This window comes from Cryptomeria japonica, chromosome 10, assembly GCF_030272615.1.
Source record: "Cryptomeria japonica chromosome 10, Sugi_1.0, whole genome shotgun sequence".
In the NCBI taxonomy this organism is placed as follows: Eukaryota; Viridiplantae; Streptophyta; class Pinopsida; order Cupressales; family Cupressaceae; genus Cryptomeria; species Cryptomeria japonica.
In genome coordinates, this window is record NC_081414.1 from 769,916,808 (window position 1) to 769,988,896 (window position 72,089).

General features: G+C 34.6%; 1 protein-coding gene and 2 pseudogenes across 1 annotated transcript; 2 read left to right on the forward strand and 1 right to left on the reverse strand.

Moving 5' to 3' along the window:
- Nucleotides 1-29,663: 29,663 nt before the first annotated feature.
- LOC131027009 (L-ascorbate oxidase-like) lies at nucleotides 29,664-31,146 on the reverse strand (annotated as a pseudogene).
- A 630-nt stretch (nucleotides 31,147-31,776) lies between these two features.
- Nucleotides 31,777-40,802, forward strand: LOC131027008 (L-ascorbate oxidase-like). The gene is made up of 4 exons (XM_057957009.1): nucleotides 31,777-31,811; nucleotides 31,926-32,036; nucleotides 37,494-37,545; nucleotides 40,197-40,802. Exons 1-4 carry the CDS (start codon nucleotides 31,777-31,779, stop codon nucleotides 40,800-40,802), a joined length of 804 nt encoding a protein of 267 aa, XP_057812992.1.
- Nucleotides 40,803-56,889: 16,087 nt separating this feature from the next.
- On the forward strand, nucleotides 56,890-59,005 carry LOC131027007 (L-ascorbate oxidase-like; annotated as a pseudogene).
- The last annotated feature ends 13,084 nt before the right edge of the window (nucleotides 59,006-72,089 follow it).

The following is a 72,089-nucleotide window of genomic DNA, read 5'->3' on the forward strand; positions in this document are numbered from 1 at the left end:
CACACAGAAGTATGGAATTGATTATGAAGAGACATTTGCACCAGTAACAAGACAAGAGACCATAGGAATGTTGATTTCATTAGCGGATCAGAAGAGCATACATCTTATGGATGTGAAAATTGCCTTCTTGAATGGGTACTTAGAAGAGGAAGTATATGTGGAGCAGCCACAAGGTTTTGAAGTGGAAGGAAAAGAGCATCAAGTGTACAGGTTGAAGAAGGCTTTGTATGGCCTCAAGCAAGCACCAAGAGCATGGTATGCTAGGATTGATGGATACTTTCCGGAGAATGGATTCCAAAGAAGTAAGAGTGATCCTACCATTTACTACAAACAAGAAGGTACTGATATTCTCATCATAAGTTTGTATGTTGACGATCTTTTATATATGGGTAGTAGTTCTAAGATGAAAGATGAATTCAAAGCTGCTATGATGAAAGAATTTGAGATGAAAGATCTTGGTCTGATGAAATATTTTCTAGGAATGGAGCTTTATCAAAGCAAGGATGAGATTTTCATTTGTCAAACAAAGTATAGACAAGATATGCTGAAGAAATTTAATATGACTAATTGTAACCCTGCCTCCACTCCAAGTGCTCATAGAGTTTTGTTATGTTGAGATGATGGTGCTGATTTAGTTGATGACACAACTTACAAAAGTATTATGGGGAGCTTGATGTTTCTAATCCACACGAGGCTTGATATTGCCTATTCGATTTCACTTGTTTCAAGGTATACGAAAAATCCATCTTAAATACATATGAAGGAAGCCAAGAAGATTTTGAGGTATGTGAAAGGGAATTTAAGTTCTGGTATTCATTACTACTCTTTTGAAAAGTTCAATCTTGTAGGCTTTAGTGATTCAGATTGGGGAGGTAGTATGGATGACCGTAAATCTACATCTAGAAATTGTTTTTCTTTTGGTTCTGGTTTGATTACCTAGAGCTTGAAAAATAAAAGTATTGTTGCCCTCTCATCTATAGAAGAGGAGTACGTTGCAATTACCTCAGTGGGTACACAAGCTCTTTGGCTCAGAAAAGTTTTGGAAGAAATTGGAGAAAAACAAATTCAGCCTACAATAATTTATTGTGACAATGTGAGTGCCATCAAGTTAGCTAAGAATCCAGTTCGTCACAATAGAAAAAGCATTTTGATTTGAAATATCACTTTGTACAAGATTTGGTGCAGAAGAAGGATGTTGAATTGAAGCACATCAACACCCAGGATCAACTGGTAGATATATTCACCAAAGTAGTTGTGAAAGCTCAGTTTATAGCACTACGAGATAAGATTGTGAGCCCTCTCAACATCAAGGGGGAGTATATTGATAATTGATGCTACTCTAGCATGTAGCTCCATGCAGCTCTAGTTTGGACATGAATCTATCAATTCATCACCATGCATAAGCAATTTTTAGTTTAAATCAATTTTTGTTTATTCATGCAAATAAAGCATGTACTCGAACATGCATTAATCCTTAGGACTATTTTTAGTTTTTTTTTTTGCATGAATTTGTTTTTAGTAAATAAAACATGTTGTGCATGCACTTATTGTATTGTTAATTTAGGGAGTAGATTATTTTTTTAGTTTGAGAGCCTTAGTAGCTTTCCATGCAATGCTAGGATTATATTTAGAACTGGAGTAATTATTAATTCTTCTAGGCTACAAATTCTTTATATATACAGCCTCTATGTAATTTTTTAATTAAGCTTCAATAAAAGAAATTGGTGTGTGCAATTCCAAAAAACAAGGCACTTTGTTTTTTGTTCTAAATTGTGATTTCTTTTTGTAATTTATTCTTTTTGTTGTTATTGTTTTCTAATCAGTTGGTTTAGAGAGGATAGGTCAGGTTCAAAATTCTATATTTCAGCTCTTCGTCCTTTTAGGGTCTCCTCTCTGGCCTTTGGTGAGAGTTTGTGCCTTTTTCCTAGGCCTAATATTGGTCTCATTGTGCATGTTTCTTTCTTTTCAGTGTCTTCATTGTTGGGGAGTAGGGTTCTCAGTGCTAGAGTTGTTGGTGGTAGGAAGGAGATTATTGTCACATGTGGGAGACATGGAGGAATGTTTTCCTTTACGACCCTTCCATTGAAGATGCCCATGGCTTGTCTTGCACTATCTGGGAGGTGCTCTTCTATTACCTTCCTAATTGAGGTGGGGAGTTTCATTTTGGGCACTCTCTCGACCTTGGGTGGTCCCTTTATGCAGGACATGGATTGTTACCTTTCTGATAATGGGCATATTGAGACAGTCTTGAAACTTATGTTTGTAGGGTTAATCGAGGTTAGTTATTCTACTCCTAGAGGACCTATGGAAGTGGTCCTTATGTGTACAGTGTTATTTGTTTCCAAGCTTAGGGATTTAAAAAAAAATTCCTAACCATGCATAGATTTCTTTAAAAATATTGCATGAGATGGCATGCATGCATTGTAATATATATGGAAATTCAATTTAAAAATTTTTAACCCCTTTAGTAAAATTTTGACAAGGTACTAAATTTTTTATTGCAAACTAGGCATAGGTGACAATAACTTAAATATGACAAATAGGTGATAATGGTGTAAGTGCTATAAGTTTTAGAAAATAAAGATCTAGTGCAAAATGTTGATTTCAATGTCAATTTTGGCCAAAAAGTGTAACCTAGTATTATGGAATCACCCATATTGTTAATTATTACTGCACATCAATCACAGGAAAAGGAAATAGATAATGTTGGACCTATGATTAGATAATAAAATGACACCAAAGAGAACTTGGGAAAAACTACATAAACCTAAGTTGATTGTCACTCCATTCAATATTAGCTTAGTTGATGGTTCATCTATAGAAACCATAGAGACTTGAAATAATGTACAAGTAAATTTTATAAGAGTTAAATTGGTGGTTAATTTTGAGGTAGTAGTTATGAAGGAACTGTTTGATACATTTAGGGTTCTCTTATGAATATAAAGGTTTGCAGATGATAATATAATAGTTGATTCAATAATAGAAGAATTATATTTTACTAATATAATAGTTGATTCAATAATTGTGCAAAGAATTCAAGAGTAATATATTTTATTTCTAAACTACATCAAATCTAGACATATATAAGGAGTTGATTATTGAAGGAGAAATTGATCTAGAGTCTATGATAATGGATCTATATAGATAGTGAGAAAGTGGTAAATATTTGGATACAAGAATAACTAAAATTAATGTTCTAAAAGGTGTATAGGATTTAAAGAAAGGTATTTATTGTGCATAGGTATCCTAAGAGTATAGCACAATTTATAATCAATAATGGAAATTTACTATGAAATCTAAGAGGATAAATAGAAGAGAGTCTTGATCTTATTCTAAAATTGAAAAGACATAAATAAAATTTTAAAAGGCATTTCATATATTAAGCTACCTTATATTTTAGGATTTGAGTACTTAAATGGGTACTTAGAAAATATGAAGAGAAAATTTGACAAAGGGGACTTCTAGGTTGTCATAATATAAGACAAATTAATCTAAATAATTGCATGTATTTAAAAAAAATATAAAATAAAAAAATTTCTTGGTGGTATGCCTTAAAAATTCAAATCAATAAAAAAAAATACAAGAAGGAGAGAATTTGATAATACAAAACTTCTAGGGAGAAAGTGTTGGCATTTTAATAAGGATATTGAGAAGTTTGTTAATGATTATGGATATAACTGATCAAGGATGTTTACTGTCTTAATATTATTATTTTGTCATTGATGTCAGGAAATTGATTTTCTAATTCAGTATGATGTTGGCATATCTTAAGAAGTATGATTTGATGAGTATAAAGATGTTGGTAAAATACACAGAAAGAATGTGATGAATAAGGGGAGGAATAAGTTATTCAATGGGCAACTATTACCGAGTTTGACAATGACGAGATCATGATGTTTAGATTGTTTTGATATCCTACATATGTTGATGATTGTAAGGTTAATACTATACTATGTTACCGAGCAAAGAGCCTAGTCGGTAAACCCTAAAGAACCTAGTCGATAAACCCTAAGGTTATCACTATCGGTTAATGAAGGTAGAATGTCTACCGAGTGAAGTTTAGTATTTACCGAGTTGCAACTGAGTAGTAATAGAATGCATTGAATGAATAAAAGCATTATTTAATGAAGGAAGTTGATGAGCTGGAACTGATTAAATGATTGGTATGCCATGCATGAAGTTTGTTAAAGAATCTATGGTAAAGGAAAATTGGCAGGAAGATCTACAGCTCAAACTGAACTGCAATACCGTAGCACAAGTTCCAAGAAATGTATGCAAGTTCCAAGGTGGGGTAAAACATTTTCAGATCGAAAGATACATTGAGCCTGGTCAAGTTTGAAGATCTAATGGCTATGATTGATCATGGGATATGTGATCAAGGAGATTAAGCGCTTGGCAAGCTATTTATAAATAAGGAACTGTTGATCAACAATGTATGCGGGCAAGTGTATGCACAGGGATGCTACATAGTGATTACCGAGCACAAAAGATTGAAGACCTATTTGAATAACAGAGTATAGAGCCCAACTGATGGACAAGATAAGTCCTATTGTATTGAGCAAATAAGAATCTGGTTTAGCATTTTTGATGTGAAGTTGTAGATAGATTTTTATTACTGTTATTTTATGAAGTGATAGAAAATCTCTTAACCGAGTGGACTTAATAGTCTTATTTATAAAACCCTCTAGCAAGGTGACATTCTGATCGAGTGTTTGAAATCCTTTAACAAGGTCACTTCAAACAAGGTGAAGATCTTAACAGATTTGGGGGAAATCTCTTAACCGGGTCACATCTAGCAATGTGTTTGTAATCTTTAACAGGATTTGCTTTTAACCGAGCATACTCTAGAAGAGTATGTTTCTTAGTGGGTCCGAAATCCCATAGTGGTTTTTCCCTATTTGGGTTTCCACGTTAAATCTGGTGTTATGAGTGTTATGATGTTTATATGCTTTTGAGTTTGCATGTTTAGCAATTTTGGTTATATTGCTAAAGTATATGTTACCGAGGTTGAATCTATTGTTTTAATGGAAGATTAGGTTTGTATGATTCACCCCCCCTCTCATCTTATTAGCTTGGCATCTGTACTTAACATTAAGTATCAAAACTATTAATTGGTATCAGAGTATTAGACTCTGGAAGAAAAAGTTTAAAGGTACTTGTGGCAAAGATCCAAAGATGTATAGGAGGGATGCACCGAAATTGAACAAGTCAAGTTTCTCTACATGGCAGAAAAGGATGAAGCTACACCTATCAGGAGTTGGAGAATATGATGTATATTATCTGGAGAATGATTTCATTACACCAAGCACCCATCCATTAACAATGGAAGGGATAAAAGCAAAGCAAGAACATATCCAAGCAATGATTGAAATAACATCTGCATTGACCGATTCAGAGTTTAATGATCTAGAAGGCTGGAATGATGCAAAGGCAATGTAGGACAAACTCATATCTATGTATGGTGGAGATGAACATGTTCAAACAACAAAAGTGGATAGTCTAAGAGGACAACTTGAATCTATGAGGATGAATAAAGGTGAGAACATAACCCAGTATAGTACAAGACTAAAGAAGATTGTCAATCAAATTAAAGGAGCAGGTGGAACTATTGAAGAAAAGGATATAACAAGTAAGTTGTTAAGAACCCTTCTACCAGCTTATGCAATCCAAGTCTCTGCAATCAATGAATTAAGGTCTGTACCCAATATGCTAGTTTCTTTAGATGCTACTATTGGTAAGCTACATGCATTTGAGTTAAGTAACTTTGATAACAGTGGGTCATTGGCAAATAAATTTGAATCTACATTTAGTTATTTTCATATTGGTGAATTTGATGATTACAATGATAGAATGAGTAAGTATACTAAAGGGGATCACAGTGGAGCAAGTGAAAGATTTTGCAAAAACATGGAAGAAGTACACAAATTGTATGAGGAAATCAGAAAGCAAGAAGAGTTTGAAGCACTATTAGCCAGAAGGTTACTGAGAGGCAAAGGTAAGTATAAAGGAAAACTACCTTTGAAATGTTTCAATTGTTATAAGATAGGACATATGGCTTCTAACTGTCCTGACAAAGCTTCTACTCAAAAGAGAGATTACCGAGATGACAGATAGAAAGATAATAATTACAGAGGACATCGAGACTTCAGAAGAAGAGATAGAAAGTCATGCTTAATAGTCGATGAGGAATCCAATGATGATAAATCAGATGAAACTGATACAGAGCAAGTAGTTTATGTGGCTATCAAAGATGGATCAAATGAAGAAAGGTATGAACAAAAAGCCCTAATATATCACATAAATACTAATGATTCTTAGATCATAGATAGTGGATGCTCACATCACATGACAGGTGATAAACACAAGTTTGTTATGTTAGAAGACTATGATGGAGGTTATGTAAGATTTGGTAATGATGCACCATGTCTGGTAAAAGGCAAAGGATCCATAAAACTTCATGACAATGCTAAATGTAATGATGTTTATTGGGTTGAAGGTTTGAAATACAATTTGTTGAGTGTAGCACAACTAAACAATACAGGTTACCGAATAGAATTTCAGAAAGGAATTGCCAAAGTTCATGACAAGCATGTAAAGTTAGCTACTACCAGGACACAAACAAAAGGTAATACATTTCATCTTGACTCAACTCGAAATAAGTGTCTGTATGCAAAGATAGATGATACCTAGTTATGGCATAAAAGGTTTTTTCATGTAAATTTTGATAATCTGATCAAAATAAGCAAGAAGCACCGAGTAAGAGGTCTATCGAGTCTTGCAAAACTTGAGAATGCTATGCGCCAAGGATGCTAGATGGGTAAAATGACAAGATCAAGATTTACAAGTAAGTCCTACACTTCTAAGGGAATTTTAGATCTTGTGCACACTGATCTTTGTGGTCCTATGAAAGTTCAAAGTTATTATGGTGATAAATATTTCATATTATTTGTGGATGATTACTCAAGGATGATGTCAGCTATGTTTTTAAAAGAAAAATCAGAAGCTTTTGAAATATTTAAATGGTACAAGGCAAGAGTTGAAAATGAAATAGGAAGACAACTGAAATGTCTTATATCAGATAGAGGAGGAGAGGTCACATCTGATGAGTTTAACTTATTCTGCAATGATCATGGTATAAAAAGACAAGTCTCTGCACCAAGAAATCCACAGCAAAATGGGATAGTTGAGAGAAGAAACAGATCTATTGTGGATTGTGCCAGAACCCTGATGATTAAAAATAAAATGCCACAAACATTTTGGAGAGAAGCAATAAGCACAGCAGTTTACACCTTGAACTGAGTAAAACTAAAAAAAGGAACTTTGAAGACACCATAAGAAATCTGGTATGACAAGAAACCTAATGTAAATTACTTCAAAATCTTTGGAAGTAGATGCTATGTACACAAAGATGATAGAAATGGAAAGTTTGATTAGAAAAGTGAAGAAGGAACATTTCTAGGTTATTCTTCTAGAAGTAAAGCATTTGAATGTCTGATCAAATCATCTAACAAAATAGTAGAAAGTGCAAGTGTGAAAATTGATGAATTTGCAGAAATAAATGATGAAGGAAACTCCAAAGAACCAGAAGATTATGATGAATTTGTCTATGTTCAACCGACAAGTCTTACTGAGAGAACTGTTGAAGAAAATGAAGAGAATGTTCAGTTACCAAGTCATGAAGAAGATCATACAGAGCCTACCAAGCCTTTATTAGCCAAGTATGTCAGAAGACATCATGCATCAAGTCAGATTATAGGAGATAAGGATGATCCAGTGATGACAAGGAACAAACTGAGATAGAACACATGTCTGATATCTATATTTGAACTGAGAATAGTGAAAGAGGCATTTAACAGTGAAGATTGGATAAATTCTATGATAGAAGAGATTGATCAAATCAAGAAGAATGACACATGGACACTGGTCCCAAGACCGAAGGACAAAAATGTAATCAGTACAAAGTGGATTTTTCGAAACAAGCTGAATGAAAAAGGTGAGGTCATTCGAAATAAAGCAAGACTAGTTTGCAAAGGTTATGCCCAAGAAGAAGGAATTGATTATGGTGAGACTTTTGCACCTGTGGCTAGACTTGAAGGAGTAAGAACATTGTTGGCATATGTTGCTTACAAGAATTTCAAGGTATATCAAATGGATGTCAAATCTGCATTTCTGAATGGTATATTAGAAGAAGTTTTTATTGACCAACCTGAAAGATTTGTTAAAGACAAGAATAAAGATCAGGTATGTAAATTGAACAAAGCTTTATATGGCCTGAAACAAGCACCTAGAGCATGGTATGAAATATTGCACTCTTATTTAATCAAGATTGGTTTTATAAGAACAAGTGAAAACAACAATATGTACATGAAGAATGATGAAAATGGAATACTGATCTCAGCCATATTTGTTGATGATATTTTATTTTGTGGAAATGACTCTCTATGCAAGAACTTTGGAAATGAAATGAGCAAAGAATTTGAGATGTCATTAATCAGTGAGATAAAGTATTTTATAGGTTTACAAATAATGCAAATGAAAAATGAGATTTTCATTACTCAATCCAAGTACATAAAGGAAATCTTGAAGAAATTTGGAATGGAGGATTCAAAACCAATAAGTACTTCTATGACTACCAACTGTAAACTATCAAAGAATGATGAATCTGCATCTGTTGATGAGACACTTTACTGATCAATGACTGGAAAGCTACAATATGTTGTTCACAACAGGCTAGACATAGCACATGCAGTAGGTATAGTTGCAAGATTGTCTGAAGATACTAAGGAAACACACATGACAACAATCAAGAGAATTTTTAGATACTTGAAAGGCACTGAGGATTATGGCTTAGTATATCAGAAAGGAAATGACTTTGATTTAAAAGTTTATATTGATGCTGATTGGGCAGGCAACATTGATGACAGAAAAAGCACAAGTGGAGGAGCTTTCTTCTTAAGAGAAAGACTAGTGAGTTGGCTTAGCAAGAAACAAGGACGTGTTTCACAGTCAATAGCAAAAGCTGAATACGTTGCTGCAGCATTGAATTGTACCAACATAGCATGGTTCAAACAACTATTGGAAGGTATAAATGAGAAAGTTATCGAGCTAGTAACTATATTTTGTGACAATACTAGTGCCATTAACATTTCAAAGAATCCTGTTATGCACTCTAAGACAAAGCACATCTCTATTAAATATCATTATCTTAGAGAAGAATCTCAAGAGAAGAAAGTGGTGTTGGAGTATGTTAGCACAAAGGAACAAATAGCAGATATCTTCACCAAGCCACTGCCAAGGGACACTTTTGAGTATCTTAGAGGTAAGTTAGGGGTCCTACCCCTATCTTCCATTCACTGACCGAGTTCGGTGAACGCATCAATTCGATGAATCTATAGAATATCTTTTAGGAGTTGATGTTGATTTACACACTTTAGGATGTTTTCTAAAGGTGTACAGGAAACAAATACAGGGAATAAGAATTCAAGACAAAATGCTCTAATTGAGACTAAGTTGACACATGACAGCAAGAAATCACTTTATACAAGAAGAAATTATGTTTTGGTTCTTTACTTTTTGGCATTGTTGTCAAAGGGGGAGAAGACTGAAGAAAAAGAGGAGAAGACTAATGTATGGGGGAGAAGACTGATGACAGGGAGAAGATTTCAGCATTTCAAAATCTCACAACAATCCAAATCAATTAGGTCAAATCAATTGATTTTGCCATCAATGCCAAAGGGGGAGATTGTTGGCATTTCAATAAGGATATTGAGAAGGTTGTTGATGATTATGGATATAACTGATCAAGGATGTTTACTGTCTTAATATTATTATTTTGTCATTGATATTAAGAAATTGATTTTCTAATTTAGTATGATGTTGGCATATCTTAAGAAGTATGATTTGATGAGTATAAAGATGTCGGTAAAAGACACAGAAAGAATATGATGAATAAGGGTAGGAATAAGTTATTCAATGGGCAACTATTATCGAGTTAGACAATGATGAGATCATGATGTTTAGATTGTTTTGATATCCTACATATGTTGAATGATTGTAAGGTTAATACTATACTATGTTACCGAGCAAAGAACCTAGTCGGTAAACCCTAAGGTTATCGCTATCGGTTAATGAAGGCAGAATGTCTACCGAGTGAAGTTTAGTATTTACCGAGTTGCAACCGAGTAGTAGCAGAATGCACTAAATTAATAAAAGCATTATTTAATGAAGGAAGCTGATGAGCTAGAATTGATTAAATGATTGGTATGTTGTGCATGAAGTTTGTTAAAGAATATATGGTAAAGGAAAATCGACAAGAAGATCTACAGCTCAGATTGAACCACAATACCCTAGCACAAGTTCCAAGAAATGTATGCAAGTTCCAAGGCAGGGTAAAACATTTTCAGATCAAAGGATACATTGAAACTGGTCAAGTTTGAAGATCTGATGGTTATGATTGATCATGGGATATGTGATCAAGGAGATTAAGCAGTTGGCAAGTTGTTTATAAATAAGGAACTGTTGATAAATAATGTATGTGGGAAAGTGTATGCACAGGGATACTACATAGTGATTACAGAGCACAGAAGCATGAAGACCTATTTGAATAATAGAGTATAAAGACCAATAGATGGACAAGATAAGTCCTATTGTATTAAGCAAATAAGAATCTGCTTTAGCATTTTTGATGTGAAGTTGCAGATAGATTTTTATTAGTGTTATTTTGTGAAGTGACAGAAAATCTCTTAGTTGAGTGGACTTAACAGTCTTATTTGTAAAACACTCTAGCAAGGTGACATTCTAATTGAGTGTTTGAAATCCTTTAACAAGGTCACTTCTAACAAGGTGAAGATCTTAACAGATCTAAGGGAAATCCCTTAACTGGGTCACATCTAGCAATGTGTTTGTAATCTTTAACAGGATTTTCTTTTAATAGAGCATACTCTAGAAGAGTATATTTCTTAGTGGGTCCGAAATCCCATAGTGGTTTTTCCCTATTTGGGTTTCCACGTTAAATCTGGTGTTATGAGTGTTATGATGTTTATATGCTTTTGAGTTTGCATGTTTAGCAGTTTTGGTTATATTGCTGAATTATATGTTACCGAGGTTAAATCTGTTGTTTTAATGGAAGATTAAGTTTGTATGATTCACCTCCCTCTCATCTTATTAACTTGGCATCTGTACTTAACATTAAGTATCAAAACTATCAGAAAGCATAATGTTGTGTCGCACTTTTGGCTAAGTGTGAGTGAAAAAGATATCATACTCGGTTGAGTAGGGCTCAACTGAGTCTACGTGGTGCCACATGGTGCCTACATGGAGGATGGGTGGCAAGGTATCCTCGACTGAGTAGGACTCAGTCGAGTCCTACTCGGGCGAGTTGTACTCGGCCCTACATATACCCGCCCACTACACTTAGCCACCCATTTCCATAGTCTGAAATAGCTGGAGCGAGAGGGGGGCTAAGAAGTCTTTCAGCCAAGCAACATAGGGCCAAAAGGCTTTTTAAATTTTTTTTTTAAAAATTGTTTTAATAATTTATTTGTATATATTTTTAATTTTTTAATTGTTTTAATAATATATATATATATTATTTTAATTTTTTTAAATTAAGGTTGGAGGGATTTCAAAAGCATATTTCAACAATAGTAAATACATTCAATGTTTTTAAATGGCTCAATCAATGTATCCTCGAATGGAAAATACAACCAAAAAAATATATAATTATAAACAATATAAGAGAATATGATTTGCAAACAGTCTCTCTAATTACATTCAGGAATCCATGTACACCTTCCAAGAGTTTAGGAGATCTTTTAGTTTCATGGAGTACCAAAGAATATCATATTTAATAAAGGTAAGTTTGATAAGATCATATTTGAGACACCTAGATAATGTCAAGGTTTTGGAAAAACATACACATAATTGGGAAGTAAAGTAGACTATAGATCAACCCATCACCTTAAGATTGATCAACAAAAAAAGAGTGAACCAAATTCTTGAGGACTTGTGAACAAAAATATGGGAACTTACTTACCATTAATTGAGTTTGCATACGATAACACTAACCATAAACACACTTCTCATTTCTTCATTGGAGGTTTGTAAGCTCAAGTATTGTATGCTTAACAAATAGGCTCAGACATGGTAGTTGTGGATCCAAATGAACTAGAAGAGATGAAAGACCAAACTTAGATTGATTAGAAATTAGGAAATGTAGTGGATTTTTAGAAAATTTATAAATGACAAAAATATATACATCAAAATAGTCATGTATCGGAGAGAGTGTTTCTAATAAATTAGCCACTGACAAACTTGATTAATTTTTGTCTTCCAAACTTGCATATCACTTTTTGGAGCCTTTTGAGATCCTAGAACCCTTTGGTGCAATAACTACTATATATTGAACTTCATCATTTCAACTTTTAATTATAACTTTAGTTATTTAAGTCTTGGCTCCATATATCTCGTACTTCTCTCAAGTTGTACCCCCAAATCACGATTCTAAATGTTGGTTCCCTCCCATTTATCGTTATTTTGATTAGAATTCTTAGAACATTTTAATAGCTTCATTGACACTTCCTAAATGTTTTTGGTCCTTTGATCTTTGGTTCAATCCTTTTGTGTGAGTTTGATTTTGTTTGTCATATTACCATGGTTTTGGGAGTAGGCTAGTGGGTTGATTGGATAACTATAAGGTAATGGGCTAGAAAATGGGAATTTTTTTTAACAAATATCCTAAAGGGGAGAATTTTCTATAGTTGGGGTAAAGATTTGAAGCACTTATAGATAAGAATATTAACATGGTGTAAAAATGTGAAACGTAAAATTTTATATCTAGTTTTAAAATTTGCTTTATTGTTCTAATACTTAAATGATAATCTAAGGTATTTAGGTAAAAGAAATAAAAAATGTGATATTTTTTAAAATTACATCAAAGGGAAACACGTGTATGTGGTCGCCACATGAAAAGTAGTAATTTATAAAAGTATTCTTCAAAATTATTGTGTAGATATGATGTAGGAGAATCTCAATGTAGCTTATCACATTTCACCACATAACATCACTTTGGATTCTGATAGTGAATAAAAGTTTAACAATAACTCATATGAATTAAATCCAAAGATCAAGATTTTTGTATCAAACTGTGAAAAGTTAAACTAGATTAACTAGATTACATTTTACACTAATGAATTTTTTTGTAAAAGCAAAATGAAAACCCTAGATAAAGTAAAAGGAACCTAATTAATGATTTATTAATAACTTAATGTATACATGAAGATTCACACACACACACACACACAAATATATATATATATATATATATATATATATATATATATATATATATATATATATATATATATATATATATATATATATATATATATATATATATATATATATATATATATATTTCACATCACATCTAGATATGGCTTCTAGTGGTTCACAACATTTTTCTTTTGAGCAGAGTGTGCATCTTGATCCTCAGAAGACCACATGTAGGTTTGAGACTCCTAAGAGTACTCCTGAGAATTAATAGACTGCTTGTACTCAAACTATTTTGAGAATGCAGTCCTCTCTAGCATAGTTACAACGGACTTTAAATAACACTCATGTGTTGGCCAATAGGGATAAATTAGAATGAATTAGAGATGATCTGATGCATATAATTGTGCTTGCTCAATCATATAACCCATATGATGACCCTCACATTGAGTATTTTTATAGGACTTTATCTCACACTGTCTATGGCACGATTAAATGGAAACCAATAGATAGAGATATTTCTACAGTGAATGTGAAATCCATGTTCCCATTTTACATGGAAATGGTTGTGGTTAGAGGATATCGGGTCACTATATGTGAGGATCCTATTGTCTCACCATTCATATATCCTAGATGGTTGGCAACACATCATAGGTGGTTGTAGAAGGATGAGCTGTCATAGTATTTCTGCAAACAATTGTATGCAAAATTTCATCTAGGATATGATGTTGATTACATAGACTTTCCATGAGATGTTGGGTAGGGTAGGGGTAGATTTGTAGACAAATTTAGACACCATGATACATAGCCCCCTAGTAAAAGGGAAATGGTGGGTCAAAACCTTTTGGTTTTTCTGAAAGGTTTGGATTTGGTCATAGGTGGCGTTTGTGATATGGTAGCCAAGGAGGCATGTGTTGGCATGTATTCTAGCATTGCCAACATTGCTACTTAGGTTCATGAGATGACTTCTGATTGTGTGAGGAGATATATGTTGTGTTCTCATATTGCCCCTATTGTTGATGAGACAGATGGACATATATGACCCATATATTCATTATGAGCTATCGTTGCCTGCAGTGATCACACATTTACTCGAGGATCATCTGCGCAAGATGAGATCCTATTTAGTGAGTGATCTTGTGGATGCTTATCAGGCTCTCTTTACATTACATGGGATCAGTCATGAGTAGCTCCCTGAGTTCATTGGACAAGTAATTCAGAGATCCTCGACTAGTACCAGTCATGGTGGAGGAGATTTAGAGCCTGGAAGTTCTAGGCAAGAGGATATTTTGATACCTCCTACAACTCCCAAGACTATAGTGCATCCTACACCATAGACCCTAGGAGTTCGGTGATGAGGTTTTTCATCTCTTCTTATGGATGACTTTATTGATCCAGATGCTTTGTCATTACACTCTTTGAAGATATCTGTCATCGAACGTGCATTCGAGGAGAGGAATAAGGTAAGAAACCAAATTTTGATTTTAACTTAGTTGTATATATAAAGTTTCTATGTATTCACTACCACTGACATATCCTTTTTATTTTAAATATCTATTACAAGAGATTATGATGGACGCAAGATATGGAGATTTGTAGGCACCTGGTGATCCTATTCATCAGGATACATAGGTAAATTTAAATTTAAATTGACGTGTCCTATTTTTTTCCAATTCATCAAGATCCACTATATATATATATATATAATTTTTTTAATATGGAAATTGTGTACGCAATGTAGGCCCCTAGAGTAGGTGACATATCAAATCGGGTATTGGGATAGGGTGTGACATAGCTCATTATATTGTTATATACATGCTTGCTTATTTTATTATGTATATCTGACATTTCTATTATACATGCTGTGAACATTATATTTCTATTATGCACTCGATATTTATTATACATGTTGTGGACATTTAGATATTATACATGAACTGTGGACATTGCATTTGTAGCCTTATTTTAGACATTATACCTAGACATTTCATACATGTTACATGTTTATCTAGACATTTCATGTGTTACATGTTTATATTTACATTTCATGTGTTGTACATGTTTATTTTGTGTTAAAATGAGCTCTCACTCTCCTAATTCATCAAAACCTTTCCTTAATATTTATTATTTATTATTTAGTGAATAACTTAGTCAAAAAATGATGTCTTAAGGGGATCATAATACAAGCTAAATTAGTATTCAATTTCTTCTAACTCATTATTATTAAATTTGTCTACTTAGTTGTGTTACATGTTTATAGAAATTTCATAATTCTGAGTTACATGTTTATTTTATGTGTTACAATATTCAAATTTAATGTGTTACATTTCAGTTAGATTGATATGCAAATGATATATACTAGGTTTTATGGTTGGTATTGGTATTGGTATTTATATAGGTTTATGGATCATTTTAGTAGGTTGTGAAAATATTATTAACAATATTACATGTTGTGTTTGTAGTAACACTTACTTTAATGGTGATGACCACAAGTAGTATGGGATTCTTTCTTTTATTCACAACTAGTACTTAACTAAGAGCTAAGTTTGATATTAATCTAGAGTTTAACATTATTTAAGACTACATCCTAGGACTATACCTAAATTTTCTTATGAGGATGTCTTAAGGGGATGCCAATGAAAAATAAAAATGTATTTTCTAAATCAAGTAATATAAATATTCACTAATAAATATGAATAATGTAATTATGATTAGTGCCTTGTTCTTAATCAAGAAATATAAATAATTAATAATAATTAATAATAATTTCTCAATCAAGCAATATAAATAATTACTAATAGTCTAATTTTTTTTTTTTTTTTGATCGGTACTAATAGTCTAATTTAAGTAATATAAATAATCACTAATAATCTAATGTAACAAAGAAAGCAATTTACATGTGTGTGAACTCATAAAAAATCAAATAACAATGTATATATAATTTAGCATACTTAGTTCATAAGGGGATCTAAAATTAGGACCTATTAGGATGTCTGAAGGGGATGTTCAAAGAGGATGTCTTAAGGGGATGGCCAAAGAGGACGTCTTAAGGGGATGTATAACATAAAAGAATACATTTAAAAGCTTTTCAACCAAGCATGCATATGTAACAATTTATATAATTTAGCATACTTCACATAAGGGGATCTAAAGTTAGGACCTATTAGGATGTCTTAAGGGGATGTCCAAAGACGATGTCTTAAGGTGATGTCCAAAATGCATGTCTGAAGGGGATGTATAACTTGTAAAAGAACATGTATGTATGTAATTGAAGAATACATAAAATCATAAATATAAAAGCATTTCAACAGTGAGGATGCATAACAATATATGAAAACTATTGTTCACCATGTCAAAAAAAAAAAAACTAGATATGATCCAATATTAAAAAATCATCTCTAAGTTTTAATATGGTCCAAAAATATATATATCTAGCCCTAGTTCAAATTAAACATGAGCTCAAACTCTAGTTAAAATATAAAAGTATGAGCTACAAAAACAAGTTAGATAGCATAAGTTAGCTCCTGATACATATAGTCTGGATCCTCTCTATCTTTTATTATCTCCAAAAAAATTTCATGTTCTTCAAAAGGTAACCTCCACTTTTGGTTTCCACGTCCTTTTTTTGGCAATGTCTCAAATTGCAACTTTGTCGCTATAAGCAGGTGAGTGTAATGTAGAACTATTTTCCAGGCATGTATTCAATAAATTCAACACCATTTTGTCTATCTTAGTTTGCTGATAATAGGTGCCCTCTATAACAACTGAATCACTTGGATATGACTGTCCATCACCATCTACAATTACTTCTGGTAATTTGAATTTTTCTTTTGTGCATCTTAGTAGATAATAATCTACACCTTCCACATTGTGAGGATCCACAACCACAACAAAAATATAACCTACATGTATGTACATCCAAATGACACCATACAAATTTAAAACAAAAGTAAGATGTAGATAAAATTTGAACATGTCACAACATGGTCTAAATTAAAACTAAATAAAAGAACATGTATGCACACACACACACACCTGTAACAACTAAATCAGAAACACATTCATAATCAGCTGAACATATAGGATCATGAATGTCTATGACATTTTCATCACCTTCATAAGAAGGCATTCTGATTAACTCTTTCATATCCCATTGTGAGACATATCCATTTGCAATATTATTACATTGACTCATTCGATTGTCCTCAACACAGTTAGCACAAAAGCATGTTTTTCCTCTTACTTGAATCAATGGAGGCTTGTGGTGTCTTGTAGTCATCACTTGATGTAAACTACTAATACCAACAATTTTTTTATAATTGTAAGGATTAGATCGATCAATACCTATTACAAATATGAAATGAAATTTGCACATTTTAAGATCAACAACTTTAGGATAAAAGTGAAATGTAGAGTTGATGAAAATTTTTAAGAATTCTTGAGACCAAAAATATTTTACCTTTCACTTCCCAAAAATAACGTTTGTTGCATGGCGTGTCCTGACTAGCAAAATTACTTTGACACCATTCAACAATTTTGTTTGCATTCTCTATGCTATTACCTACATAAAAGAACTTAGAGATGTTGTTATGTGCACTTATTTTTAAATGAAATTATATTAAGAAATATATACAAACAAATTGAAAACAAAATTAACAGTACTTGCAAGTTCCTGTTGGCAAAGTGCATGCTTCACACACGCTCCTGCTCCATCGTGATCTCCTTTTCCATGTCCACTTTCAAAAAGGTTCCACATAAACTTAACATTGTGTCTAGCATGTTGCATGGATAGCCAATTAAAGGCTTTTACATATTTAAATTTTCCTGCTCCATAAAGTTGTATGTCATGTACATGTACAATTGAACATTTAAAATAAAATTTATGAAATTGAAATCAAATAAAAATTTACATATAAATGAAAATGAATTGAAACTTATGTACTCGCCTGCATAACCATCTGACCAAATCTAGTGTTTTGAAACATTTTGTTACTACTTATTATAGTTGCCATTAGTTTTATATCCAAAGTCATTCTATACACTCTAGTTGGTTACTACTACCGAAATATTTAGTCGGTATGCACAGAGCAGTCGGTTATAGAAGAAAGTAGTCATAGAGCCCAGTATACACCGAGTTGTCTACTGAGTAACATTCCATGTCTACTGAGTAACATTCCATGTCTACTGAGCAGAAACAATGATACACTGAGTTGATATACACTGAGTGAAACGTGTTACCAGATTCATTGAACCTAGACACACATGGGAAAATGTGTTACAAGATCAAGGAACAAAGAACCGTTATTACATTGGAAATTGCTATTCAAGATTTTGTATGATTTCGAGGTCATCTATCCAATGAAATATTTTGCATGGTTATTCATTCGATAAATCATTTTTGTAAGATCGAAGCAATGAACCTGATCACCGACATAAGAGATCTATTTATACAGCATGGATTGAGATCAGATAGAGATATAGAGGTGTATGAAGCAAGCACCGAGTGTTATGATTGTTACAGAGACACATAGGTCACCGAGAAGGATTTCAGAGAATAGTCAAAGAATAGAGTAAATAGAAGGGTTTACCGAGTTACTTTATGGGTTACCGAGGTACGCTATAAGCAAGGTAATCTCATTTTGAGCACATAGAATCTGCTATAACATTCCCAATGTAAAGTTGTAGATATTTGTAAAGATTTTATTGTAATATTTTGAAGTTGTAAGAGAAACCTTTAACAAGGTAAAAGACTCTAACAATAAAGCCTTTAACCAGGTGCAACATTTAGAATAAGTGTTGTAAAATCCTTTAGAAAGGTAGATCTAATGATCTTGATACTCCTAATAGGGTAAGCTATCAAAAATAGCTGAACATGTAGCTCTAACCAAGCAACCTTTATTATTCTAGTAGTGAAGTTGTGGGTGCCATCCCCACCATAGTTTTTCTCTCTAACCAAGAGTTTTTGCGTAAATAAAATATATGTGTTATGGAGTGAATCATGTATGATTGTTATTTATTTATTTTAGCTTTATGTTATGTTACAACAGTTTGTGGTTTATGCATAATAGTGAAGATATTATTGATAAAAGGATTTGAAGTACTGATTCACCCCTCCCCTCTCAGTACATTATCTTTCCATATTGGGCCTAACAATTGGTATCAGAGCTTGAATCTTGGAAAAGGGTTTAACAACCTAAAGAGAAAGATCTTATCAATGGAAGGCTATAAACAATCTTAGAAAATTGTGTATCTGCAAGAAGAGGTGGATCATGCTAATCAAGTGATTGCAGACATACAAAGACAAATGCAAAAATCATTGAAAGTTAGGAGATTATCTGATGATTTGCAAGACCCTCAAGAGTTAGTGGAACAAATTGAAACATCATCTGAGAATAGTATATCTAAAGAGACTGAAGAGATGATTGAAGAACTGAAGGAGAAAAACAAAGCACCAACTGATCAGCTAAAAGAAATGAAAAGAGGACATGAACATTTCAGCACAAAGATGACTGAGAATCTTGATGCATTGAGGACAGCTAAAGATAAAGTAAGAGATCTAGAAAGAGAAAAACAATAGCTTGAAGCATTAGTATCTGAAAAGAATGATGAAATCATAAGGTTGACTGGGATTCAACAAAATCTGTCAGATCAATTGGGCTATGCACATCATGAAGCAAATCTAAAAGATGATGAGAATCAAGCATTGAAACTTGAAGTATCAAGGTTGACCAATGAACTTGAAACAGGAAAGAAATCCAAGGAAACACTAAAAAAGAGTTATGAAGCATCAAAGATGTTGGATGAGCAACTGAATACAAGAAGACCCAACAAAGAAGTAGGACTCAGTTACAAAGGAAAAGACTCTACCGAGAAAGGAGAATCATCAAAGCAAGCTAGAAATAAGAAGAATATCAAAGGAAAGAAGCCTATTTGCAACTACTATGGAAAGCAAGGTCACACTGCTAACATGTGCCAAATTAGAAAAGGTAAGCAACTGAATGTCACTAGGTCTAATTGTTATTGTCACAATTGCAACAAATATGGTCACACATCTAACCAATGTAGGACAAAGTCTACTAGCAATTATAAGAAGGCAAAATTCAAAGGGTTTTGTAAAAACTACAATAGATATGGACATAGTACCGAGGAGTGTTGGTTTAAGCAGAAAAACTATATGTGGTCTACACACTGAGCAAATACTAGAGGCTACCGAACTCACACAGATCCTTACTGATAGTATTCTGCAGTACCATGGGATTACAATACAAGGATATGGTGTGAATGTTGTGGAAGATATGGACATATAAGTGCCAACTACTTTATAAGGTTTAGAATGAACAACTGAAGATCATGGAGAAATCCTGGTATGGCATGTTTTCATTGTCACAAAGTTGGACACTTGGCTAGAGATTGCAGAGATCAACCTAGAGGAGACACTGAGGAAATAAAAGGCAAATTACAGATGATTTGGAAAAAGAAGGAAATTGTGTCAAATGAAGAAAGCACCTTATCTATTGAGCTAGGTGCACCTATTCTAAATTAATCGGTAAAGGTATGAAGGGACTGTATTCTCTCAAAGGTCAAATCTTAACAGTTCCTATTTCATCTTGTACATTAATTCAAAATCTGCATAATTAAAGATGTATTAGAAAATTTGAAATTTTATCAAAGTCTTTTGGAAGCCTGTCAAGTCGGTAAATGCAGGAAGTCTGGCTACTCGGTAAAAGCATAAAAGAAGTAGTGGTACCAAGTGCATTTAATGTTTTTTGACCTAACTGCATGAAGCCCGATGAGGTACAATGAATACTTAAAGCTATTGCATGGTCATTTTTCACTCACCAAGTTTTCAAGAAAGCATAGCAAAGCGAATCAAAGGTGATCAAACCTCTTCTGAAGCAAAATCAAAGGTATTTACATCAATCACAACGCATTATAAAGATAGTTTACCGATCATATCAAGTTGTTATTATTTGCTAAGTAGAAAGCGTCTGCCATTTGGAAGTCTTCAAACCCTAAGGATCTTTTGTTAGTATTTATCTGAAATCTACAATGGCACCTAAGATCCAGAAGCCCATTGTTGTTGAGAACATTGAAAAGCCCTCACTGAAATACTCTTTAACTCCCAAAATTGCATCTGAGCCAGATGACAAAATTGCATTTTCACTCATTTCGGATAGAGTTTTATTAGTCGAGGATGTGGGATTATTCACTAAGTGTTGAGTTGAGGAACTAGATCATGTTGAGATCAAAGACACATATGATGAATTGTGTACCAATGGTAAAATGGATAGCAAATATGAACACATCAAAATCAAGGGATTAACTGAAGCCCTAACCTATCCCCGTGTCTTCAAACCCCAATGGGTCAAGTTTGTTCTGAGCAGAGTTCATGATGACTTCATGTGGCTAGAAGAGCAACCGTTTAAGATCACCAAGGAAATCATTCATTTGATCACCGGCTACCCTATTTACGCTCATGCCTAAGCTCAGAAAATGATATCACAGAAGGAATTGATCAGTTTAACTGGAGTAAAATCTGATTGCAGGGGACTGAAATTGAACAATGTCACTGATGCAGAGCTAAAGTTTTCCATTAGAGTAATAGGTTATTGTTTCTTCTAATCAGCAAGGGAAAATAGTGTACCCTATGCAGTAGTTGACTTAGCATATAAAATTGTGAAGAAAGGCATAAAAATTGATTTATGTGAGGTATTGTTGAAAAACCTATTTGAGAATCTCAATACCATAAGGAAGCCAAAGAAGAACAATTCGGCTAATACACTAAAATTTGGATGACTTCTGGTATGCATGTTTTTCTATTTTTAGAAATTCTTTCCATCAGTCGGTAAAGTTGTTTGGGAGCTACACTGACCAATCACCCATCAAATCAATGCCTTCATCAAGAAGCTAGGTGATAATTTTAATGATATTATGGATGATTATTTCAGCAAGTTTCAGGCGAAGATGCATAACAGATATAGAATTCCACCCAAGTTAGTGGAGAGATACAAGGATGACATATGTTTTGAAGTGGACACTGATTACTACTATGTTAATGTTGTGGAACCGAGAACTCAATCTTTGCCACCTATGGGTTACGAGATTGATTTTGATATCACACAACATCAGATAGATGCTTTTCTTACATTACCAAGGCATGCTATTGAGCTGAGGTATGGAACATATGAAGAAGTGAAGGAAAAAGTAAAAATGAGCATTGTAGTGCCCAAGGCTACAAGGAAGTCAACAAAAATGATCAATGTATTAACAAAGAAATTTGGAGAAGGTTCTTCCTCCACACCTATCAAGGGCACTCTAACCATCACCGAAGAGGAATCTAAAGCCCAAGAGGTAGCTATAACACTGAGCACCGAATTGCCTAAAGGGAATGTTTTGAAAAGAAAGAAATAGGATACATCAAAAGTATCACCGACCCCTCTAGAAAAGTGACCTAACACAAGAGCATCTACAACATCAACGAGTAAGAAACGAAAGAATGTTGCCACACCCAAGGTAACAAAAACTTACAATAAATCTACTTGGAGACTCATTTTGACTAAAGAGTCTAGTGACACTGAATCTAAAGACAAAAACAAATTTCAGATTGTCAAGAGTACAAAGGTAAATGTACATAGTGTTGAAAATTTTTGTGCTAATCTGAAGCAATGTGGTGGATTTGGATCATTCAGATATGTAAAATATGAATCCAGATCTGATGATGAAAAGAGACAAATAGAAGAAGCTGTCATCTGCACACTATTTAAATTTCGATTGGTCCCATTGGAAATATCTAAATCTCTTCCAAATGAATTATATTTGCATATTGACAATAGGTGGAAGTATGCAATGGACTTAGAGAAATAGATGAGAGAAAGAAGTCTGGTACATCTATTCCCAGACATGTCGGTAGATGAGATCACCGAACATCTGAAAAACTGCCACACAAAATTCCTAGTCAAGCAAAGAGCCTTGAAATTGATGAATGGCCTTTACTTGTATGTAGAGAATGAGACCAAAAAAAAATGGTAGGAAATCTTTCAAAACAAGAATACTGGTGAGCAAGCTGAAGTTGAAATAGTTGATGTCACCAAGAAAGATCCTGATATCACCGAGCAAGATCATGCTGACACTATACAAGTTGATGAGGATATCATGGACACCAGAATAGGAAATGATAGAAGGGAATGCTTATGACCAACTCGTATCTAGTGAATCAGTTTTGGAACAAGTTCAGCCCTATCCTCTGGTCAATCAGCCTATTTCAACCGAGGCCCCTTAGGATACGGAACAAGGCACAAAAGGTCACAAGTCAATAGTAGGAGAAGGTACTTCTCAAGAACAGACCTCTTAGGCTCCCTCTAGCACTGAAAATGTTACAACAGAGACACCAAGCTCAGAGACACCAAAGGACACTACAGAGGCTAAAGAAACCGACCAAAGTGTTGCCTCTACCGAGCAACCTACCGAGGGTCAACAAGTCTCCCAAGCCATTGTTTTAGTTCAACCGATGAAAGGTAAAGAAAAGAAAATGAAAAAGCATAGTTTCAAATTAGATTTGTCAAAACCAATAGTGTTGCCCAATGTTGATATCCAAGTTAAAAGGGCAAGCACTCATTGAATTCAGTGAACTATGCAAAGCCAAAGTCGAACAGGAGAAGCAAATGGCTATTCAAAAGAAAAATAAAGTACTTCAGAAGGTGAAAGTACTCTTAACCGATATGCTACCTAAAGAAATAGTGACAAAAGATGCCACCATCCACATTCAACTGGATGAACTCCTAACCAAGATAGAGACATCTGGAGTAGATGCATCTAAATATTTGAGTAAGTTAAAGGATAAGGAGCTCACTGCTAAAATGGTTGAAGAGGTACAAAAAGCTATTGCTATTGGCAAAGTTAAACTTGTCAAATTTATTGTTGAGTTGACCCCTTAACTCAAGCACATTCTTTATTTATTTCAGAAACTCCTTACATTTATTCATTAAAGATATCAAAAATAAAACTGAAGTGGTTGAGAAAGAGATCACCGATCTCTCAAATAAGTTGACCACTAAGCCAAATTCCATTCAGAATTTTTATACAAAGTTACAAAAGCTCATGACTCAACAATTTGAACTTAGGAATGAAGAGCACAAGATAAGGATGGACATAATGACACTTCAAACATTATTCATTCCTCATCTTTCATCCGTCCAAGAACAGATCAACAAAGCTACCTCCCTATCCACTCAACAAGAGGGAAGCACCTTAGATGGACTAATTTCACTGTTAGCTGACATTACAGATTAGAATTCACTCATGGACAGTGTTAAGGATTCCCTTTCTGCTGCTCTCACCGATGCCAGAACGAAGTACAAATCCATTTTTGACCAGTTGCCACCACCAAATGGTAACTAAGTTTTGATGTTTGTCAAAAAGGGGGAGTGAGTATCGTATCAAAGTACACAGGGGAATGTAGTATACAGGGGGAGTATATCAAGCAGTGATCACCAAACAGAACCAAGTACAGAATATCGATCACCGAGCATGCAAACTCAGATTTTTGTACATTATATTGATAAGGGGAGTATATCTGAATATACTATTTCATTGACAAAAGTATATGCTGTCAGTTTTGTCAAAATTTTGTAAGTATATAGATTTTTGAGTTATGACTTTGAAAGTAGTTTTGTCAAACATCTCAACTAATGTCAAAAGGGTAGATTGTTACTATTTATTATAGTTGCCATTAGTTTTATATCCAAAGTCATTCTATGTACTCTTGTTGGTTACTACTACTAAAACATTCAGTCGGTATGCACAGAGCAGACAATTATAGAAGAAAGTAGTCACAGAGCCCAGTATATACCGAGTTGTCTACCAAGTAACATTCCATGTCTACCGAGCAGAAACAATGATATACCGAGTGAAACATGTTCCCAGATTCATTGAACCTAGACACACATGGGAAAACATGTTACAAGATCAAGGAACAAAGAACCATTATTACATTGCAAATTGTACTTAAAGATTTTGTATGATTTCGAAGTCATCTATCCAATGAAATATTTTGCATGGTTATTCATTCGATAAATCATGTTTGTAAGATCGAAGCAATGAACCTGATCACTGACATAAGAGATCTATTTATACAGCATGGATTGAGATCAGATAGAGATATAGAGGTGTATGAAGTGAGACATGTTTGATACATAAGCAAGCACTGAGTGTTATGACTGTCATAGAGACACAAAGGTCACCGAGAAGGATTTCAGAGAACAGACAAAGAACAGAGTAAATAGAAGGGTTTACCGAGTTACTTTATGGGTTACCGAGGTATGCTATAAGCAAGGTAATCTCATTTTGAGCACATAGAATCTGCTATAACATTCTGGATGTAAAGTTGCAGATATTTGTAAAGATTTTATTGTAATATTTTGAAGTTGTAAGAGAAACCTTTAACAAGGTAAAAGACTCTAACAAAGTCGATAAATTGTAAAGCCTTTAACCAAGTGCAACATTTATAATAAGCGTTGTAAAATCCTTTAGCAAGGTAGATCTAATAATCTTGATACTCCTAACAGGGTAAGCTATCAGAAATAGCTGAACATGTATCTCTAATCGAGCAACCTTTATTATTGCAGTAGTGAAGTTGTGGGTGCCATCCCCACCACAGTTTTTCTCTCTAACCAAGAGTTTCTACATAACCAAAATATATGTGTTATGGAGTGAATCATGTATGATTGTTATTTATTTATTTTAGCTTTATGTTATGTTACATCAGTTTGTGGTTTATACATAACAGTGAAGATATTGTTGATAAAAGGATTTGAAGTATTGATTCACCCCTCCCCTCTCAGTACATTAGCTTTCCATATTGGGCCTAACACATTTATCCCACGATTTGCGAGGTCTTCAAAAAACATTACAAAATAATGAGATACATAGCTCCTATCATGAACCTTATCATCATTGATGTAGAAATGAACCTCCTTGATGATAATGCATTCATTTGGATTAGTACAGTTTTCTACCCCATCCACATCAAATTGTGCATGTCTATAGGTCACTTGCACAAATATTGCAACTTGATTAGAATGATAATATTGAGCTTGAATTTGCGATTGAGGGGCAAATTTATAGTTCTCAGAGAAACCTACAATTGAAAGAGTACAACCAGGTGGAAAATAATTTTTGGAATCATGAAATTGTTTAGCTTGCCATCATGTAACATGGCAATGTTGGATATGTGGATAAATCATAGTACCAAATCTGTTCATGAATTTAAGGTAGGGTAATTCACTTTCCTTCAATGCAATTTTTTTGGATTCATCTCCCGACTTAGTTTGATATGTCTCAGATTGAAGTCTCTTCCACAAAGCTGGCATTGAAACATCAATATTCTCTATTTGTAATGCAAATTATTGCAAATCTCCACAATCAATGCATGTACTTTTTATTCACTGCACATTGAAGTCATCTAAATCTTCAGATTTATCACATAAAATTTTACAAATTGTGTTGTACTACCAGGGATGACCATATCTGGATTAAGTACTACCATAGCTTTTTTATATGACTAAGTAAAGATGAAACTCAACATGATTTGGACAACAACAACTTTCATGTACTTATTTATGCATACAAAGCAAGGGGGCAACCTCTCAAACATTGTCTCACATATTTTCACATTTGAAAATTCTTCCTTGAATGCTTCAAATAGTTCACTTTGTGTTTTATCTACAAAATGTTTTGGATGTGAAATATTCATACCAGTCTCTTCATCTTTCATCTATATAGTGTCCCTTCTATTGGAAGAAACATAGGACTGGCTAGTCTAATATTCAATGACCAGTCTTCTTACATCTTTAGAAATTTGATCTTTTTGAGGAAGTCTACAAATATTTACCCAATTCATTTCAATGTTTTCATCTAACATATTTCTCCTCCTAATATATCTTTGAACAATTTTTCGAGATATATGCAGTAAGTCAGAAATTGTTGTAACTTGTCTTTTATGTGACAACCTCTTACTAGAAATCACAGTCATCAATGCTCTACATGCAGCACTTGGAGTAGCTCCTCGAATTGTGGTATCAATAATGTTCAATGCATCTTGCAAATTTTCAACTATTGTTTCTTTTACATGGCCTCCTAAGTTTTTTCTATTATCAACGCCCAACAACTCCAAAATAGGAGTCATTTCTCTTTTCCTAAATAACTTTACAAATATTCATGCTCTCCCAACCATAGTTTTTTTTTCAAAATATTCCTCCCCCATGTTTTTGCAATTCAATTTAATTGTGCTCCCAGGTACCATGTGTTCAGATGAAATTTGACTGAAAAGAGAATACTCATTTATCTCCATCAAATTTCTCATGACATAAGAAAAATTCGTACCTTGCCTAGTACCAATTTCTTCTAGTACTTTAGTTGCATCATCTTCAACATCAACATGATCTTCTTCAACATCAACAGGTTTCTCTTGATTACATTTTGTATGACCTTTCTTTGAATCATTCCTTATACGATCATATTTTTTTCTCTTTCTTTTATTCCCCATTACACAAAGTATTGAAATTTTCTTTCCTAAAATCGCAAGTCAATATTCCTTAAGAAAAAAATAAACTCCTTTGTAAAAAATCACCTTCTAGATAAAAAAACACCTCCTTCGAAAAAATCACCTCCTTCCTTGAAAAAAACCAACTTCCTTGAAAAAAAATTGAAGATTTTATGAATAGTTTTTTGTTTTTTGATTTAAAAAAATTAAAAAATCACCTCATTAATATCTGAGGGAAAGGGTGGGGAAGCGAGTGGCCACTTCCCCATGCGACTGCTTGCGGAGGGTCCCACCGCTTGGGGGACTCAGTCGAGTCCTACTTTGACTCGACCAAGACTGCCTATGTGGCATCCCACATGACAGCCTACTCAACAAAAACCCCCCAATTTGCTGAACTTTCAAGTTCTACTAAGCATTTGACCATCAACTTTTTTATTTAAAAAAAATTAAAAATACCCTTTTCAAGAGGTCGGAGTGAGGAACATTAACATATAATTTTTTATAGAATTTAAATTAGAATTAGTGTATTAAAACTACAAAAAACTACAGGTAGGTATATTAACATTCAAGAAGACTCTGATTTGGAAAAACAAAAAAAATAGTAAATCATATCAGAAAAATTTAAAAATTATATATAACGCTAGAGGAGAGAGTCCTCTTCAAGAATATATAGTTTTTTTGGGGATTTCTATAGTTTTGATAGGGAAAATTTGGTGGGAGATGAAAACTATCGATTTCAAGAAACTTGGACTTTGAATTGTTATATAACGGTGAAAATATACATCGAAATCAGATTTTTTTTTCTGCACTGGCTATAGATGTCATCTAAAACATATTTCAAAATCAGAGGAAAACAAGATTATTTACATATAGTTTTGTGGTGCGAGGTGAAACCCCTAATTTGCAGTATTTTTCAATAATTGAAAAAATGGCTTTAATAATTAAAAAAATATATCAATTCTTGTTCCAAATATTTAAAAAAAATAATAGGCATTAACTTCATGCACTTTTACACATTTCAACAGTTTACATCATCTTCAAATACCAAATAGAAATATCACTTTTGTGCCATTCAAGTTGAATTATTTTTCTATTGCTAGCCTTTTGCTTTATAAAAGTGAGACACAAGTTTGTACTTTTATCCTCTAAGGGTCCATTATAGTTGAAAATCATTTAGATTATGTATTATAGGCTATATTTAAATAAGAGAATCATAACACAAATTTATGGGTGGCTGCAAGAAGTTGAGTCCCACTTTTGAAAAAAAAAACTATTAACTAAATTAATCTAGCTGCATGCTAGAGCACCATCAGTTATCAATAGGGACGACATCTTAGCTTGACATTCTATCCATCTGGTCTCGCATTGTTGTAATCTCTAGCCAGTCTGAAGGAAATGAAGGTTGGGAATACCTTGTGTGCAAGCAGAAGGTAGCCTAACTTGTAGAGTGTACAGAAACTCCTCCATGTGCCTCCTTCATACCCCTTGAAGGGGCTATAGAGCATGACCCCACGGTACCCAGAGTCTTAATGCAGTATATAAGTTTCACTGCGAAAGAAATCCTCTTCAAATCTGAACGTGACCATGTGGGGTTTGTAGGCAGTGAACTCTATGAATAACAGTTGCCTTGCAGTCTCCTTCTCGCCCCTCTTATCTGTGCCGGCTACTCCTTATTTTAGACACTCTCTTTTAAACGTGGAAGGCATGTAGAGAGTGTAGGGACGTGGCAATAGAAGATGATACCCAATTTTTAAAATGACATATGCCTTGAAAAAGTTAACATAGCCATTAGTATTTCTACTTCCTATTCACCTTGAAGAAGATGTGGTGCATTGCACTCCCGGTTGCTCTCATGGAATAGCATGCCACCATTCCCATCTGTATAACTTCTCCCTTGTTGTCACCCGTCGTCACGTCGCTCTCCAACATGGCTCTTCTCGCCTTTTATTCTTGTGTTTAGAGACTTGGGAAATATTTCTGTGCGTAATATGGTAGTTAAGGATGGCCAGTCCAGTGGGCGTCTTGGGCGGCCTGCCTCTGACGTTCAAACCCGCCCGGTAGTTTTGAGAAGGGTCCTGATTCGCCGTTATCAGAACGGAATAGGACTCACCAGAGTAAACGTCCAGGTTGTCTACTTCCACAGTCTCTACGTAATGTCCGTCTGCCTCCACAACCGTCATCTTTTGTCCCTGTATAAAACCAAATATGAGAAACATGGGAAAGGCTTAAACGGCCCCATTTACGAAAACCATGGATCCTTGACTAGAATCAATTGCTTATCTTTGGGGAAGACTACTTACTTTTTAAAGCGGCTTGATTTAGTGAATAAATATTTTAGGTCAAACTGACCAACCTGGATCAAGAAGTTGAGGGACGAAAGAGATGCCACACTTGCAATACAGAGGCGGTATGTGTTCCCAGATCGCACCAGCAGGACTAAAGGCGAGCACTGTGGGGTTTGTAGCATTGCATGTATTTTCAGTTGCTGCTGAACAGTTGTATTGTCCTCGTCCCTCTATCAGCAGCGACTGGTAAAGAGGAACACACAAATAAAAATTGTCAAGATTAAAATGATTATTAAGCTTCAATAACACCTGTTTGATTGCATGGAATGATAACTATAATCTATAGATCGTATGTCAAGATTGAAATGGTTTGTAAGCTTCAATGTCGCCTATGCATGATATACCTCAGGTTCCCCAACCCAGCGAAAGGGATTGGAAGAGAGGCCAACCGCCTGTTCGTAAGTGCTCTTGTGCCCCCAGTCGTTTAAAACGATCCTAAGCTCGCCATCACAGGTGAAGGGCTCTTTGCCCGCCGCATCTACTATCAGAGATCCATAAAACCCAGCGGACCGCTGTAGGCCATAATGACCGTGATAGAAGTACGTCCCCGGCTGGATTTCACAAATTCATCATCAATATTACAGTCAGCTGAAGCACACATTCCATATTGAAAGAGATTGCGCACTGCGATATGGAAGGCGTCCCGTCGTCCCAGAGAGTGCCGATCTGTAATCAAAACAACAAGAGAGTTATTTCTGCCCTAAAACGAAAGTGACATTCAAACGGATCACAAACCTGGCGAATGCCATGCCAGTGAATAACAACGTTTTCAGTTGACATCAAGTTTTCTAACTGGACAACAACGGTGTCCCCTTCTCTGGCTCTGATGGTTGGCCCCGGGTATTGTCCATTTATAGAAATGATGTTCGCCTGCACGCAATCAGGCGCCTAATTTACTTTCCATTTGTGAAAATGCACCTTTGCTTCAGCAGCAAAAGATAGGAGAGCCAACAATGAAAACAACACATGGAAAATGGAAACTCTTCCAGCCATTGCAAGCAGTCTAGATTAGTAGTAAGACCAATATCTAAGACCACATAGATCGATCTGCGCGCTTTCTTTCTCCACAGAAATCCATTTTATAGTTGTTTTGGCGGTGGGAATCTTTGAAGCTACAACGGTAAAGAAAATGAAATTCCATTTTTTTAATTCCTTCAAAAACTTGACTCTTTCTAAGACGACCATTAGGTGTAACATTGAATCTAGAAACTAATGCTTTTGCAACAAAGAGTTGCCAATTCACGTATAGGTCAGACCTCTCTATTTCTTACCCTGATAAGTGAAAAGACAATTGAATATTATAGCCCACATCCGTTTTCATCTCCATTCCACACAATGTATATATATTTAAGACTTAGAATTAAATAGCTTTAAGTTCCACTTTCCACTCTACCCATAGAATGTTCAAGTGCACATGCCATCATTGATCTGTTGTACCTTATGATCTAAATATTTTTCAAATGCAAGCTTGTTATTAATAACTAATAATATGACTAAAATATTTGATTAAATACAATTAATAATAATAGGAAAATACATATGCCCCAAAACTTTAGAAAATATATACACTAGTTGGAAATCAGGTGCAAAATGTACAAAATGCCAAATTCAATATCTTTAAAAATGTCTATGCATTTATTAATTCCAGATGAACAGTTGTAAAATCCTTAAAATTCTTTTGGCATTTAATGCCATTGAATGAGTATTGTCCAAGTTGGCTTAATTTTAAGCTTTTTTACATTCTGGATTCTTCGTTGCACTCTCTCTTTCAGCCCTCTTGCATTTCGTTCAGTGGAACACAGAGAAGGCAACATTTTGTTCAATGTATCATCGTCTATTATCCTCCTGGAATACGGAGAACGTAAAATTAGTGAGAAAGTGTGGTGAGTGCAATTTCATCTTCATAATACAATTATTCAGGTAACAAATTTCTACAGACATTAAACTTCTTGTTTGAATAAATGACAAATGTGTAGAGAAAACTCACCATATACGCATCTGATGTGATTGCTTTCCAACATACATAGGAAAGCATTTTTTTCAGCGGCATGGACATTGGAATTTTGATAGGTAGCCTGTCTACGAGGTTTGGAACGCTACTCCTTCCCTATGGTAATGATTCCACATTAACACTCAACCAAACCCAATAATTTTGCATCAAATTTAAAATTAATTTGGTTTCCTTTTTCTGAAGCTATTTATATTTGTTTACCTGTCTGCTTGATCCACAATTATGATTTTGTGCCTTCTTGCAAGAAGCGTTGGTTTAGAACAACTAGCTTGGTTTTTGGTAAAAACTAATTTACAGACTTAAAGAACATAGTCCTGAAACCCTAGAAACTATAATATTTAGGATTTGGGTACGTTACTGGTAAATGTTACAAGGATACATTCCCTAAAAAAATCACTTTCTTTTATAACACAACTCATTTCCTTGGATCGATCAAAAAAATTTCAAAGCCCTAAATCATACCCACGTGAAGTAGAATATCTGCAACTGCTATCAGAATTGACTCCTTGTCATTGTTTCTTTTCATTTCTCTAAGAACACTACATTTTTTCCAACCCTAAATTCTAACACAACCAAATTTCATGAATGAATTGCATAGAATTTAGTCAAGTTTATATCTTGAATAACCCAGCTTAGTCAATTTCTTAAGCAGGGTCATGCAATGGCTCTTATCAATTGTCCAGGGTATCAAATCTCTCATATTGTGATTCGAATGTCAGACCTTTTGTCCATTGTTAGCATAATCAGCTAAATGGAGACATTAAACTTTTGGTAAAGGCATATACTTCTCCCTGTCAAGACAAGATAAGTTGTGTAGAATTAACTACTGAGTTTCAAAGCTTGAGGTAAATTTAGGCAAACTAATCCAGTTGTGCGAAGGAACAGTATTACACTTGTCATGTTGCATGTATTCGCTTGTGTATTACTCAAATACGTATTCGCTTGTGCATATCTCAAATGTTTCTCTCCTCTTTTGCATGTGTTAATTACCTTGACAAAATTTATTCAGTAGATGTATAGCTCATTCTTGAAGATTTTAAAATGCTGCTGATTTGTTTCATCCCCAATTGTTTTGCCATTCCCAATACTGAAATATTTGTGAATAGATATGATCTGATATGCATACTTCTTTTTCCTTTAAATACTTTTGTTCGAGTGGTTAAAAATATATCATTGGCTTCATGATTGAAGTAAAATCTTTCACTTTATCAAAATATTTATTATAATTTTTTACACAAATTCAGTTAATTGCCAAAATATGTAGTAAGATTGTCATAATCTATATTTTATCAAATTTGTGCCATTTGAAATTATTTTAGAAATTTAGGTGAGATGTCAATAGTTGTAAATAATTATAATAAACATATTTTAATTTGTAATGTTTTGTATTTTAGTTATAAATTATTTTAATTCAGAAGAGTTTAATTACCCATATTCAAATTACTATATAAAATATATATTAATTTAATCAATTTAATTATTTCCAATAAAATCAGTTTCAAATTTTATCCAAGTTGTTAGAATTCTAACTGGTATTCACTAAGTGGATTTTAAATTACAATAATAATAACAAGAAAAAATTTCATAATTTTGAATTACTTAAACTACAGGTTGAAAATTGTACTTAGATTTATTTTTTATTATTCTTTCTATAAAATATGGAGGATTCCAATCATACTTAAGGGTTAGAATTTTATTTTATATTTACACGTATCTGATTTTTCGCAAAATAAGATTGATGGTTTTACAATTTATTTTTGAAGTATATATTGTAAGGAATTGTTAAAATGAAAGTTAAATAACAGACATCTGAATTTTTTGTTGAAACATTCACGTTATAGTATATTAAGTCAATATTTTATGTTTATTTTATAGTACACATATCTGATTTTCACAAAATAAGATTAATGTTTTTTACAATTTATTTTAAACTAGATATTATAAGGAATTGTTAAAATGAAAGTTAAATAAGAGATATCTGATTTTTTTGTTGAAACATTCACGTTATAATATATTAAGTCGATATTTTATGTTTTGAAAATTATTTTCTTACATATTCTCAACTCATAGATATTTTTATGGAATGAAATAAATAATAAGTACAACATTTAATCTTTATAGGATTTCATTGACAAATATATCTATTTGAATTGACCATATTCCAGGTATGTACATCCTCCATGATTCTTCCAATTTGTTTTAAATAAAGTTTATGAGTTAAAAAGAAAAAAAAATGTTTACTAGTATCTAGAAACATTTATTATTTAATTATTATATAATTATAATTATATGCACTATTTCTGTTTATCAAGATTTCTCTCGAAGTCATTTGCTTGTGTTTAAGTCCTAATGTTCCTTCATAACCTTTTATTTTCCTTGTTTTGAGTGTTTTAGGATACCTTTAGGGTGAAGTTTAATTACTACTAATACCATTATGTTTAATTTCTTATACCTCAGATAGCTCCATAAGCCCTCGACCCTTTTTCTCTGATAAGACCGGTAGATTTCAGCATTACTATTTCACATATACCATTTGATGCTTGAGCGTAGTCCTTGTCATCGCTCATTGTGGATATTTGGGCATGTGAGAATCCATCCAAAGTACCTTTTTCATTCTGTCGGACCGAGGCTGTCTGAGAATTGAACCCGTGCCTTTCATGCTGGTAAAAAGATAATAGAATAAAAGATGAAATTAGTAGTATGAAATAAAGATTCATTGACTTTAAAATAGATAAGATCAAATATTATTGAAATCTCATTACTAATCAAGATATACACAGAGACATTGAAGGAGAATAAAATAACATGTTAAATACATAGGTGCAAACAAAGTTTTTAATGAATTCAGAATAGCTAAGATTTCAATAGAGAAACCAATGCTAGCAGTTTTTCCAGTTTCTCTTTTTTTAAACAAAACCATATGAAGAAAACACATTCTTACAAATATTTATTTGCATAAATTTTGAAAGAGTTGAAGGAATTGGTCCATCCATAGTAGTTGCTTGAAGCATCCTTACTCAGTCTTCTATTTTAATCATGAAATAGATTTTTTTTGGAAAAGTTAAAAATCTGAAGAGTAAATTTGTAGATTTCTTTAGTTGTTAAACTATCATACAAGGAAACATCATATCTAGAGAATGTAAATACCATAGTTGTAAGACTTGGACTGAGCTCAGATTCATTTGATTATTTTTCTATTCTGAACCAAACATAGAATAAAATTATGATAGTTTAACTTTTAAGAATAGTGCTAATATTAGCACATAGAGAAACTGTCATGCCTTTTTATTTATGTTTTTTTCAAAAAAATATTTGTCTTGTTGTTAGTTATTTACATATTGTTTACATCTGGTCAATAAACCTTAATTGACTTGATGCATGTTTTTAAAAATAAATTATTTAAATAAAACATGATTAATAAAACAAAATCCTCTTATGAACAAAGTTGTATTTCCAATTCTGGGTGTTTGCAGCAGTTGTAAAAGTTGCAGTAAGAGTTCTAAAGATATAATTCAACATTTATTTCCATCCACAGATATTTAATAAAACCCAAATAATTTTACAGACATAATAATGAATTTCAGACACTGTGTGTGTCTTTGAATGAACAGGATGTGTTATGTTCTTTACAAATGGAGAGTACATAGACTGTTGTATGGAAAAAGTTCTTGAAAAAAATTTAGAGCTATTTTGACTTTTATCCATTCATACATTCCGAAGTTTGTAGCCTTACTGGTCCAGGACAAAGGCTCCAGTTTGATTGGCATTGTTTTCTTTACAAAATGATAACCTTTCTTTTGGAAATCTAAGCAACGATTATACTTATAAAACATTACAGTACAACATAAGTGTGCAACATGAACTAAGGGATGATACATGATTGATACTAAAAAGAAATCAATGTATTTAGTAATTGTTGTCTTCAATAGACCTGACTTGAAATTTTGGCCTTACCTTCTAATTCAAGAAAAGTTAAGAACGTGTTTTACTAGTGCTCAGTTCTTGTACAATTAATCACCCATCATATGGAACTTTGATTCATTTAGTTTTGTAGTTGCTTACTTCTTTATCAGCTGATGGCATGCCTAAAAATACTTTTAAAACTTATATCAAGTTTTTACTGCATCAAAATTTACTAATAAACCAACATTTCACAATTAAAATATCTTGTGTGATAAAATTGGTGGAAATGTGACATGTAAATTTATTTTGCAAATAAGCTTTGAAGTAGTTATGAAATCATGAAAATATAAATAAAAAAGCTACACCAATAATATACTCTAGTGCAAAAATACTTTGATTACTGAAAAATGTGAATCCTAATCCCATTTGTCATAATAGTTGCTTCTTCCATCTATTATATAACCACATTTTTCTACAAGGTAAGAAAATAGAAAGTTCCCTGGTAGTTCTTTTAGGCAATTTGTTAAATAGTTACCATACCCTGTCGATGCTCCCACGTTTCTTCCTGTTTCTGAAAAACATTTATAGTGTTGTTTGTTCTAGATTTGTTGGAATCATATGCAGGGTGTAGCAGAGGTGACCGTAGACTGTTACTAGGGCTTACCATTGAGCCACAGGGCTCTATGGGCAGCTATTTTGCAACTAAAATGTATTATGATAAAACAATATATCGTGACTAATACTTATAGGGAATTTTTCGTTTTAAGGTAATTATAATATGAATGACTTGAGAATATTGAATTAAGGAAAAGTTGTTACAGATTCAAGTTAACAGGTAGTTTAGATGGGATACTATAGTTTATATTAGAAAGTAGTAAGAAATACTGGTATATTGGTACTAATAATGGATCAAGTCCTTAATAGTGATAATCACAGTTCATAAGAAAATATAAAGTAGACATGTAAGATCAAGAATTGCTAAGAACACATTTATAATAGCATAAAATTTAATTACTTTTTATAGTCTATAATATAATATTAGCTTGAATGTAATAATTACAATTTTCTATATAATATTAGTTTCAATGTTTCGGTTTGGTTATTGACAAGCTTAGGATCAAAGCTCGAGTAAGGTGTGAACTGTTAAAATATTGACTTTACTGGATAATGAAATACAACCGACTAATTAAATAATTACTACAGTCCAAATAGAAACCTTGATAATCAAATTGCTGACAGAAACATTAATAAAATCAGACTTCTAGTCTTCTCATTTGTTTTATTTTCATTAGCTTGAGGAAAAAACATGAAACACCTTTCAGAACACAAATTTTATTTTTGATATGATTTTGTATTAAATGATTTATTAAGCAAAAGAAAATATTGTCAAATGAATTGACAATGTAACTGTGCTTTTGTCTTGCAGGTTATCTTTTGCACAGAGCAATTTTCTAGTTTCCCTACATTTACTGCTTAAGGTGAGTAATGAATTCTTAAACTGGCTCCTTGCTTAGTTCTTTATTCATTAACTTTAGTCAAAATAGAATCAAATTTAATTATATTCTTTTATATTTTTATTTAATTTTAATTTTTTATCTTTTTATGGACAATAAGACATTTTGAGTTTTTAGTTTCTGGATTTCACAATGTGATTTCCTTATTATATCAACTTTATGTTTTGGGTCTATCTTCTAGACCCCTCTTCTCACTTTAGGAGTTCTATGATATCACAAATATCTTCTACCCTTAAGAGTGGTATTCATTCTTGAATACAGAACCAAAAAATTAGTATTATAAAGACATGGAAAACTAAAATCAAGGAAAACAAAAACAAAAAGACAAAATTTGCATATATAGAAACAAAGAATAAATATAATAGCTGAAACCAATTTAATTAATTGTGTCAACAAATAAGCTGGTGAGCTTTCTCTAGAACTATTTATTACATGTAATAATTGTAGGAAGCTTTCTCTCACTTCCACTTGACTTGATTGCCCGTATCATGGAAACTAGGCAAAAGCTATCCAGAATTATTCCCTCTTGGTGTAAAGCCCTTGGCTCATGATAACCATCTTTAACCATTATTGGTCAAGGTGAAACAAAAATCTCATCAAAAGCTCCACTTGGCTATCAAAAATTCCAAGTTTTTTCATAGTTTCACTTCTTGTTTCAGTTATCTTCTATATGAGTCTGCAGGGTAGACTGTTTTATTATTATTATTATTATTGTTTAAGTGAAATGCTACCAAAGTGGGTAGCTCCTTGAGTTAAAAATGAAAACAGTAATATAGGATTTAGAGCTGGTGAAAAAGGAAAGTCCTTCACTCAGTCCAAAGATCCTTTCCAGCTACTCAGTAATAAACTCTTTCATTGTTGTTGTCACAATTCCCTTTATGAAAGGGGTCCAGGTTTCACCCATCTTGACCTTCATTCCAATTGCATCTAAGTTGAATATTGCTACCAGTTCTCTAATATTGCTGATCATAATCCCACGAGAAGAGTCTCTTATGACGTTCCTCTCCTTCCTCCTACAAACACGTACACACAACACCAAAGAGGCTTGCCATAATGTTATTAAACTTCAAATAAAACCCATGTATGTTGTATTTGATCGCTCTGTGTAGATGTTGGTTCTGGATCCCTTTCTGATATATACATTTATGGAAGTTTCTAGGTTTTATCTGCTACGAATTAGCCATTTTGAGTTCAATAGTTTATGTATTATGAGTTCTTCAGACATTCTTTGACATATGAATCAATTACAATCTACAGCAACAGAACAGTTTGTAGGAAAGCATAATTATTAAATTTTTTTTTCCAAAAATTCTTGTTGTTAATAGCAGCACCCATGCATCAATGAGCCTACAAAATTTTTAACTTGAAAACTTCATGAGAAATCCAATCTTTGCGTTTCTTTTTTATTATTTCTAAATAGTTTTGTTTAGCTAGGCTTTTGCTACATAAATGCTATAAACTTTCACTTGTAGAATGATTTCTTCCTTGTTGGTATTAACATGCAATTTTCTCAGGAAATAATAAATTTTAGTGGACAATTTTCTAAACACTTGAATCATAATCTACATTGCCAACTTCTATTTCTATTTTCATGTAACACTACAATTTTTAATCTTTCTACATTTTCTCATTTCAGATGCTCTCCAAGTTTTTTAACTAATATCTTAATTTTGTTAATTTTGCAGGTTATAAAATGACAAATTGAAAACAATGAAAAGCTGCTTGCTTCAACTGCTCAAGAACTAAAACTCCTATTCACATACCTACCTAGAATATTCAAAGAGACGCCTATCTTATTTTGTTTTGTAAATCACTACTTAATTGACTTTTACTATAGACACTCAATACCATCGTTAGTTTTTGTAAATGTAAATCTCATCCACTCTTTAGCTCTCTCTAGAACAAGCATCGTATTGCTTACCTTACATTTCAAAATACCACTTTATACAAATTTCAAACACTTTCTTTTACATTACAAAAAACACAAGCACTTACTCTTTGCTCCAATCCCTTTATATGTCATTTTCTACTGCAATGCTTGATTCCTCTCATTACTTACACAAGGCAGGGACTCCTGCTCTAGCAGAGCTCTTGTTTTAAATAGAAGATTAAAAGTTCAATTTGAAGTGTTTTAGCTTATAAATAATATTATAATTCTAAAATTAATAATTTTCATTTATTTTTTGAGTTTAATTTGAGAAAATGAATTAATATATTTATATATTGATAAATAATATATACTTGTACAAAATTAAATTATACTTCATATTGTTATTCATCAATTTATTTATATTTCCACATCTTTTCATCCATATCTTTTTCATTATTACTCACATATTCATACATTCTTTAAATTGACCTTATACATGCACATATTCTTAGATATTCTCTCTAAAGTCAATATTGTAGATAGGAGAGTGATCATCCCCATGCATTTGACCATTGAAATTGTAAAATTCAAATCTAAATTTGATTGAGTGTAACACATTCCTTTCCTAACTATTGCCAACTATGCATAGAGTTGTATGATTATTGCTACGTACTTGTACTTAAAGAGAATCAATTATAGTCATTTTGGCATTGAATAACACTGAATATCATTCGCATTTGGCAAGAAAATTGTTGCTTTCAGAGAACGCGAAGAGCTTCCTCCACTTCACTCCAACAGGCAGCTGATCCTTCTCAACACGCAGAACAAGATCAACGGATACACAAAAATCAAGCGCGCCTACACCACCCCACCTCCAGAAGTGTACAGTCCCCGTGACTACAACATCACAATTCCTCCCCCAAATACCAACGCCGTCGAAGGGAACGGCGTGTACGTCTTCGAATTGAACTCAGTTGTAGATGTGATTCTTCAGAATGTGAATACTCTGAATGTCAACAATTCAGAGATCCATCCATGGCATATGCATCGCCATGATTTCTGGATTCTTGGACATGCAGAGGGCGTGTTCGACCCAGTGAAGGACCCTCAAAACTACAATATGGTCAATCCTCCGCTGCGCAACGCAGTAGCTGTGTATCCATACGAATGGACGGCCATTTGTTTTAAGGCCGACAATCCAGGAGTATGGGCTTTCCACTGCCATGTGGAGGCCCACTTCTTCATGGGTATGGGAGTGATTTTTGAAGAGGGAATAGAGAAAGTCGGGAAGTTGCCCGCTGCAGCGATGGGATGTGGGCTCATCAAGAATAAAATTCACATGCACAACTGATCTCTCTGTTGGAGGAGGAGCGACTTTTTGAGGTAATTCTTTTATTAATTTTATAATTCCATCCATGCACCGTGGCACTCTCCTAGAAAGAATAATATTTCAAATATAGGCCTACACTATAAGTGTGGGAAGGCAACATGGAATAAAACAAGTGTCACCCTTTGGAATGTTTTACCAATAAAATTAATTTTATTTTGCAATGATAGAATATTTTAAATTTTCACTGTTATCACATATTATGTTAATTAATAGACAAATATCAAGCTTCGGTCAATTATTTTATTTATTAAAAATAGATGCATTTTTACATTTATTTATATTTATATTATTTATTTAAATTAATTTTATTATTGTTGTTCAAATTTACCTATTTTCATCTAATTTTTATCTTGTTTCTTAGTTTTCAATTTTCATATGGCAAATTGTGTGTTGTGATGCTCACACAATTCCAAAAGTTCCAATACTTAGTGATTTTTCTAGTTTGTTGGGATTTTACTTTGATTCAAGAACTTCTATCAAAGTCCAACAAACTCTTTTCCACTAACTTAAGTGCCCATGTTCCTAGCCTCTAAGTCCCAACGACCTTTTATCTTAGCACAAAAGGTCATCATGGTTCCCAAGGACTTGTTTAGCACTAAGTAAAGAGTTTTAATTTCCTTGTCAGACCCCAACATATAAACTTGAACTAAATTATGTTTTCTATTTGATGCCTTATTCAAGTTAGTCAAGTTTTAATGTTCAAAGTTAAACATCAGACATGTCGGTGCTCGACCATTCAGTTGGTACCAAGTATATAAAGGAAAGACAAAGTCTAAAGTTTGAAAAGTTGAGATTTAGAGCTATGTTCAGAACCCAATGATCATTTTAGAATAGTTCATTATATGCTTCAGATTCAAAAGTGAGTTCCAAAACTAAATGTGGTTAAACTAAAGGTAGCCCGCCAAATTGTGACAAGAACTATTATATAGCTTGACGCTTGTCCTCAAGATAAAAGGGAACTGAAAAGAAAGGGCTTACGCGAGGTGGAAATAAAATCCACTTCTAGAACTAAAGGCAAAACCTAAGAAACTATTCAAATTTATATGAAGCTGACATAATGACATGAACTAAAAAAGGCGTGGGCCATTAATTATGTAGGATGGTGGTAGGTGAGAATTGAGTGCACCAAAATAAATTTTAAATCCATCTTTATATTACTCAAGACCTTTCATTTAAAAACTCATTATACCAAGAGAAGGAATACTAGAGGAGACATGAGTGCAGAAAGAAAATAATCTTGCCACTAATGTTGTAGGGGAAGGTAAGTTTTCCAAAACTACTAAACACCTGGTTTTTCTTAAGTAATAATTTTTATACTTGAGATTCAAAAAATAATCAATGATAAAGCCGGGATTTTCAATTGAATTCTTGCTAAAAATTTCACTAAAATAGGGAACCAATGAAATTTAATTATCAAGAGAGTGGAATATGCTCACTGGGATTTTACATTGTCCTAATACAAATTTAATGCAAAGAAGGTTATTACAAGAATGTAATTGCAAAGGAATACTTTTTTATGGCTAGAAAGGGGTAGTCTAAATTTCAAAAAACCATCCACAAATCCTTTCTGAAAGGAGCGATTGTAGACATTATTGTCTTATTACATACACTAACAAGGGATGTAAATGTATTCAACATGGATGAATGGATGTTCTCTTAATCTTAGACACACTTAATATCAAGGGCACACATAATTCCAATTTCAATATCGGCTATTTATGGAAGTGGAAATCACAAAAATAGGGGTTGACTAATGAAAAACCCTATATAGCCACACACACACCATTTTTCTATCTTGTATGTTCAACTATAGGTCCACATCTAATTTTGATAGAGAAATATGCCTTGCGATGCTGCCATAGACACAATTCTACAATTCAAGTCAAAGTTGTAGGGAGCTAGTCACCCAGGGTGCCCCAGTCCTAGGATCAAGGTGCTCTGGGCTCCCCAGTCCCCTCAAAATCAACTCAAATTTCATTGGTAATTAGAACATGTCTTCAAAAACATAGACCCTGATACTTAGTCAGTTTCTCCAACTTTAGAATCAGTCGGTCAATTTGGCCCAGTCCCTATAGAAATAGCTTAGATTTGAATCATAGGTGCACTAGCATATTCTTGTTTTGTTCCCATATTTGATTTGTAGTTTTCATACTGTTGTTATAGTTAGTTTTAGATTCAATTTTAAAACCCTAGTCTTCTGCATCATTTAAATTATCATCTCCAAGCAGCAAAGGAATAAAAAACCTAAGCGCATAGGTATTGAATTGACTCTCTTGGATAAGGGGTTAGTCAATCATATTTATCTCTTACAAGTTTCATATTCTAATGTAATTGGAAAAGGAGATTTCTCAACTTAGTTGACCCATCCTATTTTCTAACATTAGATAAATCATGAGTGAGATCTTAATTACACTATATAAAAATCAATCCAAGTCTATATGAGCAATCATTCAAGAATTCATCAAGCATTTGAGGAGAAGGTTAAGTCAACTTCAAGCATCCACAATCAATCTTCTATAAAGACATTCTACATGATATCCTAAACCCTTACATTAGGATTCAAAGAAACTTCAAGAAGGTATCAAGTTCAAGCATTTTTAGTTTAGATTTATCCTTTCCCTAAAAAATTGAGAATTCTACTTCAATTCAATTCCATTTAAATTAGCAATTCAATTTCATGGTTAGTTCCTAAACTAGGATTTGAACAAAGGAAAAACCCCATCAATAAAATCTATTTTCTTCTTTTTTGTCTGCATGGAATTGTCTCAGGAGATACAAGTGAGGAGTCTAGTAGAGTAGATGACAAAAAACAAACTTAGATTTTGAAGGCAAGAAAAATGGAGGACCGGGATGATTGACTTCCCTCAATCCTGAGAATTTCTTATGACCTTCTAATGCATCATCTTGATCTAAAAAACATCAAGTTTGTCTTCCCTTGATATTTAGAGTACTAGGGCAACCTGGTCCCTCTGGTCCTGACAATTCTAGACCTAAACTTTATGTCATAGGTTCTAATCTATTTCCTATCCCCAAATCTAGGTTTATAGCTTTGCATGATATCTACAATATTTTGTTACTTCTATTTTATAGCAATTTCTCATTGTTTGTCCTAGATCTAGTATTGCATGTCAACCCTAATTCAAATTTAGTTTTCAACTCTAACAAGGGAGGGAGGAATTAAGTTGATTTATATTCAATCCTTCCATGACTTTATTAATAAAATTCAATTCCCTTCCCATTATGTATTGTGGCCAAGAAAAGTTAGTGGCTTTATCCATTAAGATGTGGAAGCCCTAAATTTTGAACATCTTACAAGTATTATTAAGATCCAGGAGGTGATTCTTATCTCCTAGATTCTTATTTTGCCTCCTAGACTATGGCATTGTGGATTCTTTTCATAAATTGAATTTTTTATTGATTCAGTGTTTGAGTCTTGCGATCTTTATGTTATCTTCTTGGTTATCTAAAGTTATAGGTTACTGATGTACTATCGAGTTTGTATGTTTCATTGGATTCATATATATAAGCTATTGAATGATTGGGTATGCATAAATTATTTATCTTAGTGGTATGACTTGAATATATATTGTCTATATTCATGAGATTTGTTCAATGTTGGTGCAGATTTAGTTATTTGACCTTTTTTGTGATCATTTATGAATTGTTATGTGTGCAATGAGATGAGGGATGTCTAGTGTATAGTTCCTAGATAATTAGTTATCAGACTTATAGCATGATGTTTTATCACTATGACATGATAGTTTGGTTATATATTTCAATGGGAGTTATTGTCAATGATGGTTTTGTGGTAATAGATTTGTTCCTAATATTTTGATAGTGGTCACATCCTCTTGGTTTGGAAATTGTGGTTTGAATTTACCCTTTGGGAGGTCATGGTTGTGAGTTCTTTGATTTTATCGGGGTCATGGATGATCTTCAATTAGAAGATGATTATCATGATGCTTCAATAGATTGGTTACAAATTTTATTAGGAGATTATAGTGGTGATGTGGACTCATAATTTGATGATAGATGTTTCTCCTCATGTTATTAGAGATTTTAACATGCTGATGTACCATAGAGGACTTTTAGTCTTTGTTTTATGTTCAAAGAAAGATGTCAATTCCTCCATGTTAACATATTGGTTTTCTATGGATGCTCATTTAAAGAGTATTTTTATCTTTATCTTCTTGTGTATTATGAGACATTTATGATGATATTTATTGAATTTGAGTTTAGTAGATGTTATTGGGGTTATTCTATTGGTTTGTAGATGCAAATAGTGTGATCCTCTATAAATTGTAAGACTTACATACATTTTAGTGACATGATATATATGTTGTGTTTTTTCTATCATGATTGAAAGATTGGGTGTAGTTTAGGCTTTTGATTTAGGGTGTTGTGAAGGAGATAATATTTAACAATATTTAACTTTATAGGTGTATGTAAAAGTACATGCTGCATGCTTATGATTTGTAGGCTCTCTCTTTGTTCTTTTAAGTCTTTTTGGATGTTTGGATTCACATGAAATTGGGTTTGAGGTTAGTGTAGAGCTATTGTGAACACTTTTTTATGGTCATGTGTTGTTTATTGTTCATTGTTAGAAACATGTAGGTTTCTTTATCTATTTTTCTTTGTTGATTGTGGAGAACTTGGGAGAGCTTTAGAGATTACTAGTGAGATATGTATTGAGGCATATATTTCTTAAGGATTGGCACATCTTAATGAATTTTTGTGGTAATACATAATATTTATGATACACTCTATGTGATGGTATTGGTATACTTAGGCGCTTTGATCATTTTTAGTTTTGGTACTAGCTATGCAGTGGGAGTTCATAGATGTGTGCTTTTCATTAACAAGGTTGCACAAGGACCTTTGTAATTTTGATTTATCAATTGTGCATATGTTGATGGAATGAGTTTACTATGTTTTTTATACCTTAGAATTATATATGATTATATGGATTATAATTTTTTATCAATTCTATTTGAAATCATGTTTGTTTTTCTCCTTATGATAATAATTTAGAGTCTATGTTATAACTTCGATTTTATTATTGTGTTCTTGAGATTGGAACATTTTCACCTTGGTTTGTTCCTCTTCTTTCATGGGTGGCATGTTAGAGGATGGTAGGATTTATTATTTATTATGGTAGACATATTTAGTTTCCTTGTAAGGATCTTGATGGAGCATGAGAGCATTGTGAAGATTAATGTGGTTTCATGTATGGTTATGGTGATGTACCTCATTGGTTGATTCTATGTAATGTATAAAAAAATTGGGAAAATGTTAGGATGAGGTTTTATGCAATGTAGTGTCTCTCCCTGATTAGTCTTTCCTTTTTGTGCATCGATAGATTACAATGGCATAGCTTAAACCATTTTGTGATGCTTTGAATAGATGTTTACGGATTTATCTATGTTTTAGATGCTTCTATATGGATATTAGACATATTACATTGTGCTAACATCATGATCTCATATGGATGATGACATTTTGTAGACTATTGTGATGATGGATTACTCCTTGATGATGGACATGTGTGTTCATTCCTATGTGTGTATCATGTTTTCTCTATGTTAATTTGATGGTATCTTATGATGTACTAACCCTACTTCATGATTACGATTTTATGTGATGTCTTGACGTTATATTGAGTGACTGTCTACGTGAGTAGAGATGATTTCATATCACTCATTGCGAGTATGATATGTCATCACAATTCTCTATCACTTATTTGTTTATTATGATGTATATGCATTATATATGTTGTGTTTAGTGTTGATGTAGGTTTGCAGGTACCAGGCATCGACTTCATCTGGCTTCACAGGTATGAGCATGTCTTATCCCAATGGTAAGTTAATCAGAAATGACATGGGAACCCACCCTATACTCTAGGTTGATTACCCTTGTTAGTTTAGAGTCTTGGCATGAGTTGTTGTTTTGTGTGTAGTGATTTTTTGGATTATTCTATGGTGGTTTGCCTTGTGTACTATCATAATTATTAATTAATTAATTGATTAAATTGATTTATATACTTTAATAATGATAGATTAAACTAATAGATTAACATAGTTTATAATAACAAATTAAATAAATAATTGATATAAATATTTAAATATTATTGTGTGATTATTATTATTAATCCTTTGGTTTATATTTAAATTAATGGCTTAATATTAGCCTGGGATATCAAGGATTATTTATTGATATCGAGAATTAATTATTATTTAATTAATTATTTGTGGATATTTATTTATATCCTTTGATAATTTAATTATTATGCCTTTATAATTATTTGAGCCCATGATTTTACTAGTTGTTTATATTATTATTTTATTTTTATCCTTTTTGGGTTAATTAATAGATTTTCTTTACCTACACTATTATTCGATTGGTTAAATTATTGGGTAAGTTGATTAAATAATATTTTATTATTCTTACCTTGGTTTTTGTGAAAGTTTGCTAAGAAATATATTTTAATTGTTTATTTTAATTGGCCAACATTTTTGCATAGTTTTGTTTGATTTTCTATTTATTTGGCCAGCGATGATTTTTGTCCGGTTACCATCCTGATTTTCTTCTACAAGTTTTGGGGTTTGAAGTTTGAAAATTTCTTGGCTTGGATTGTGGATTGCGCTTCTTTTAATTCCTTCCATTACTTCTATTTTTTAGGTTGGAGGAATTATCCTTCTATGCAATTTATTTTTCAGAAAGATTGATTACTCCGTGTATGTTCAAAAAGATTATTCTCGGGTAGATTTGGGGAAATAAATTTATTATATAGTTTTGTTTGGAATTATTTCATATGTATTTTATATCCTAAGGTTAAAATTTATAGTTTGGGAAAATAATTGGGTTTCGACTGTATGCAACCATGAAGATATTTCTATCGGTGTATGTTGGATTTCCTTTTTGTATGTGATTGTGTTGGATCTGAGTGTTTTATTTGTGTTGGATTCTTTTATTATCGTTTGGAGGAGTCGGGAAGTTTTTGGTTGTCCCTGTGATTTATCCCATGTCTCTGTCAGAGATTAGTTTTCCTGCGACCGTGATTGTCATTTTGAGGAATTCTTTCCTTATGACTTATAATTTGAAGTTTGGTTTATTTCATTTATTTCCTCTTGTCTGGGAATTTCTAATGAGGTCTATTCAGGTCTTCTCGATACTTATCTGATTTTGTTTTTCATCCATAAGTTTTCCTAGCCGTTTATGTCCTCAGAATAAATGCACGAAAAATGTATATGCACAACAAAATTATGTATATGCGCTATATGATTATGTATATGCACTGCAGGATTATTTATATACACTATAGGATTATGTATATGTGTTGCAGATTTTCTGTAAATGCATTGCAGGATGTGGTAAGTGCGCTATTATGCATAGTAGATGCGTTGTGCAATCTATTTGGTTAGTTTTTGATGTTTTCTGATATTTTGATTTTGTTTTTAAGAATACCGAGAGGTTATTTCTAATACCTAAGATGTTCTAGGTCTATTTACTTGATTGATTATTCATTATTTTGATTATTTGGCTTATATTTGAGTTTACCTTATAGTCAGGCTCCTTCATTGTATTCTTATATGATTATTTCTATTTTGCATGGTATGTTATTGGTTGATTTGTTATCACGGTTTGCTAGGTCTTGTGTGGTTGTGAGCCCTTGGTTATGTTGAATTAATTTATGTTATGGATTTCTTTGTTGCTACCCTAAGGTCTAGGCACATAGGGGGAGTGGGCTTCCAAGTGAGTGACTGGGATTGTAAGGGGTTACCCAAGGTCTAGTTCATCAATTATCTCATTTGGAGTTTTACTTTTTAATCAAGTGATAACTTAATATTATAATTTGGGTTTGGGTAGAATAGTTCATATTAATAAGATAAGGAATGGTTGTAGGCCCCTTTGCCTTGCCAAGCAGTAGTGAACCAAGATAGAATTGGGAAGGCCTTGGTAAACCAGGTAAGCTAATCTCTATTACCCTATTAAGGTTGAGATGGCTCCACATGTGCATCTACGATGGTTGGGATGTGGGTCCAAGTTCCCATTTGTCGCATGTGATGACACTCTTTTCCCTACATGTAGGTCCTAGTGCTTTGAGCCTTGTTGTGATATGTTGCCTCTAGAGGTTTTGCATTTGATATTTTATGATTTGCATTTCTGCAGCTATTTGTGTTTATTTTTCCTTTGGTTGTTAGGTGTCAGCCTAGATCTAGAGTGGCATGGGGGGTGGTTCCTTTGGTTCCACATGATCGGGTGGTTTGATGCCTTCTTCCATTGGGATATTCTTTGTTGGATGCTCTTCCCTTGATGTGGATATCTTATCTACTCAACTATGGATGTATTCTTGTAGCAGATTGATGTATATAAATATATGGCAAATGTATGTATTGATTCATGATATAACTATACTATAAATATGAACTATGTTCCTTTTTGTAAAGGATATTGTATTCATGTAAATGGTAGATTGTATATTAGGAGAAATAAATGATGTAACATGTGATATTAGTTTATTAATGGAGATAGATTTATGGATATGCATATAGTCTCATGTGATGTTGGAAATATGATAGATTATCTTGTGATTAGTTTATGATGATATAAATGTATAAGTAATTGGAAGTAGGAAAATTTTGTATTGGTGTTTTAAAATGAACTTAAAGGGGTTGGTTAATGTATGCTTTGTGGATGGATTTATTTATGCTATAGAGTAGTGAATGATCATGTATGCGTGGAAAGAATAAATCATGCTAGGAATTGGTATGCATTAGATCATGGTGGTAATTACGACATTATGCATTTGATGTTATGTTATTTCTTATGGTTAGCTTAGGTAATGGCATTGAGATACCCTAGGGAATGCTTAGATGTGTTGTGATTATTTCCGCTTGCGTAGTGTTCTTATGTGAATATGTTCATGACGGTTAAATGTTATTTTGATAATGGATGTTTATTGCTTATGAGTAGATAGTTATGAGTGGTATTAATTGATTTTTTTTTAAAAAAATTATCTCTATTTGCATGTTAGTTATTGTATTTCTCAAGGGTATTTGGTGGGCATTACATATGGTATTAGATCCCATGTTGGTACACTGGGTACTTTGGTTTCATATGAGCCCATTGTGCATATTATCACTTTAGTGTGGGATTAGCCACATGATTATCCCTAGTGGTTGTTTTCTTTCTTTCGGTTGCCCTAGATTTCATCTTATTGTATGTTGTATCATTCTTAGACAAGTTGGCTACTAGATATAGAGGTTTTTTTCATATGGGTACTCAATGGAACCCTCATCTTGAGATTTGTGGAGGGTCATATCATGAGTAGCAACAACAGGATTGGTGGAGTGGTGCTGTATTTCCGCAGCTAGTTAAATGTGCTTCAGGATTTCTTGGTTGATTAGGTAAGAGATAGGAAGGGAATCAACAAGAGGGATCTCATCATGCTACTCATCAGGATAGAGAGGTAGAGAAGGAGCGAGTGATGGAATGCTCACATTTGACTCAAAGGAGAGAGGACACAGTACTTGATCAGGATACAGTTGTAGCAGATCATTTGAGGGATCTTCTTAGGTCTTGTCCACCTACTTTTGATGGTTCTAGAAGTGGTTTGGAGGTAGAGACTTGGTTTCTTGATATGGGTAGGTGTTTTTCCATGCATCCGTATGGTAGTAACACCAAGGATATGTGCATGATTATGCATCTTCGAGGCTTTGCTTTGACTTGGTGGCTTACAAAGGAGCAGAAGCTACACTTGGATATTGCGACAGTATCATGGGAGTTATTCCTAGAGCATTTTGGTTCTCGTTTCTTGTTAGATTTTTGGAGACACCGTAGGTTTGATGAGTTCCACAACTTGAGACAACAGGACATGACAATTGAGCAGTATGAGAAGAAATTATTTGAGCTTAGACATCATTCTAGGTTAGTGGATGATGATGTGATGCTTGTGCAACATTTTGTTAGAGGTCTTGACGACTGCATCAGTGGGGATGTTTGGGTCCATGAGCCCAAGTCGATGGAGTTAGCTATGGAGAAGGCACAACTAGATGAGGAGAAGCTATTGTCAGGAGGTTCTTCAGATGTGCACACTATTAATGCTCCAATTTTGGGATCAGATCTGAGAGGAGCTCAATCTTAGGCAACAGGACATGCTAGGGGAAATCCTCCATCATTCAAATGTGGACATTTTTAGTAGAAGGAGAGCTCTCAGGATCAGGATTCTTCCTACAGGCACAAATCATGAGGTGATAGAGAGCATGCTATTTGTTTTTAGGCTTCACAGGCAACATAAAGTTCTCAACAGAACTTTAGTGGATGCATTTTTCAACAGCCTAGTGCACCTTCAGTCATTTGTGGTTTCACTAGAGAGAGTTGTTTAACTTGTGGTCAGTAGGGGCATTATGTAGCGAGATGTCCACAATAGAATACACAAGTATCTATACAGTGTCCAGTAGCTTTAGAGCCCACAATTGGTGATGTTGGGAGGCCTCATCGTGTTTATACAACAGTGGATCTGTTGGCATTTTGATGATTATGTTGTGATTGTCATTGATGGACACACACCTGCTATGAGATCACTTTGTGAATGTATGAATTATGCTCAACCGGTAATTGTTCCAAACTGGTATCATGTTGTAGTCTTTAGACTATTGATGTTATGAAGAAAGTGTTTACCGATCTCAAGCGGTATAAAGACCCAAGCGGCATAGAGAGATCAAACGGTTTAAGGATCTCAAGCGGAGCGGAGCAAAGGAGCCAGAAGCAGGAGTTATCTTTTTCCCAGTCTTCAATTTTTGTCAACCGATAATCCGTTAAACTGGTATTACTCTGAGTTACCAACCGACAACTCGAAAAGTTGTATAAACCGGTAATACTCTGTGATGAGTTACCAATTGGTATATTTTTGTGATGAGTTACCATCCACCGACACTTTGGCGGTGATTTTGTGTCATGTTATCAAATGTGTCTAGATACAATGAACCTAGGAACTTGCAATGTAATCCTATTGGATCGACATGAAATCAGATTCCTTTTTAGGACATCATGCCTAGGGTTTTATATGCGTATGTATGAGTCTAGCTGTTAGGTTTTGGTGGTCATTTTTTTGAAGCTCTTGTATGTGTGATCTTAAGAGAGAAGATCAAGTCTGTAGAGCATGAATTTACTGAAGACTGAAGTAATGCTGAAGAGCATTAGCTATGAGCTACAATGGATCTAATCAAGAAGACTGTGCCTTTTGCTAGATCATTCAATTGTTGATTACTCATATCTTTGACAAGTTAGAAACCCTTAACCAGGTAGGCCCAGAAAAGCCTTTGTAAATCCTCTAACAAGGTGATTCACCTCTGTGGATTTGAAATCCTCTCACAAGGTAGTCTTTAATTGGACTTATCTCCTAACAGAGACTGAGATTCCTAATAGGATCTGTTCTGGTAAGGAACATTGTATGACCTTAACCGGTTTGGTTACTATTCTGCAGATAGTTACTTGTGAGTTTCATCTCACCATGGATTTTCCCATTTGGGTTTCCACGTCAAAATCTCTTGTGTTATGGTGATTGTGCTTCTATGGGTGAATGCCTTATTTTCTATTTGTTTTGCATTCGTGTTAACGGGTTTGTTTGTTAGACTGTTTTACTGGTTTACTGCTAGACTGTTAAAGTGTTTAAGTACGTCATTTTTTGGTATACTAATTCACCCCCCCCTCTTAGTATTCATCAGGATCACCATCAAGGTGGTGTCAAAGATTCTTTAGATCATGGATGAGAAGCTTTCTTTGGTGACCGTGCATGTTGAGATAGTTATTTTCCTACTTGTTTCAGGGGTCTAGGAGTAAGCCTGGGACAAGGGGGGGAGGATGTAATGTTTTTCCCTGATTCATCTTTCCATTTTGTGAATCGATAGATTACGTTGGCATAGCTTAGACTATTTTGTGATGCTTTGACTAGATGTTTATAGATTTATCTATATTTTAGATGCTTCTTTGTGCATATTAGACATATCACATTGTGCTAACATCATGATCTCATATGGATGATGACATTTCTAAACTATTGTGATGATGGATTACTCCTTGATGATTGACATGTGTGCTCATTCCTATGTGTGTATCATGTTTTCTCTATGTTAATTTGATGATATCTTATGATGTACTAACCCTAATTTGTGATTATGATTCTATGTGATGTCTTGACATTATATTGAGTGACTGTCTGTATGAGTAGAGATGATTTCATATCACTCATGGCGATCATGATATGTTGTAACAATTTTCTATCACTTGTCTGTTTATTATGATGTATATGCATTGTATATGTTATGTTTAGTGTTGATATAGGTTTGTAGGTACGAGACATCAACTCCTCCTGGCTTTACAGGTCTGAGCATATCTTATCCTGATGGAAAGTTGATCAGAGATGACATGAGAACCCACCCAATACTCTAGGTTTAAGTTGATTACCCTTCTCAATTCAGAGTCTTGGCGCAAGTTTTTTTTTTGTATGTAGTGATTTCTTGGATTACTTTATGGTGGTTTGCCTTGTGTAGTGTGGTAATTATTAATTGGCTTAATTATTAATGAATTAATTGACTAAATTGATTTATATATAGTTTATTAATGATAGATTAAATTGATAGATTAACATAGTTTATAATAAAAAATTAAATTAATAGTTGATATAAATATTTAAACATTATTGTGTGATTATTATTATTAATCCTTTGCTTTATATTTAAATTAATGACTTAGTATCACCTTGGGATATCAAGGATTATTTATTGATATTGAGGATTAATTATTATTTAATTGATTATTTGTGTATATTTATTTATATCCTTTGATTATTTAATTATTGGGCCTTTATAATTATTTGAGCTCACGATTTTATTAGTTGTTTATATTATTAATCTATTTTTATCCTTTTTGGGTTAATTAATAGATTTTCTTTACCTACCCTATTATTATATTGGTTAAATTATTGGGTAAGTTGATTAAATAATATTTTATTATTCTTACCTTGGTTTTTGTGAAAGTTTGGTAAGAAATATATTTTAATTATTTATTTTGATTGGCCAGTGTTTTTGTATAGTTTTGGTTGATTTTTTATTTATTTGGCCAGTTGTGATTTTTGCCGAGTTACCATCCAAATTTTCTTCTACAAGATTTGGGGTTTGAAGTTTGAAAATTTCTTGGCTTGAATTGTGGATTGCACTTCTTTGAATTCCTTCCATCACTTCTATTTTCTAGGTTGGAGGAATTACGCTTCTATGCAATTTATTTTCAGAAAGATTGATTATTGTGTATGTTCAGAAAGATTGTTCTCGAGTGGATTTGGGGAAATAAATTTATTATATAGTTTTGTTTGGAATTATTTCATATGTATTTAATATCCTAAGGTTAAAATTTATAGTTTGGGATAATTATTGGGTTTCGGCTATATATAGCCGTGAAGGTATTTCTGTCGGTGTATGTTGGATTTCCTTTCTATATGTGATTGTGTTGGATGTGAGTATTTTTTTTTGGATTGGATTCTTTTGTTATGGTTTGGAGGAGTCGCGAGGTTTTTGGTTGTCCCTGTGAGTTAACCCATGTCTCTATCGAAGATTAGTTTTCTTGGGACTATGATTGTCATTTTGAGGAATTCTTTCCTTATGACTTATTGTTTGAATTTCAGTTTATTTCATTTATTTCCTCTTGTCTTGGTGTTTCTAATGAGCTCTTATTCGGGTCTTTTCAGTGCTTATCTAATTTTATTTTTCATCCATAAGTTTTCCTAGCCATCTGTGTTCTTAGAACAAATGCACGAAATTTGTGTATGCATTGTAGGATTATTTATATGCATTGCACGATTATGTATATGCCTTGCAGGGTTCTGTAAATGCCCTGCAAGATGTGGTAAATGTGCTATTATGCGTAGCAGATGCACTGTTCCAGCTCTATTTTATTGATTGATTATTGGTTATTGTAATTATTTGGGTTATATTTAAGTTTACCTTATAGTCGGGCTCCTTGGTTGTATTCAAATACGATGGTTTCCATGTTGCATGGTATGTGATTGTTTGATTTGTTACCACGGTTTGCTAGGTCTTGTGTGGTTGTGAGCCCATGGTTATGTTAAATTAATTTCTGTTATGGATTTCTTTGTTGTTACCCTAAGGCCTAGGTGCATGTTAGGGGGAGTGGGCTTCCAAGTGAGTGATTGGGATTGTAAGGGGGTAGATAGCCAGGTTACCCGTGATCTAGATCGTCGGTTATCTCATTGGGAGTTTGACTTTGTAATCAAGTGATAACTTAATATTATAATTTGGGTTTGGGTAGAATAGTTCATCTTAATAAGATAAGAAATGGTTGTAGGCCCCTCTGCCTTGCCTAGCCATACTGAACCAAGATAGGATTAGGAAGGTCTTGGTAACCCAGGTAAGCTAATTTTCCTTACTCCATTAAGGTTGAGATGGCTCCGCATGTGCATCTAGGATGGCTAAGATGTGTGCCCAGGTTTCCATTTGTCGTATGTGATGAAACTCTTTTCCCTACATGTAGGTCCTAGTACCTTGAGCCTTTTTGTGATAGTTGCCTCTAGAGGTTTCATATTGGATATTTTATGATTTGCATTCTTGCACCTGTTTGTGTTTGTTTTTCCTTTGGTTGTTAGGTGTCAACCTAGATCTAGAGTGTGAGTGGGATCTTGTGCCATCTCCTAGCACGAGGGGTGGTTCCTTTGGTTCCACATGGTCGGGTGGTTTGATGGCTTCTTCCATTGAGATATTCTTCATTGGATGCTCTTGCGTGGATGTGGATATCTTGTCTATTAAACTATAGATGGATTCTTGTAGTAGATTGATGTATTGATTCATGATGTAACTATAATGTAAATAAGAACTTTGTTCCTTGTTGTAAAGGATATTGTATTCATGTAAATGTTAGATTGTATATTAGGAGTGTTAAAGTAGATTATATTTCTTAGTAGATAGAAATAGAGGTATCTTTTTAATTTTATTGTCTCACAAATGATGCTCTCACTAATGTATGAATCTTTCAGGTTGCTGCAAGTATAAGGAGAAGATAGTATGTCCACAAAGTATATTGATTCACCAAGTATTGATAATACTTCAAGTGTTGCTGATTATATCACAAGCATTGTTGAGTATTGAGAATGAGATCAATCTCAAAGGCTTGCACTAATAGATTGTTGTACTTACCTTTCACCGATCTATCTTGTATTCTATATATATATGAGTGAGGAGACATATCAATGGATAGACATGTCTCCACATGTGTGGAGACATGTCTCTCCAGCGATATGTCCATTCATTAATCATTGCAAACATAATACATACCAATTCATAATTGATAGTTTATAATCCAATAACAAATTGATTCCTAATCGGTATGTTAGAATGATGATAACACAAGCATCATTTTATTGATACACATTATTGATTATAATAAAGATCAAGTAGTAAATCAATACACATTATCGGTTATAGCGAAGATCAATGAAAGTAGTCGACACACAATATCGACTGGGTTTAGATCATGCACGATACTCAATGCAGATCGATTTAAACATAGATTTATACTTGGAAGAATAATAGCAATGATGAATGATGTGTGATCAACCATTTGATCATTCAATCAAATTGATGCTTATTCGTAAAATGATTATTTATTCCACATAGAATAAATCAATATAATAATTTGTGATTTAATATCCATTTATAATTATGTATGTATATTAATATATATAATAATAATAAACTCAATTATTATTATTATGTATATTGATATACATACATACATATAACAAAATCATAAATCATTCTATTGGTGTAATTATCATCTATGGTTATGTTTATCTGACCGAAGCTATCATCATTTACACTCCCTCTTAGCTAGGGAGGATAAAATCTATCCAAGAGTATAACACAATAGATCCCTTAATTGTGAAGGAAGAAAGATACCTCATCGTGATATGAAGAGATATGGTATAACCAAGAATATCAAGTCACATGATATTCACCATATCTCATAAATATCCATATTTATGGTATGTGCACTTGGCATCACGTGTCATGATTTCGTGCAGGCGAACATCATTTCTATAAATGGACAATACTCGGGGCCAACCATCACAGCCAGAGAAGGGGACACCGTTGTTGTCCAGTTAGAAAACTTGATGCCCACTGAAAACGTCGTTATTCACTGGCATGGCACTCGCCATGTTAGTGATTCGGTTTTTAATCTCATTTGGCGCCCAGTTTAATTGTCACTTTCATTGCAGGGCAGAAAATGAGTAGTGCAGAAATAACGCTCTGTTGTCGTTTTTCATTGCAGATCGGCACTCCCTGGAACGACGGGACGCCTTCCATATCGGAGTGCGCAATCTACTCAGGCGAAACCTACGTATATAAGTTCGTTCTGGACAGAGCAAGTTGGAGTCCTTTTGAATGTGAATCTCTTTCAATATGGAATGTGCGCTTCATCTGATAATAATATTGATTATGAAAATGTGTTTCACCTGACTCTAATATTGATGATCAATTTGTGAAATCCAGCTGGGGACGTACTTCTATCATGGTCATTATGGCCTACAGAGGTCACCTGGGTTTTATGGATCGCTAATAGTGGATGCAGCGGGCAAAGAACCCTTCAACTACGATGGCGAGCTGAACATCGTTTTAAATGACTGGTGGCACAAAAGCACTTACGAACAGGCCGAGGGCCTCTCTTCCACTCCCTTTCGCTGGGTTGGGGAACCTGAGGTATATCATACATAGGCGACATTGAAGCTTACTAACCATTTCAATCTTGACATACGATCTATAGATTATAGCTATCATTTCATGCAATCAAATATAGGTGACATTGAAGCTTAATAATCATTTCAATCTTTACAATTTTTATTTGTGTGACGCTCTTTACCAGTCGCTGCTGATTGAGGGACGAGGACAATACAATTGTTCAGCAGCAGCTAACAATACTTGCAATGCTACAAACACGCAGTGCTCGCCTTTTGTCCTGCCTGTGCGATCTGGGAACACATACCGCCTCTGTATTGCAAGTGTGGCATCTCTTTCGTCCCTCAACTTCTTGATCCAGGTTGGTCAGTTTGACCCAAAATATTTATTGACTAAATCAACCCGCTTCAAAAACTAAACAGTCTTCCCCAACGATATGCAATTGTTTTCGCATGCGGGGCCGTTTAACTAGTTTTCCCATGTTTCTCATATTTAGTTTTATAGAGGGACACAAGATGACTGTTGTGGAGGGAGACGGGCATTACGTAGAGCCGGTGGAAGTAGACAACCTAGACGTTTACTCTGGTGAATCCTATTCCATTCTGATAACGGCGAATCAGGACCCTTCTCAAAACTACTGGGCGGATGTGAACGAGAGAGGCAGGCCGCCCAAGACGCCCACTGGACTGGCCATCCTCAACTATCTTCCTAATCCATCAACGAAACTCCCCACCGCTCCATCTCCCACTAGTCCACTGTGGAACGACTTCGCCTACAGCAAAGCTCTGGCTAAGAAAATTGTTGCTTTCAGAGAACGCGAAGAGCCTCCCCCACTTCATTCCAACAGTCAGTTGATCTTTCTCAACACGCAGAACCAGATCAATGGATACACAAAGTGGGCGATCAACAATATTTCACTGGTGCCTCCTCCGACTCCATACTTGGCTGCCGTGAAATACAAAATCAAGCGCGCCTACGATACCACCCCACCTCCGGACGTCTACAGTCGAAGGGAACGGCGTGTACGTCTTCGTATTGAACTCAGTTGTAGATGTGATTCTTCAGAATGCGAATACTCTGAAAGTCAACAATTCAGAGATCCATCCATGGCATCTGCATGGCCATGATTTCTGGATTCTTGGACATGGAGAGGGCGTGTTCGACCCAGTGAAGGACCCTCAAAACTACTATATGGTCAATCCTCCGCTGCGCAACACAGTAGCGGTGTTTCCGTACGGATGGACGGCCATTCGTTTTAAGGCCGACAATCCAGGAGTATGGGCTTTCCACTGCCATGTGGAGGCCCACTTCTTCATGGGTATGGGAGTGATTTTTGCAGAGGGAATAGAGAAAGTTGGGAAGTTGACCGCTGCAGCGATGGGATGTGGGCTCTCCAATTATAAAATTCACATGCACAACTGAGCTCTCTCTTGGAGGAGGAGCGACTTTTTGAAGATACTTCTATTATTAGTTTTATCATTCCATCATCCATGCACCTTGGCACTGTCCTAGAAAAAATAATATTTCAAATATAAGCCTACACTATCAAGTGTGGGAAGACAACATGAAATAAAGAAGTGTCACCCTTTGGAGTGTTTTACCAATAAAATTTATTTTATTTTGCAATGATAGAATATTTTAAATTTTCATTGTTATCACATATTATGTTAATTAATAGACAAATATCAAGTCGATCATTTTATTTATTATAAATAGGTGCATTTTTACATTTATTTATATTATATTATTTATTTAAATTAATTTTATTTTTGTTGTTTAAATTTATCTATTTTCACCTAATTTTCATCTTGCCCTTTAGTTTTCAATTTTCGTATGACAAATTGTGAATTGTGTGTTGTGATGCTCACACAATTCCAAAAGTTCTAGTACTTAATGATTTTTCTAGTTTGTTGGGATTTTACTTTGATTCAAGAACTCCTATCGAAGTCCAATAAACCCTTTTCCACTAACTTAAGTGCCCATGTTCCTAGCCTCTAAGTCCCAATGACCTTTTATCTTAGCTCAAAAAGTCATCACGGTTCCCAAGGACTTGTATAGCACTAAGTAAAGAGTTTTAATTTCCTTGTCAGACCCCTACATATAAACTTGAGATTTCAAAAATAATCAAGGATAGTGGTGGGATTTTCAGTTGAATTCTTGCTGAAAATTTCACTAAAATAGGGAAACCATGAATTTTAATTATCTAGGGCATGAGTACCTAAATGGGCTTGAATACTCACAACCAAAATAGGAGATACCAAGTTTTTGATTACAATAAAAATAGGTTTTGAAGGGACCCAAAACTATTTACAACTGGTCAGAACCAAGATAAAACATGAAAACTATAATAGATAAAACCAAATGCTACCTAGGGAGAAAAACAGAGAACAAGACAACCTAATGCCAGCAAAAAACCTACAAAAAGGCAGACAAGGGTCCAAGAAGATTAAGCCAAGGTCTTTAAAGTCTCAACAACCTCTGCCTCCAACTGATTCATATTCTAAGCAACTTTCTAGAAATCTTGGATCTCCTACAGGGTCTTTCCACCTTCCTCTTCAGATTGGCCTGAATTCTTTTACTAGGACCCAACGAATCTTCCTTGTCTTTTTCCTTTTCAAGATCTATCTCCACCACCAAGTTTCCTTTGTAAAGTTTTTCTATATTTGTGACCATGGTCTTCATTGTCTCGGTTTTGGTCTTGATAACACTATGACTATGAGACATGATCGAATGGAGAGAATCTTTTATGCTTTTAATTTTCCTTTGAAAGGCTGTGATCTTATTCTCATAGTCTTTTTTTAGAGTATCCAGGGCTTCAACAGTTTTGGTGAGGCACTAGATAACTGAAAGTTTTTCTTCCTCGGTCCAGAGATCATTGCCTTTAGAGCCCTGTCTACCCTAAGATCCCTCCCCGCCAGTATCCAACATCTAATAGCTCTTTGTTTTATGTTGAGGTTCTTTATCTCACGAAAATCCCACTTCATGATGCGGAAAGTGTCCACCGCCCCATTTCTAGCAATAGCTAAAATGTCATTGGGGTACTCCTTATCTAGGTTGAAAAAAGGGGAATCTGGGTTCAGGTGAAATGGAAAATGAGGACTATTCTCCCTGTTTGTGAAAGGGTAAGAATTGAACAAGTGCAGGGGAGATTGGGCAATTTCATTAGAATTATCTAGTGAGGGATCCTCATAGTCAAGAGCTTTACTGTTAGATAGAGGGTGACCCTTAGACATCTTTTTGACTTCTTTAGTTCTAGGGCTAGAAGGAAGGGAAATCTTTGATTCTTTAACCTTCCCCTTCCTAGCATGAGAGGGATTAACAAGATTGGCTCTGGTTTTCTTTTTCTCTGGAGGGACAAATCAATCATCCTTCATGTTTGTGTTCCAATCAACATCATTGGAGCTATGGCTATCCAACTCCACATCCTTCAAGATGCAAATGAGGGGGGAGTTCGGCTTGGTAGATTTAGCTTTAAAATGCTCATGGATTAAAAATAGCAAACCCTCATGAAGAATGGGATTAAATAAAGGGCTATCTTTATGCTAAAAAATGCTAGCATTGAGGGAAGACAAGAGATAAACAAGGAAGGAAACCCTAACCTGGAGCCTAAAATGATTTAGCAGAACAAAATGGTGTTCGTAAGCCATCGAGAATCCACCATCCATAATCACCCTGAGCACCTCCCTTCATATCACCTTGATCACATTTGCATCATAATAACTTTAATTTTTCTTTACCAAGAGTTTCCTCTCTTTGTCGGTTTTAGGGAATTTCTTCATCACCGAATCAGAGTATTTTTTGTCTCTATTAAACTTGAGACTCTGAGTCGGGAGTCTAGTGAATTCCGTAATTAGATTTTCGTCCACCACCATAGTCCTTTGAAATATATTAATTTAATCATCATTCCATCCTCTGGCAAAGGTTTTAGTCACTTTTGGATCTCTGCCGTGCAATTTCTTGATGTAGGGTGTAGAATTCCCCTTCTCTAGAATTCTCTATTGGTAATTTGGTATGGGTTTGTCATTGATGTCAACACCTACTAAAACACTAGCACTTTGGAGATCCAGTAGCATTTACTGGCAAGCAAGTACCTATTGCACAGTTACTGGTATATGGTTCACCGGTAGGAGATAATGATCACTGGCACTTGAAATGATATGGAAGACACTTGGTAATATTGAAGACATCATGTGGACATCTTATCTTAATGAATTAATCATTGGTATATTCATATTTGCATATTTGCTTTTACCAGCAAATAGGTCTAGGGTTACCTAGGGTTACACCGATAGGTTTATCTTTTCCAGATCAGCATGGCACGCTAAGGAAATGATTAATTATTGTTGTAAATGCATTAAGCCGACATGTTCAATCGGTTATTGCATTGGATATTATATTGTTTGTAAATTTTTTTTATTGTAATATCTTGTAGAGCCGACCTACTGAAATTGGTCTTAGGTTATGGTATAAATGTAAGATCTTATTTGTAAGATCGAATGTGGAATGCGAAAAAAGGATTGTGTGAAGGTATATGCGAGATTAAGTAGAGAAATACACGAAGACATCATTTGAAGGTGAAGCTAGGTTTTTGTGAAAGAATATCAGCATTACACCGGTAATGAATCCAACATATGAAGATGCTATTTTGTGCAGTACATTCTTATTGGATTTAACCATCCAACTGTAGTCAATGTGACTCCCATTTTGTAATTGAGCAGTGAGCTCTAGGCTGTTGGCCTTTCTACATGTGCAGACCCCATTTATGTACACTTACTATCTGCAGTAGTATTATCTGATTGTGGGTAAGGTTTCCCATCGTGGTTTTTCCCCTTATAGGGTTTCCACGTACAAATATTGGTGTCATGTGTTGTGGATGACTTTGTGTTTATGTTTCATGCATTAATCTTTACCAGTATAGCAATTAACTGTTAAAACTGTCTACCGGCATACTTAACTGGTTTGCGGGTATTAAGCATTAAGTTGGTTAAATTGTTTTTGGTTTGAATTTATTTGACAACTGATTCAGCCCCCCCCTCTCAGTTGTCTCCGGGACCTAACAATTGGTATCAGAGCTTAGTCCTCTTTTGCAGAAGTTTAACAACTTGAGGAGATCCAATGTCTACTAATTATTTTAGGAAGGACAATCCTAAATTTGATGGAACCAAGTATGGCATATGGAAGATCAAAATGGAGACACATCTGAATTGCATTGTTAAAGATGTCTGAGAAGTTACAAAGAAAGGTTATACTGCTACTGTACCTGGTCAGCCTAGTCCAACTACCTTGGCTAAAGATGAGGAAAATGATTGCAAAGCAAGAGAAGCACTTTTGAGTGCATTATCAGATCAACAAATCATGGGATTATCAGATAGGTCTACTACTAAAGCTATTTGGGATCATTTGGAAACACTGAATGAAGGAGATTCCATAGTCAAAATTGCAAAACTTGAAAGCTTCCGGGTCAGGTATGAACATCTGAAAATGGAAGAAGATGAAAGGATTTCTGCTTTTATGGAAAGAGAGAATGAAATTGTTTTGGGTATTAAATGTTGTGGAGGAACCTTAAGTGAGGATGAAATTGTTTCAAAAATCTTAAGAGGATTGCCACCAGCATATAAAATGAAGGTTACTACTATAAATGAGTTAAGAACAATGCCTAATACATCAGTAACTAGGGATACATTGATTGGGAAACTTTCAGCTTTTGAAATTGAAGAATTTGGTCTTGTTGCTACTATAAAGATAGATTTAGCCTTTAAAGCATCAACATCATCTGCTCCATCATTTGACAAATCTGATTGGAAAGCCTTTTATGCAAGAGAACTTGAAGAAAGCAGGAAAGAAAATGAAGAACTTGAAGAACTTGAAGCACTATTTGCAAGGAAAATGCCTAAAGGTCCAATTGGAAGTAAGTATGAAGGTAAAGCACCCTTTAAATGTTTTAACTATAATAAGATTAGTCATATGGCTTTGAGATGCTCTGATAGACATGCTAGACTAAGAGAAGAAGCTAGAAGGAAATACAAGCCTAATCCTGAATATCAGAGATACAGATTTAAGAAGAATAGAGACAAATCTTGTTACATTGTTGATGAAGGTGTGACTGATGATTCTGATGAGGATCCAGTGGACAATGGATGGGTTTTTGTTGCTATAACAGAAGATCAACTGGCACCTACTGTTCAACCGGTAGAACAAGCCCTAGAAACTAAAGTTGAAATAAAGGATGAATGGATCATTGACTCAGGATGCTCACATCATATGTTAGGAGACAAAGGTAAATTCTTGAACTTTCAAGAATACAATGGAGGTTTAGTAAGATTTGGAGATGACAAAGCATGTTCAATCAAAGGTAAGGGTACAATATCTCTTGATGGTAAGCATAACACTGACAATGTTTACTATGTTGAAGGATTAAAGCATAATCTTTTAAGTGTTGGTCAATTAGTTGAGAAAGGATTTCAGTTACAATTCAAAAAGTGGAAAATGCAAAATCATGAATAGAACTGGTTTGGAAATTGCAATCGGTAATCAGACTAGAGGTAATATCTTTCATTTGAATAACAGTGAAAAGACATGCTTGATTGCACATATAGATGAAAGTTGGTTATGGCATAAGAGACTTTGTCATGTAAACTTTGATTGCATGGTAAAGATCAGTACTTCTAAGGTAGTTAGAGATCTACCTAAAATTGTCAAACCTCAGAATACAATATGTAAGGAATGTCAATTTGGAAAACAAGTTAGAGCTAGTTTCAAAAGTATTCCAGAAAAATTCAATAATGTTCTTGATTTGATTCACACCAATTTATGTGGTCCAGCTAGAACTAAAAGCTTACAGGGTGATAGATATTTCATGCTAATCATTGATGACTATTCTAGAATGTGTTGGGTTACTTTTCTCAAAGAAAAAATAGAAGCACTTCGAAAGTTCAAACTATTCAAAGCAATGGTTGAAAATGAAACCGGTAAGAAAATCAAATGCTCAAGATCAGATCAAGGAGGAGAATTCACATCTAAGGACTTTAATACATTTTGTGAAGTGAATGGAATCAGAAGACAATTATTAGCACCTCGACACCACAACAGAATGGAGTTGTTGAAAGGAAAAACATAACTATCTTGGATGCAACAAGAAGTATGTTATCTGAAGAAAACCTACCACATGTATATTGGAGAGAAGTAGTCAGCGCAACAGTCTATACATTCAACAAAGTTCACATCAAAGGTGAAATCGGTAAGACCCCTCATGAACTATGGTTTGGTAATACTCCTACTCTTAAATATTTCAGAATTTTTGGAAGTAAATGTTATATTAGAAGAGATGAGCATATTGGCAAATTTGATCCTAGAAGTGATGAAGGAATATTTCTTGGTTATTCATCTAAGAGAAAGGCATATAGATGTTTTAACAAGAGATTGTAGAAAATTGTTGAGAGTACAAATGTAAAAATTGATGAACAATTCAGAGGAACTTCAAGGTATATAGACTCTGAACCGGCAAAAGAAATTGTGAGAAATGAACCTAAACCAAATCCACCGATACAGAATGAAGATCCAGTTACCCCGGTACCATCTGAGGATTCCACAATAATTGAAGAACAACAACAAACTAAGACACCCCGGTATATAAGATTGAATCATTCTGAAAATCAGATAATTGGAAATAAATTTAAAGGAGTTATGACAAGAGGAAGATTGGCAAATGAAGAGGTATGTCTTATTTCTCATATAGAACCATTATCTATTAATGAGGCATGTGAAGATAAATTTTGGATTAAAGCTATGGAAGAAGAATTAGAACAAATTGAGAAAAATAACACTTGGACATTAGTTCCCTAGCCTAAAGATAAAAATGTAATTGGAACCAAATGGGTATTCAGAAACAAACTTAATGAAGATGGTAAGGTTGTCAGAAATAAAGCAAGACTAGTATGTAAGGGATATTCTCAGAAAGAAGGAGTTGATTACAATGAAACCTTTGCACCGGTAGCTAGAATTGAGGCAGTCAGATTATTCTTAGCTTTTGCAGCTCACAAGAACTACAAAGTTTATCAAATGGATATTAAATGTGCATTTTTGAATGGAGATCTTGAAGAGGAAGTATACATTGAACAACCTGATGGATTTTCTTTAACAGATGACAATGATATAGTTTGTAGGTTAAGAAAAGCTCTGTATGAACTGAAACAAGCCCCAAGAGCTTGGTATGCAAGATTAGATAAGTATCTTTTAAAGATTGGTTTCACTAAAGGAAATGTAGACAACAATTTATATTAAAAAATAACTAATGATGACATCTTGATTATAGAAGTATTCGTTGATGATATAATCTTTGGAGGAGAAGATGGATTATGTAAATAATTTTCTATTAAAATGCAGCAAGAATTTGAAATGTCTATGATTGGAGAAATAAAATTCTTTTTAGGATTGCAGATTTCACAAACTGACAAAGGTATATTCTTGAGTCAATCCCAATATTTAAAAGAGTTACTAAAGAAATTTGGGATGGAGAACCCTAAACCAATAAGCACACCTATGACTACAAATGACAAATTATCTCAAAGGGATGAATCTACACCTGTTAATCCAACTAGATACAAATCTATGATAGGAGGTTTATTGTATTTGATACAAACCAGACCTGATATTATGAATGCAGTATGTATTGTTTCAAGATTTCACAGTAATCCTAGAGAAAGTCATGAATCAACAGTAAAAAGGATTTTCTGGTACTTACAAGGCACTATAAATCTTGGATTATGGTATCCTAGAGATGAAAACTTTGAATTATGTGCATACACAGATGCAAATTGGGCAGGAGATGTGGATGATAGAAAAAGCACCACCGGCGGAGCATTGTTTCTTGGAAACAGACTAGTTTCTTGGTTGAGTAAGAAACAGAGTTGTACATCTTTATCAACAGCAGAATCAGAATATGTTGCAGCAACAACCAACTGTACATAGGTACTATGGCTTACGCAAATGTTGAAAGACATAAAGGTAAAATGCAAGGAACCTATTACCATATATTGCGATAACACTGTAGCAATTGATATATCTAAGAATCCAGTACTACATTCTAAAACACTAAAGAACAACTTGCAGATATTTTCACAAAACCTTTGCCTAAGGAGACTTTTGAATATCTTAGAGATCAGTTTGGAGTCATACCACCACCGGTAGAGACTTAGACAGTTGATGATTGTCATCAACCGACAGAATTAAAAGACAAATCTTTTACTCTGGTCTTTGATGAGGAAGCTACTTCTCAGGGGGAGTAGTTGGTATACTGAATTGATTGGTATTTTGTATATGAACTTGGTTTTATTATAACTTTGGCATTTGATGTCAAAGGTGGGGAGATATCTATGGAAAAACACATTATCTTTTGAGGAGAGATTGGGAAAACATGTTGCTCTCAAGGGGAGAGATTGTTGTTTTTTTATATTTGGCATTTATGTTTTGGCACTTTGATAGTTTTTCAATCTTGTGTTGCCATCAATGCCAAAGGGGGACAGTGTTGGTATTTTGGTATGGTTTTTTCATTGATGTCAACACCTACTAAAACACTAGCACTTTGGAGATCCAACAACATTCACCAGCAAGCAAGTAACTATTGCACAGTTCCTAGTATATGGTTCACTGACAAGATATAATGATCACCAGCACTTGAAATGATACGGAAGACACTTGGTAATATCGAAGGCATCATGTGGACATCTTATCTTAATGAATTAATCATTGGTATTGTTTATGGTGAAAATGGACAACAATAATAACGATATTGAAAGGCTAAATGAATCCACCCACTAAACCCTAGCCTAACAATGAACAAAGATCCACCATAACATATGAAGATTACCTAAGACAATGCAAAATAAAACAAAATCACAAAGATTATACCATCACATGTCCAATAGGGTTTTGATCTCCATTCTTCCTATCTCCATTGATCTTGCTTGATATATTTGCTCTCAGATTTTTGTATGCACAAGAGCTCAACAAAGAACGGAATGTGGTTGCAAGTAAGATCGTAGTGTAGTCAATTGATCATTAGCATGAGTGATTAGACATTAGGGTTTGACAATGAAGAAAGCATCTTCTTAAATAGAAGACACAATATGAAATGGAGGGTTAAGATTGAGAGGTGTAAAAAAAGAGGTCGGCTAGGATTAGAGGGTAGGTAAAAGAAATACCAAAATAATGAAAGAGGTAGGTAGTGTATGAATTAAGAGATGAATGACATGTGTCAAGTGTAGAAAAAGATAATGAATTAATTAAATAAATAAAGATTTATTTAATTAATAGAAGAAGTAGGATAATTAAATAAATAAAATATTTATTTAATTTAGGAAAAGAATAATTTAAATAAATAAATGTATTTATTTAAATGAGAAATAAGGCTAGAAGAGGATAAATGAATTAATTAAATAAATAAAGATTTATTTAATTAATAGAAGAATTAAGCTTAGATAATTAAATAAATAAAATATTTATTTAATTTAACTGGACAATTTTAAGTGTCTACATTTTGCCCCTCTTTGAGACAATGCGGCTTGTCGTGTTGTTTCAAAGAAGATAAGATGAACTGATACAAAGTTGCCCCAGAATGGGAATGATATGCCCCCTCGAGAGATTGGATGAAAATGTTTGAAAAGATTGCAGACAATCTCTCGATAAGAAAGAAAGGCTAGAATGGACTGACCGAATAAAGTGACAAAGTCACAGGATGAAGAATATTGACTCGAAAAATGAAGGCAAGGGCTAGGGTAGGCTATAAGATAGACCACGGACAAAATACATCCTCATTGTCATCTACACCCTCACGAGATCATAGTGCAGAGCGAGAAAAGAGTAGCAGCAGTCAGCAGCGATGGCTTTCGTACACAGATTCGACCACATTCGCTGATTTCAGAGGCCAGCAGAGGCAGGAGAGCTGGTAAGTACCACCAAACCTCCTCGTACTTTGACGCTTTCAATTTTGTCATTAATGCATAGTAGTTTAGCAATAAATGCGCTTAGGAATAGGGCACAAAAAAGTGCAAAAATGTGCAACTGCGTCTGTGTCAGTTCCAGGCGCGTTTATGTCTGGAACCGCGTTTGTGCTTGATGTGGGCGCGTTTATGTCCTGTAGGGGCGTTTATGTTCCAAAGTCGCGTTTGTGCATAATGTAGGCACGTTTATGTCAAACAGGCGCATCTGTGTTTTGTAGGCATGCTTGTGCAGTCAAGAGGCGCGTTTGTGAGTTTAAAATGCACTTATGTCAGAAAATGCATGGTTTTGGTCTTCTAGGTCAAATCGGCAGTTCTGTGATGTCATATGCTGTTGATTGGATAAGCTGCTGAGAGGATACACTCAAGCAGGTCCTCTAGGAAGACTAGGATAGATCAAGGCACTTTGTGATGAACAGGGAGCACCAAGATAGAGTACTTTGTGATGAACAGGGAGTACCCAAAGGATGAGTAGCACTTTGTGATGAATAGGGAGTGCTAAATGTGAGTAACACTTTGTGATGAACAGGGAATGTCACACACGTAGTACTTTGTGATGAACAGGGAGCACTACTAGGATAAATAGCAACACTTTGTGATGAACAGTGAGTGTCACTAGGATAGATAACCATATGCATTTAGATAGCAAGTAGCATTTTGTGATGAACAGTGAATGCCACGATAACTGACATGATTGATTGTTTGACTGCAGGAGTATCTGCCTATGTTAGAGTCACGGGAGAGATTCCCGTCTACACAGAGATTGCAACCAGAGTTGTCGTTTGAGGATAGAGCTACCATCGAGGAGATGGGATTGAGACACGTATTGTATGTGCTTGAGTTTTGGGCAAACATGGGTTTACTGACTGCGCTGGTAGAGAGATGGCACTCCGAGACTTGTACATTCCACTTGCCAATGGGGGAGATGACAGTGACCATCGAGGATGTCTACAGGATAATTACATATACTGATCGATGGAGAGCTGATCCCATACAATCGTGACGAAGACAGGGAGGCGCTGAGACAGGTGTTCTAGGATCCCGAGCTAGAGATGAGAGCAGGGCACGTGGCATGGGATACCATGACTGCGACAGGGTTAGCTTTGCCAGCTGTGATCGGAGGAGCCATCAGTGGGTTCTTGTGTCTAGACAGGGCAACACGGGGGTTGGTAGTGGGCTGGGGAGGAGCACTGGAGATATTGGTGACTGAGCACACCAGATATGCATGGGGTCCATGTGTCTTGGCATCTATATTATGAGCTGCACCAGTTCATCTACCATGGATCAGTGGGACTGGGTTGTGGAGTGACACTGCTACAGGTGTGGGCATATGAGCATGTGCCTATCACACGACCGATACACTTCAAGGGCAGAGGTCATGGGCGGAGTTTTGTACATCTTTATGATATGATTACTTCACAGCCTCGAATTGGTAGGTTAGAGCACTGGAGGCGTGTGATAGATGACATTGATGTAGTCATCTGGAGGCCGTACCTGGGGTGCGAGGAGTGGGAGGATGACGCAGTGGAGCTGCCTTATACCTTCAGGAGCAGATATTTGATTGGGCGGACGCCTTACATACTAGAGAGACAGCTTGCGGACAGGGTTGGCAGACAGTTTGGTAGGATCCAGAGGATGCCACGAGGCTCGGGTATGTATGCCCGCACAGTGAGGGATCAGGTGCAGTTCGGGCCATTGTTGTCATATGATCAGGCAGTTACACAGCTGGTGGAGATGATGCCCCTACCCTAGGATATGTGGCCCGAGATTGAGGATGTAGGTATGGATGCAGAGTATACAACTTACTGGGCAGAGCATCCATTCCCTCGACTAATAGATCTAGGGGAGCTACTGGAGGGAGAGGTAGGAGGAGATGATGATGATGACGGTGGGGGTGATGGAGGCAGGGGCCGACGGAGGCGGAGGGGAGTAGTTGTGGAGAGGAGGGTGGCACCTCAGAGGGAGGGGGGACAGGAGGGACCGGCCCAGGTGGTGAGGGGTCGCGGTGGATTGCCCCTATAGGTACCAGCAGCACAGGGTCCTAGAGTACAGGGACAGGTGCAGGGACAGGTGCCAGTATAAGCACAGGGTCAGAGACAGGGACAGGTGCCTAGGCATGTACAGAGACAGGTACCCTTTTAGGCACCAGCACAGGCACAGGGGTCGGCATAGGTACAGGCACCCACAGAGGGAGAGCCACAGGCAGAGGCAGAGGGTGGGGACCCAGAGGAGGATGAGCTGCTAGAGCTGAGGGAGATCTGCCAGGGCCATGCAGACGAGATCTAGGAGTTGGAGCGAGAGAGGGACCGACTCAGGACCAGGCTCAGGGACACTGAGCGAGAGAGGGATCAGGCTATCCAACACTATACTGAGGCTGAGACAGCACTGAGAGCAGGGAGGCGGGCGGCGGAGGATGCAGGAGCAGGCTACGCATATGTGCTGCGAGCCGGAGAGGAGATCGCCTACTGGAGGGACCTGTATTATGGTGCCATGCTAGCAGATTAGCGGGCGAGGAGCTTCCATAGACCATCGCGTACAGCGACGGCTACGGGAGGGAGCTGGAGGAGACAGGCATCTAGTGGTGGGGTCATGGGTCCTCCACCACCACCAGATAGGCAAGGTGATCTTAGAGCGGGTCCTTCTAGAGCTCAGACTCCGTCGAGGCCAGGCAGCTCCGAGGGAGGGAGTTCATCATAGCCATAGAGGGCTCCCTTGTATCAGTATATGTACCATTTTTGTATTGTAGACACCTGCGGGTGATTTTGTAGCCATATGATTCTTTTGACATCATTGTATTATGACACATTTGATTATATATGAGAGATGATTCATTTTTGTGGCAGCTATATGCATGTGTACTTATGTAATGAGATGTTCTTATAATGTATGTTTTATGATATGGACGCTTATGATATGGATGCAAATATGTACATGATGCAATGCAATATTTTTATTCTTTTATATTGTATATGTGATGCATGATGCAAATGTGAATGTATGTAATGCAAATGAATATGATAATGCAAATGATTATTTGCATGATGAAAATGTAAGATGTGCTAACATGTGTTGTATGCAGGATGTGCTGCAATTGTGATATCTATACGTATGTATGAAATGCTTATATGTGGTAATACAGGTGTAACTATATGAAATGCAAATATTTTTGGTATGTCATTATACTCAGTCATGTGATAGAAGGCTACGTGGACTCAAGAAGGACAATGGAAGTCAATCAAGAAAGGGGGATGAAAGACAGAAGATATGAAAGTGAAAAAGCTTCTTGTGCGTTATCATCATTGAGCTTTATTATGACAAAATAGGTTATGACAATCGAGGCATATGTTCGACCCAGAAAGTCATTGTACCTGTTTGCATGGAGATAAGACAGTCACAAACAAGGAATGCCTCAGTTCACACTAGACTCACAGTGTCCTCATATCCTTGGACAAGTCATAGCATTATTAAGAGACAATCCACAGACAGCAAATGCAAATAGGTGACGATACCCC

Bases quoted from the DNA above. Each gene is read 5' to 3' on its own strand.
- LOC131027008 (XM_057957009.1), top strand. From the start codon at position 31,777: ATGTCTATGCATTTATTAATTCCAGATGAACAGTT. The intron at 32,037-37,493 runs GTGAGTGCAATT...TTTGTCTTGCAG, and splicing joins AAAATTAGTGAGAAAGTGTG to GTTATCTTTTGCACAGAGCA. The intron at 37,546-40,196 runs GTGAGTAATGAA...GCATTTGGCAAG, and splicing joins CCCTACATTTACTGCTTAAG to AAAATTGTTGCTTTCAGAGA.